Source organism: Phaenicophaeus curvirostris, chromosome 36, assembly GCF_032191515.1.
Source record: "Phaenicophaeus curvirostris isolate KB17595 chromosome 36, BPBGC_Pcur_1.0, whole genome shotgun sequence".
NCBI classification, from domain to species: domain Eukaryota; kingdom Metazoa; phylum Chordata; class Aves; order Cuculiformes; family Cuculidae; genus Phaenicophaeus; species Phaenicophaeus curvirostris.
This window is the reverse complement of record NC_091427.1, coordinates 2029529-2097046: the sequence shown is the minus strand read 5'-3', so window position 1 is coordinate 2097046 and position 67518 is coordinate 2029529. Positions and strand designations below refer to the sequence as shown.

At 54.1% G+C, this 67518-nt stretch overlaps 6 protein-coding genes and 1 long non-coding RNA gene across 11 annotated transcripts in view; 3 read left to right on the top strand and 4 right to left on the bottom strand.

Moving 5' to 3' along the window:
- Positions 1–2370, top strand: part of LOC138732698 (ubiquitin carboxyl-terminal hydrolase 36-like) — a 10523-nt gene extending 8153 nt beyond the window's left edge. For all 3 annotated transcript variants that reach the window (XM_069879353.1, XM_069879355.1, XM_069879354.1), the window contains 2 exons: positions 97–224; positions 765–2370. In XM_069879353.1, the coding sequence (XP_069735454.1) occupies positions 97–224; positions 765–1170 (534 nt within the window). In that variant the 3' untranslated portion in view covers positions 1171–2370. The remainder of the gene's footprint in view (positions 1–96; positions 225–764) is intronic.
- Positions 2371–7951: 5581 nt separating this feature from the next.
- Positions 7952–10001, bottom strand: LOC138732697 (acrosin-like). Its single transcript, XM_069879352.1, has 5 exons — positions 9931–10001; positions 9514–9711; positions 8919–9184; positions 8505–8650; positions 7952–8293 (listed from the first exon to the last, which is right to left on the bottom strand). The coding sequence occupies exons 1-5, from the start codon at positions 9999–10001 to the stop codon at positions 7952–7954; spliced, it is 1023 nt and encodes a 340-aa protein (XP_069735453.1).
- A 1252-nt stretch (positions 10002–11253) lies between these two features.
- Positions 11254–13510, bottom strand: LOC138732716 (acrosin-like). Its single transcript, XM_069879374.1, has 6 exons — positions 13440–13510; positions 13023–13220; positions 12428–12693; positions 12014–12159; positions 11566–11802; positions 11254–11484 (listed from the first exon to the last, which is right to left on the bottom strand). Exons 1-6 carry the CDS (start codon positions 13508–13510, stop codon positions 11383–11385), a joined length of 1020 nt encoding a protein of 339 aa, XP_069735475.1. The 3' UTR covers positions 11254–11382.
- A 2014-nt stretch (positions 13511–15524) lies between these two features.
- LOC138732732 (uncharacterized) lies at positions 15525–17151 on the bottom strand. Its single transcript, XR_011339315.1, has 3 exons — positions 17076–17151; positions 15926–16078; positions 15525–15688 (listed from the first exon to the last, which is right to left on the bottom strand). It is a non-coding gene; the product is annotated as an uncharacterized lncRNA (long non-coding RNA).
- Positions 17152–25706: 8555 nt separating this feature from the next.
- On the top strand, positions 25707–29655 carry LOC138732723 (acrosin-like). Of its 3 annotated transcripts, XM_069879379.1 has the most exons (7): positions 25707–25933; positions 26184–26343; positions 26987–27519; positions 27754–27951; positions 28129–28394; positions 28643–28785; positions 29168–29655. In XM_069879379.1, the coding sequence occupies exons 3-7, from the start codon at positions 27449–27451 to the stop codon at positions 29468–29470; spliced, it is 981 nt and encodes a 326-aa protein (XP_069735480.1). In that variant the 5' UTR covers positions 25707–25933; positions 26184–26343; positions 26987–27448; the 3' UTR covers positions 29471–29655. The 3 variants fall into 3 exon arrangements, with proteins under 3 accessions (XP_069735480.1, XP_069735482.1, XP_069735479.1); XM_069879381.1 differs by lacking the exon at positions 26987–27519; XM_069879378.1 differs by lacking the exons at positions 25707–25933; positions 26184–26343; positions 26987–27519 and having other exon boundaries at positions 27551–27951.
- Positions 29656–35786: 6131 nt separating this feature from the next.
- Positions 35787–38170, bottom strand: LOC138732715 (alpha-2,8-sialyltransferase 8E-like). Its single transcript, XM_069879373.1, is given in 6 exon segments — positions 35787–35821; positions 35824–35874; positions 35877–36244; positions 36695–36781; positions 37029–37141; positions 38036–38170. Coding segments are annotated over 6 exon segments (789 nt in total).
- Positions 38006–40483, top strand: LOC138732694 (acrosin-like). The gene is made up of 5 exons (XM_069879349.1): positions 38006–38349; positions 38584–38781; positions 38959–39224; positions 39473–39615; positions 39998–40483. The coding sequence occupies exons 1-5, from the start codon at positions 38279–38281 to the stop codon at positions 40298–40300; spliced, it is 981 nt and encodes a 326-aa protein (XP_069735450.1). The 5' UTR covers positions 38006–38278; the 3' UTR covers positions 40301–40483.
- Positions 40484–67518: the final 27035 nt, after the last annotated feature.

Sequence of the window (67518 nt, the reverse complement as noted above, 5' to 3'; positions counted from 1 at the left end):
CTTTCTCTGGGGTCCCCTTTTCGATTTTCTTCCCTTGGGTCATGGAATCCTCTTTTTTTTAGACCACCAGATGTTTATTCCTGTCCATAACTACAGGGCAGAACTCCGCAAGCGGCGAGCAGAGGTGACCACTACACAGAACCTCACCCACAGCTTCCTGAGCAGATCCAGCCCATGGACACCACCCACGCTGACTCCACTGCCCAGCCTTCTGGCAAGTTGAGGTAAGCGATGCCAGTTGCTCCCAGGCAGCAGGGCCAGTAGCAATCTTCAGATACTCCATGAAGCAACTGCCTGGCACGGCAGCTGGCTCGAGGAGTGATCTCGGCAGCCGCCTCTCCTGTTCTCTGGGGCTGGCAGGGCTCGCTCTGGATCCCAGACGCAGGGCGCTGTATTTGTTAGCACAGGGTGGGAGGCAGCTTTGCAGGCCCTCACCATGTACCGGTGTCCCCTGGGATCAGGAGGCACCAGCCTGGTTTAGGTCTCGCTCTGGGTTTTCCTTTGTAACCTTTGCCATCAGCACGTGCTGCAGCAACACTCGCTCCTTCCTAGCCCCCCGTGGGACAGCGTGTGCTCTGGGCGTGGGGCAGGTCATCATGTGTGCTTGCAGCTGCTGCCCTAGAGCAGGTTCTAATTCAGATTTTGTGGCTGAGATGGCAGATGTGCAGTGCTGTGCTCGTGCATCTCGGGATGGTGAGGAAAAGAGGGGTTCCCACTCAGGACCTGGCTTTAACACCATATCTGCACCTTTTCCTGTCTTTCAGCCCATCTTCATCTGCGCTCAGCCTGCCGAATACAGAAAAGCCTCCTCTGAAAATTGTAATCAAATTATCAACCCTTCAGGTGCTCAGCTCCCCCCTGAAAAAGCGCCACCATGAGGCAGATGGCAGCCCTCATTCTCCATCTGTCAATGGCAAAGGTGACACCTCCAGCCCGCCCAGAAAGAAGAGGTGCACACAGGGGGACTCGGTGTCCCTCACTGGGGAGGAGGCAGGCAAGAGCCCCAGTGGTGGCCAGGAGGAGCCAGGCTGCCCAGAGCTGGGTGCAGAGCACAAGGAGAAGAAGAAGAAGGAGGAGGAGGAGGAAAAGAACAATAAGAAGAAGAAGAACAAGAAGAGGAGAAGCAGGTCAAAAGAGCGCTCTCCTGGGACTCTGTCCTCAGGCAGCTGAGGGGCGAGGATCTGTTCTGTCTGAGCAGCAGCAATATGCGATTGGCAACACCGGGCTGCCGATGGAGCCAGGATCTCCACAGCTCTCCAGAGCGCCAAGCCAAACCGTGGGGCCAGCACACCACCTGGGAGCCACAAAGCATCTCATTCTTCATCTGTGAATGGCAAAGGTGACACCTCCAGCCCGCCCAGAAAGAAGAGGTGCACACACAGGGACTTGGTGTCCCTCACGGGGGAGGAGGCAGGCAAGAGTCCCAGTGGTGGCCAGGAGGAGCCAGGCTGCCTGGAGCTGGGTGCAGAGCACAAGAAGAAACATCATGAGAAGAAGAAGAAGAAACCTAACGAGAAGAAGAAGAAAAAAAACAACGAGAAGAATGTGAAGAAAAATAATGAGAAGAAAAAAAAGAAAAATAACGATAAGAAGATGAAGAAAAATAACAAGAAGAAAAATAACGAGAAGAACAAATGAGAAAAAGAACGAGAAGAAAAAAATAGCAAGAAGAAAAATAGCAAAAATAAAAATTAAAAGAAAAATAAAAACGAAAGAGAAAAAAGAAAAATTAAAGAGAAAAAAGGGAAAGAGAAAGAGCTACTTAAGGACAGTGTGGGTCCAGCCTCAGGCTGTGCGGAGAGAGAAAACCCTGTGCTCTGGCCCCAGGACACCTCCTACCTTTGCACAGCTAAAAAGACTAAATTTAAAGGAATGGTGAAATGGACTAGGAAAAGAACATTTGCCTGCCAGCAACTGAAAAACCAGCGGTGGTTCTGAAGCAATACTAGCCTGCCAAGGGAGCCAGCCTAAGACGTCAGATTTGAGCTCCAGCTCCCTGCCTGCTTCTGTCCGTTGCTCATTCTCTCCACCTCCCATGTGGACAGGGCTGGTACCCACCGCCCTCCTCCCTCTTTGAGTTGCAGTGGAGTTTTTTTTTACCCCCCGCCATCACCACCCCTTCCCCTGCCCTCCCTCCCCATTCCCTGGCTCTCCCACCCTCTTTTCACCCCTCACTATGTTCTTTTCGCCCCTCACTGTGTTCTTTTTGCCCCTCACTGTGTACTTTTGCCCCTTGTGGTGTCCTTTCCCCTTCTCTATCTCCCTTCTCCCCTCGCTGTGTCTTTTCACTCCTCAACATCTTCCTTTCCCACTTGCCGTGTCCTTTCCCACTTGCCGTGTCCTTTCCCACTTGCCGTGTCCTTTCTCACTTGCCGTGTCCTTTCCTTTGGCTGTGTCCTTTCCCCCCTCACCATCTCCTTTCCTGCCTCAACATGTCCTTTTGCCACTCGCTGTCTCCTCCCCCCTCTCCGTGTCCTTTCCCCTCATGGTGCAATTTCACCCCTCCCCATCTCCTTTCCGCACTTGCCGTGTCCCTTCCCCTTTACATGTCCTTTCACGCTCGCCATCTCCCTTTCCCTCACCGTGTCTTGTCTCCTCGCCATCTCCTTCCCCCCTCGCCATCTCCTTTCCCCCGTCGCCATCTCCTTTTGCCACTCACCACATCCCTTCCCCTTGAAATCTTCTTTCCACCTTCACCATGTCCTTTTGCCCCTCGACGTCTCCTATCCCCTCACCACCCTCCTCTTCCCTCTCCCCCTGTCCCATGGCCCCGGGGGTGGCAGGGATGGAGGAGGACGGTGCCTGTGGTCAGTGCGGGGACAGCAGAGCCCGGGGGGATAGGGGGACACCCCGGCTGGGCTTGTCCTGCCCCGGGGCTCGGGGCCAGCACTGCTGGGAGCCACAGACCTGCTGCCCGCGGCATCGCTCCTGCTGGGTCATGGCCCTGCAGCGTTGTCCCTGCTGGGCTCTGGGACCTGATGCCTGCAGGGTTGATGCTGCCGGGTCACAGGCTGTGGACCTGCTGCCTGTGGCACCGGTCCTCCTGGGCTCTGGAACCTGCTGCGTCGCTCCTAGCAGGTCATGGAACTGCCGCCTGGGGCATCAGTGGTGCTGGGCTTGGGGACCTGCAGCATCGGACCTGCCGGGCTTTGGGACCGGCTGCCCGCAGCATCAGGGCTGCCAGACTCAGAGACCTGCGGCATCGCTGCTGCCGGGCTCTGGGACCGGCTGCCGCTCCCCCTTTGTGTTCAGCTGCTGCCTCTGAGCGCTGGCAGAGTTCTGCAGGGGAGGCTCATGTCGATGGTGTCGGCTGAACAAACCTCTCTGGGTCGTGGGCGCATCTGCCTGGTGCAGGAGCACCCGGGCTGTGCCCAGGGCCTGCTCGCAGGGTGGGCCGAGCAGGGCGAGGGGGCGAGGGGGCTGCAGGTCCCCTCTCTCATGCGGGTGCAGTTTGCTTCCCCGCTTTCCTGCCTCCTCAAAGCTCACCCATCATGTGGGGTGAGTGCCCAGTGCTGGAACTGGTGATGTGAGAGACCAGTGCCCTGGGGCACCTTCCCAGCCTGTCCCTGCCACCAAGGGCACCCACTGGCCTCCTCTCTCCTGCACCTGCAGGGCTGGGCTCTGCCCCTCACACCCTCTGCAGCGTGTCCTCCCCCTGCATGGTCACACAGCTCAGCCAACACTGGTGGTCTCCTCTCCCCGGCACTTCCCAGCTCAGCCCAGTCCCTCCCAGCTCTCCCCACAGCCCTGATTCCTCTCCAGCCCCACAGAGCAGCCCAGTCTGCGCTGGCCCCATGGCGGTGCCCACCGCAGGGTGCAGCAGAGCTCTGGGCTCTCCCCACAGCCCCAGCCCCTCTGGATGGCACGGCAGCTGCTGGGGGGCAGAGGTGGGTCTCAGTCTCACCCGCAGCCCAGGGCTGGAGGCTTGACCTGGAACAAGGACATGGAGAGCAGTGGAAATCCAGGACTCCCGATTTCAACCCCAGCAGATGCCACCACAGCCTGACTGCTCCCCCTCTGTGCCAGCCCCTCTGCCCAGTCTGGGATAGGAGTCTGAGCTCAGCAGCAGAGCACCCTGGCCCACAAGAGGGCTCGCAGGAAGAGTTTTCTTTTTCTCATGGATTCTTCTCTGCAGGCACAGAAATGCTCCCTTGCTCTTCCGCAGGGACATCCCTTTCCCCAGGGAAGCCCGGCTGCCAGTCCTGGTTCCCTCTCTGTGCAGCCCACAAGGCCATTTCTATGATCAAGCTTCTAAGTTCGGGCCCTTCTATGTACTGACCTTTGTATGTCTCAACTCTTCCGGGAATATTCTATGACCTGACTCTCCTATCACCCTTCTGTTACCCGACCCCACCACTCTATGACCTGACCTTTCTAAGGGGTCTCACAGGCAATGAGCCAACCAGGTGCCTTCTGCTGTCCTGTCAGAGACACTGCCAGGTGGGAGCTTCAAAGCACAAATCCCAGCCATGAGTCAAGGTCTGCCCTGTCAGCTGCTTCAGAAAGTGGAGACCTCACAGTCTCTTTCCCAGCCATGTTCCTGCTGCTGGCCTGTCCCCTCCAGACGCAGAAGTTACCTCCAAGCCCCCTTCACGGCCGTTGCCTTCTTGCAGGATTATGGGTTCTTGAGACACACCTGGCCACATGATACCTTGTCCACCCAAGTTGATGGCAGGAAGGAGCACCAGGGGAGGTTTAGGCTGGATGTCAGGAGAAGGTCCCTTCACACTCAGGACATTCTACCATTCTTTATTTTTCCTACAAACAAACCAACACCTCTCTCCAAACAGCCTCAGCAATCACCTGAGACAATGCACACATCAAATAAAAATAGTTGTGGAAAAGAAACTTGTAGGGCATTTGAAAGGGACCTAACAGCCCCCCTCCCATTTTCCTCTCCTACTCCTTCTCTTTGGCTGTGGCTGACCTGAAGAAGCAGTCTGGCAGCTGGGCTGTTCCTCAGCAGCCTGGTCCATCTGCCTGGTTGTGCCATGGGAACGGAAAGGGCTTTTCTTTTTGAGGGTTGTCAGGAGACTGTTCCTTTTCAGGAAGACAGATAGTTCCATGTGTCCTTTCTGAAGACGGACAGGGCACTTTTCCTTGGAGGACTCAGGGACCTCAGACTGGGAGGGGACTTCTGCCAGTTATTCCTGTAGATTGGAAATCTGTAAAGGAAAAGGAAAGTCATTTCCTTGAGTCATGGAAGAGGCCAGAAGAGACTCTGGGTAGGAAAGGAGTCACAGACTGCTCAGAGGCAGAGGTTGTTATTGGGATGTGATTGAGCCCATGCATTCAATGGAAAGATCAAACCAACACCCAAGAATGCTTTACCCAGTGCACTGTGAACAGCTCCACAATGCCTGGAGGATTCCCGCCTGGAAAAGGGGATTCCTCCTCCTCATTTTCCAGCCTTCACCATTAGTTTACGACTCAGCCTTTCCCACAGCATCCATGCCCTTTGCATGCCAGCATCTGCTCAATGCTCCAAAAGTTTCACTGGGTGCTCAAGAAACCCCTGTCCTGATCAGGAGCCGTGCTGGGAGGGAGCAAGCCCTGCCCTGAGGATTTGCTTCCCAGGGCTCACTGGTGAGCTTCGCAGTTCCTCCACTCAGGCACCTAAAAGCATTTCCATGACACTATCCAACAGCTGTCAATTAATTTTTCTACAGTTCTAAGCCAATTCCACTCAGAATCACTGAGGTATCACAGCATCAGAGAATCACAGAATCAGCAGGTTGGAAATACCTCCAGGATCATCGAGTCCAACCATTCCTATCAAACAAGCCATCAACAACAGGCTTGAGGCTCCCACTCAGCCCATGTTTTGCCAAGCGATCTCTGAAAAAGATCTCTGAGAAGATCTCTGAAAGCTGGCCCAGTTCAAATTTTGCGTGTATGCTGGGGCAAACGGACAATATTAGCAGCAAGCACGGAGCAAACGGCTGTTGTTCTCATGCTTGCTGGCTTGTTGAGACCTTGAAATCTTGATTAAGACCTGTGGGTTAATAGGAGAGGAATGCACTAGGCAGAAAACATGAAGATAAGGGGCACATCTGCGGAAAACAGGGAGGTTGCACTCTGTCGCTGCACTGTGGGATTCTCACAAGTGGAAATTCACTGAGATAGCTGTTACTGGATACAGAGGCAATAGATAAGATTTGCATTCTCTAAATAAAGTTGATCTCAATTCTCACCCCCATCGATGAGGTCCATGCATTAATTGCTACATTGAAGTTTCTCTAATCTAGAGAAAATGGACCTGGTTTGGAGCAGGGCTTTGCTGCTGCACAGCCAGAGGGACAGAGCATGGAATCTGCCTTCCCCCAGGGATATGATCAGAGAGTGGAGCTGGGTGTGCAGCCAGGGGTGCCCTGGGCTGTCCTTGAGAGCAGGATCCCTGCCCCCAGGCTCTGTGTACCGGGGCAAGGACGCTGCTGCCGGCCAGGGTGAGCAATCAGCCTGCCTGGGGAGCTTCCCCTGGTGCTGTGGGGAGAAGTTGTGGGTAGGAGATGTAACTCGTGGTAGCAGAGGGTCCTTCTGCTGTCGAGAGGGTGCTGAATGTGCCAGGGCTGCTCACGCCTACAGATCAGGACATTTCTAAGAGGATATTTCAAGGGGAAGATCAAAGCAGGGATTAAGTTAAAGGCCTTGTGAGGGATGTGGTGGTAGGAGGACGCCTGGGACAAAGCAGTAACAAGATGATAGGGTTTTCAGTTCCAGGTGATGTGAAGAGGGTGGTTAGCAGGACAGTCACATTAAACTTCCAGAGGGCAGACTTCGGACTGTTCAGAAGGCTGGTTGGCGAAGTCCCACGGGAGACAGTCCTTAAGGGCAAGGGAGCCCATGAGGGCTGGGAGCTCTTCAAAAAAGGAAATCCTAGCAGCTAAGGAGAATGCCATCTCCATGTTCTGGAAAAAGAGACAGTGGGGGAAAAGAACCAGCTTGGTTGAGTAGGGAGATCTTGAGAGACATCAAAAAGAAGAAGGTCTATGAGCTTTGGAAGAAGGGACAGGTGTCTTGGGTGGACTACAGGGAGGAAGTGAGATCGTGCAGAGAAAAAATCAGGAGGGCTAAGGCCCAACTAGAAATCAGATTGGCAAAGTCTGTGAAAGATAATAAAAAATCTTTCTATAAATATATTAGGAGGACTAGGGAGAATATACAGTCCCTATTGGATGCAGAAGGAACAACAGTGACAGAGGATGAGGACAAGGCTGAGTCACTTAATGCCTTCTTTGCCTCAGTCTTTAATTGTAAAGAAAGTCGTTCCATCTGTGTACAAACCCAGGAGCTGGAGGAGCAAAATGAGGCTCCCGTGATCCAAGAGGAGGTGGTCAGAGCCTTGCCAGCCCAACTAGACACTCACAAGTATATGGGATCGGACGGGATCCACCCAAGGGTTTTGAAAGAGCTGGCAGATGTGCCTGCCAACTCCCTTCCCATCATCTTCCAACTATTCCTGGAAGACTGGGGAAGTCCCACTGGACTGGAGGCTGATGTTGTGCCCATCTACAAGAAGGGTCACAGGGAAGATCCAGGGAACTCCAGGCCTGTCAGTGTGACCTCAGTGCCAGGGAAAGTCATGGAACAGGTGATCTTGAGTGCGATCATGAAGCACATGCAAGAGAGGAACTGAATCTTCTGCCCCACTGCATGGAGAAGCACTCCAGGTTCCAGTGTGATGTCTGGGAAGGATTCCATTTCCCACTATTACACGGGCTGAAGGAATCTTCCTGGATGGAGTTTTTTCAGACTTTGATATGGCAGCACTTTACAGCTTGTTGAGGTGGATCGCAAATTCAAAATAGCTGCTATCTAGTCATCAGTTGATTAACCATTTATTCATCCATTGATTAACAAAGCAATTCAGAGCTATTCAACAAGACTTGCTCTACCTAAATCTATAACCTAACTACAGATACCAAATGGGCAACGTTGTCTGCTCTGCCCCTCAAGCCTTTCCAGCCCACGGGTACTGAAGGAGCTCCCGCATCAATTTAAAGAATGCCACCAGCTTCTGGTACGGGAATGGAGACGGCGTAGTGCTGTCGGTCTGCGTTGGCTTCTGAAGGGTCACTGAGGTGAGCGCTGGCACCTCCGCTGGGGTTGGCGCAGGCGTTCCTGCTGGCTGCAGCTCCGTCTGTAACAGGATCCAGTTGAAGAAATGCCGAGTGGAGACGTAGACCCCCGGCCGACGGACTCTGGCACAGCCTCTGCCCCAGCTGGTCACTCCCACCAGCCAGAAGAGCTCAGCCCGTGGATCCCGGCAGACGAGAGGACCGCCGCTGTCTCCCTGCAGCAAAGGAGAGAGGATGAAGGGGACGTTGGGGTCTCTGTGGGCGTGAGACCTGGCTCCTGCTCTCTCCCAGCAGCTCCAGAGCGGTGTTCCCTGCGCAGAAAGGCTCCGCTCTGGTGCCGGAGCCGGTGAGACCTGGTCTGGGAGGGGGGTTGGGGCGGCCGTGCCGGGGCTGCCTGCGCTGCTGGGTGTCGTCTCCCGCTCCTACCTGGCAGGTGTCGATGCCGCCCTGCGGATATCCTGCGCACAGGTTGTGCTGGTGGATGGCCCCGCGGTACCAGCCGCTGCCGTTGCAGATGTGGGTATCGATGAGGAGGACCTGAGCCTCCTGCAGCACGTCGTTTGATGCTAGAGCTGGGAGCACAATCAGGAAGGAAGTGTCAGCAGCGCGTTGCCGGTTCTCCTGCCTTGCTTGGGGGAGCCCCTTCCCTCGGGTTTGCCTTTGCCTCTGCAGAGGCATCTCAGCAGCGCGTCCCTCCCGTCTGGCCCTGGGGAAGGGGTCAGACCCGTCTCTCCCGGGGCACATGTCCTCGCAGGCTGACGCTGCCTTTCACCTCTGCTTTTAGGAAGCCCAACCCATCTCTGCACCCGGGACGCGAGTACTTCTTTTTTTGGAGCTCACCTCCCTCGGCGGTGACACCCCAACCGCCCACGTAGCAGGTGGTCAGCTGGGACACTTTGAGCGAGGGCTGGGGCACGCAGGCGAGCTGCACGTAGACGTTGCACTGGACGGGCTGGTCCAGTTCCAGCAAGGCGATGTCATTGCTCTGCGAGATGTTATTGTACTGATCGTGGACCAGGAGCCGCTTGATGTTGCGCACTTGAGCCTCGGGACCCAGGTGACTCAGCTGGGTGGCACCGGCCACCACACGCCATGCCTCAATGTTCCTGTGAGACAAAGGGAAAGAGGGTTTTGGGGAGCGGAGCCACGTGCTGTGGCAGCTCGGCTGTCGGCTGCCTTCTCCTTCCCAGGGGAGAGAGGGAAGCAGCGGTGTGGAGAGCGCGGCCGCCCGAGCGTGGCTCAGGCCCGAGAACCGTCAAGCTGGAGGCTGACAGGAGGCGGTGGCAGGAACCCAGCCTTCTCCTGAGCCGTCTCTCCGCTGGGCTGGGAGGGAGCGGGAGCACCGCGAGGAAACGGGGTGCCGGTCTGCCGCGGTGCTGCAGGCTGGGCGCCTGCCAGCGTGGCGGGGATGTCCCTGTTCCCTGGTGCTCCTGACCTGGCCTCGATGAAGCAGTGGGCAGCTGTGAGGACCCACTCTGGGCTGATGAGGGTCCCTCCGCAGACGTGCCACATGCCGGCTGCCCAGGGGCTCTGGATGCTGACGATCCAGGGCCAGGACCCCGCCTGGGCATCTCTGCCTCCAACGACACGCGACGTGCTGTAGCCGTGATCCATCAGACGGAGTCCGCAGGTCCTGTGGAGACCAAAAACTCGTGACTGTCCTACTCGGTGCCTCTAGGACTCCTTTAGCCCCGCAGAGGAGTTGTGCCTGCGGCCTGCGTGCTGCCGGGGACCAGCGCCTCCCACCCTGGGTCGGGGGAGCTGAGATGTGGCCACAAGGGACAAGCGGGCACCCTCCAGCAAACCCCAGCAGAGCCGCCCCAGCTCCCTCCCCGAGCCTGGGGCCACTCACTCGCAGGTGTCACCTGTGCCCTGCACGGACTGGCACAGAGACAGAAGGACAAGGACGAGGAGCACACGCATGGTGCCAGCGACACGTGCCACCACAGTGACTGAAAGGTTGTTGCCACCAGGACAACAGCCGACAGACTGCCTGCCGGGCTCCCGCTGCCTGCAGAGCCCTCGGCCCCGGGCTGATGTCACAGAGGCGCTGGTTGTGGGCACCGGGCACGTCGGGTGGGGGGTGGGGGGCAGCGTGGGGCGTTGCAAACAGGAGACGAGACGGGGGGGGCAGAAGCTCAGGTCAGACCCCCCGATGGCCCCGCTGGATTCTCTGCTGTCCAGATCCCACCGTGCCATGGGGAAAAAGACTTCTTATACCAAAAATAAACCCCATAGTGTGAAGGAATCGAGCTGGCATCCTGCTGTGTGGTGAAGGACTCCAGCTCCCAGCATGTCATAGGCTGAAAGTGTCTAGATCCCAGCATACGGTGGCGTGAACGCCCTCATCTCCCAGCTTGCCGTGGGCTGAACACTCCAGCTCCCACGTGCCATAAGATGGGGAACTGCAGCTCCCAGCTCCCCAGAAGATGGATCGATCCCACTCCAAGCATCTAAGGGGCGCGAGGGACAGAAGAAAGGACTCCAGCTCCCAGCACGCTGTGGGTTGGGGGAATCCAGCTCCCAACATGCTGCAGCGTGAAGAACACCGGCTCTCAACGTGTTTTGGGATGCAGGGCTCCATCTCCAAGCATTCTGGTCATCGAACGATTCCAGCTCGCAGCACGTTGTCCAGTGATGGACTTGAGCGCCCAGGTTTGCTGCTGGGGAGAGGACTGCAGTTCGCAGCATGTCGTGGGGAAAAGGACTCCAGTGCGAGCGTGCTGCAGGGGGAACGATGCAAGCCCTCTCCCCGCTGAGGTGTGAGGGACTCCAGCTTCTGGCTCAGCACGAGGGGAAGGACTGTAGCTCCTAGCACCCCGCAGGGTGATGTCCTCCACCTCCCAACATGCTCTGGAGTGAAGGACTCAACTGGCAGCGTGCTAGAGGGCGAGAACTCCCCTTGTGGCATGGCCTGGGGTGAAGGACACCCCCTGCAGCATGGGGTGAAGCACTCCAGCTCCCAGCATATTGTGGGCGGAGGAACTGAATCTTCTGCCCCACTGCCTGGAGAAGCACTCCAGGTCCCAGTGTGATGTGTGGGAAGGACTCCAACTCCCACTATTACACGGGCTGAAGGAATCTTCCTGGATGGAGTTTTTTCAGACTTTGATATGGCAGCACTTTACAGCTTGTTGAGGTGGATCGCAAATTCAAAATAGCTGCTATCTAGTCATCAGTTGATTAACCATTTATTCATCCATTGATTAACAAAGCAATTCAGAGCTATTCAACAAGACTTGCTCTACCTAAATCTATAACCTAACTACAGATACCAAATGAGCAAGGTTGTCTGTTCTGCCCCTCAAGCCTTTCCAGCCCACGGGTACTGAAGGAGCTCCCGCATCAATTTAAAGAATGCCACCAGCTTCTGGTACGGGAATGGAGAAGGCGTAGTGCTGTCGGTCTGCGTTGGCTTCTGAAGGGTCACTGAGGTGAGCGCTGGCACCTCCGCTGGGGTTGGCGCAGGCCTTTCTGCTGGCTGCACCTCAGCTGGGGTTGGCGCAGGCCTTTCTGCTGGCTGCACCTCAGCTGGGGTTGGCGCAGGCGTTCCTGCTGGCTGCAGCTCCGTCTGTAACAGGATCCAGTTGAAGAAATGCCGAGTGGAGACGTAGACCCCCGGCCGACGGACTCTGGCGCAGCCTCTGCCCCAGCTGGTCACTCCCACCAGCCAGAAGAGCTCAGCCCGTGGATCCCGGCAGACGAGAGGACCGCCGCTGTCTCCCTGCAGCAAAGGAGAGAGGATGAAGGGGACGTTGGGGTCTCTGTGGGCGTGAGACCTGGCTCCTGCTCTCTCCCAGCAGCTCCAGAGCGGTGTTCCCTGCGCAGAAAGGCTCCGCTCTGGTGCCGGAGCCGGTGAGACCTGGTCTGGGAGGGGGGTTGGGGCGGCCGTGCCGGGGCTGCCTGCGCTGCTGGGTGTCGTCTCCCGCTCCTACCTGGCAGGTGTCGATGCCGCCCTGCGGATATCCTGCGCACAGGTTGTGCTGGTGGATGGCCCCGCGGTACCAGCCGCTGCCGTTGCAGATGTGGGTATCGATGAGGAGGACCTGAGCCTCCTGCAGCACGTCGTTTGATGCTAGAGCTGGGAGCACAATCAGGAAGGAAGTGTCAGCAGCGCGTTGCCGGTTCTCCTGCCTTGCTTGGGGGAGCCCCTTCCCTCGGGTTTGCCTTTGCCTCTGCAGAGGCATCTCAGCAGCGCGTCCCTCCCGTCTGGCCCTGGGGAAGGGGTCAGACCCGTCTCTCCCGGGGCACATGTCCTCGCAGGCTGACGCTGCCTTTCACCTCTGCTTTTAGGAAGCCCAACCCATCTCTGCACCCGGGACGCGAGTACTTCTTTTTTTGGAGCTCACCTCCCTCGGCGGTGACACCCCAACCGCCCACGTAGCAGGTGGTCAGCTGGGACACTTTGAGCGAGGGCTGGGGCACGCAGGCGAGCTGCACGTAGACGTTGCACTGGACGGGCTGGTCCAGTTCCAGCAAGGCGATGTCATTGCTCTGCGAGATGTTATTGTACTGATCGTGGACCAGGAGCCGCTTGATGTTGCGCACTTGAGCCTCGGGACCCAGGTGACTCAGCTGGGTGGCACCGGCCACCACACGCCATGCCTCAATGTTCCTGTGAGACAAAGGGAAAGAGGGTTTTGGGGAGCGGAGCCACGTGCTGTGGCAGCTCGGCTGTCGGCTGCCTTCTCCTTCCCAGGGGAGAGAGGGAAGCAGCGGTGTGGAGAGCGCGGCCGCCCGAGCGTGGCTCAGGCCCGAGAACCGTCAAGCTGGAGGCTGACAGGAGGCGGTGGCAGGAACCCAGCCTTCTCCTGAGCCGTCTCTCCGCTGGGCTGGGAGGGAGCGGGAGCACCGCGAGGAAACGGGGTGCCGGTCTGCCGCGGTGCTGCAGGCTGGGCGCCTGCCAGCGTGGCGGGGATGTCCCTGTTCCCTGGTGCTCCTGACCTGGCCTCGATGAAGCAGTGGGCAGCTGTGAGGACCCACTCTGGGCTGATGAGGGTCCCTCCGCAGACGTGCCACATGCCGGCTGCCCAGGGGCTCTGGATGCTGACGATCCAGGGCCAGGACCCCGCCTGGGCATCTCTGCCTCCAACGACACGCGACGTGCTGTAGCCGTGATCCATCAGACGGAGTCCGCAGGTCCTGTGGAGACCAAAAACTCGTGACTGTCCTACTCGGTGCCTCTAGGACTCCTTTAGCCCCGCAGAGGAGTTGTGCCTGCGGCCTGCGTGCTGCCGGGGACCAGCGCCTCCCACCCTGGGTCGGGGGAGCTGAGATGTGGCCACAAGGGACAAGCGGGCACCCTCCAGCAAACCCCAGCAGAGCCGCCCCAGCTCCCTCCCCGAGCCTGGGGCCACTCACTCGCAGGTGTCACCTGTGCCCTGCACGGACTGGCACAGAGACAGAAGGACAAGGACGAGGAGCACACGCATGGTGCCAGCGACACGTGCCACCACAGTGACTGAAAGGTTGTTGCCACCAGGACAACAGCCGACAGACTGCCTGCCGGGCTCCCGCTGCCTGCAGAGCCCTCGGCCCCGGGCTGATGTCACAGAGGCGCTGGTTGTGGGCACCGGGCACGTCGGGTGGGGGGTGGGGGGCAGCGTGGGGCGTTGCAAACAGGAGACGAGACGGGGGGGGCAGAAGCTCAGGTCAGACCCCCCGATGGCCCCGCTGGATTCTCTGCTGTCCAGATCCCACCGTGCCATGGGGAAAAAGACTTCTTATACCAAAAATAAACCCCATAGTGTGAAGGAATCGAGCTGGCATCCTGCTGTGTGGTGAAGGACTCCAGCTCCCAGCATGTCATAGGCTGAAAGTGTCTAGATCCCAGCATACGGTGGCGTGAACGCCCTCATCTCCCAGCTTGCCGTGGGCTGAACACTCCAGCTCCCACGTGCCATAAGATGGGGAACTGCAGCTCCCAGCTCCCCAGAAGATGGATCGATCCCACTCCAAGCATCTAAGGGGCGCGAGGGACAGAAGAAAGGACTCCAGCTCCCAGCACGCTGTGGGTTGGGGGAATCCAGCTCCCAACATGCTGCAGCGTGAAGAACACCAGCTCTCAACGTGTTTTGGGATGCAGGGCTCCATCTCCAAGCATTCTGGTCATCGAACGATTCCAGCTCGCAGCACGTTGTCCAGTGATGGACTTGAGCGCCCAGGTTTGCTGCTGGGGAGAGGACTGCAGCTCGCAGCATGTCGTGGGGAAAAGGACTCCAGTGCGAGCGTGCTGCAGGGGGAACGATGCAAGCCCTCTCCCCGCTGAGGTGTGAGGGACTCCAGCTTCTGGCTCAGCACGAGGGGAAGGACTGTAGCTCCTAGCACCCCGCAGGGTGATGTCCTCCACCTCCCAACATGCTCTGGAGTGAAGGACTCAACTGGCAGCGTGCTAGAGGGCGAGAACTCCCCTTGTGGCATGGCCTGGGGTGAAGGACACCCCCTGCAGCATGGGGTGAAGCACTCCAGCTCCCAGCATATTGTGGGCGGAGGAACTGAATCTTCTGCCCCACTGCCTGGAGAAGCACTCCAGGTCCCAGTGTGATGTGTGGGAAGGACTCCAACTCCCACTATTACACGGGCTGAAGGAATCTTCCTGGATGGAGTTTTTTCAGACTTTGATATGGCAGCACTTTACAGCTTGTTGAGGTGGATCGCAAATTCAAAATAGCTGCTATCTAGTCATCAGTTGATTAACCATTTATTCATCCATTGATTAACAAAGCAATTCAGAGCTATTCAACAAGACTTGCTCTACCTAAATCTATAACCTAACTACAGATACCAAATGAGCAAGGTTGTCTGTTCTGCCCCTCAAGCCTTTCCAGCCCACGGGTACTGAAGGAGCTCCCGCATCAATTTAAAGAATGCCACCAGCTTCTGGTACGGGAATGGAGAAGGCGTAGTGCTGTCGGTCTGCGTTGGCTTCTGAAGGGTCACTGAGGTGAGCGCTGGCACCTCCGCTGGGGTTGGCGCAGGCCTTTCTGCTGGCTGCACCTCAGCTGGGGTTGGCGCAGGCCTTTCTGCTGGCTGCACCTCAGCTGGGGTTGGCGCAGGCGTTCCTGCTGGCTGCAGCTCCGTCTGTAACAGGATCCAGTTGAAGAAATGCCGAGTGGAGACGTAGACCCCCGGCCGACGGACTCTGGCGCAGCCTCTGCCCCAGCTGGTCACTCCCACCAGCCAGAAGAGCTCAGCCCGTGGATCCCGGCAGACGAGAGGACCGCCGCTGTCTCCCTGCAGCAAAGGAGAGAGGATGAAGGGGACGTTGGGGTCTCTGTGGGCGTGAGACCTGGCTCCTGCTCTCTCCCAGCAGCTCCAGAGCGGTGTTCCCTGCGCAGAAAGGCTCCGCTCTGGTGCCGGAGCCGGCGAGACCTGGTCTGGGAGGGGGGTTGGGGCGGCCGTGCCGGGGCTGCCTGCGCTGCTGGGTGTCGTCTCCCGCTCCTACCTGGCAGGTGTCGATGCCGCCCTGCGGATATCCTGCGCACAGGTTGTGCTGGTGGATGGCCCCGCGGTACCAGCCGCTGCCGTTGCAGACGTGGGTGTCGACGAGGAGGCATTTGCAGTGACTGATGCTTGAAGTATCTCCTCAGTTTCCTCCATTAGCGTTCCACCTGCATGTCAAAGAGAGAAAAGGTCACAAAAACCCACCAGCAAACAAGGAGCAAGAGGGAAAGCAACAAGCAGAGGCCTCCAAAGTGACTCCAAAGTGCTGGCTGGGGACACGTGTTGTGTTCTGGCACTGTCAGGCTTTGCAGAGGCCTCCAAATTGACTCCAAAGTGCTGGCTGGGGACACGTGTTGTGTTCTGGCACTGTCAGGCTTTGCAGAGGCAGAAAAAGCTTCTTTTACCTGCTTAAGCGTCCTCTTCAGCTCAGCATTGAACTCCTTCAACTCGGTCTTCTCTTCTTCCACCTTTGCAATAGTTCCCTGCAGACATTCCAGCTGCTGCAAGAGGAAGCTCTTCTCTGAGAGCCACGACTGCTGCTCCCCTTCTGCAATAGCCTGCGGGGTATTCCGAGAGGAAACTACGTGAGCTGGTACTACAGAAAGGATGGGGGGCTAGAATCAACACATCGGGGACAGTGAATGGACTCAGGAATGGACAGTACTAAATTCCAAGTTTTCCTTCTCTTCCAAGAGTGTTCTTCTCTCTAGGAGAGACCTCTACTGCCTAGAGTTTTCCCTGTACCATCCTCTAGAAACCCTCTGTTCCCTCCCAAAGGAGTCATGGACAGATCACCGGCTGTCTTTCTGTGTCTGATATCAGGACTAGTTTTCCCATGCCTTTTTAGCTGGATCTGCGCTTTTATTTCTCAAATATCTCTATTTTCTCCTCACTGTCTTCTCTCAGACGGGTGATACAGCTTTCTGCTACTAGTAAACTTTGTCTTCTCAGCCTTTACTCCAGATGCAGATTACACAAATTATTGCCCAAACCATACCACGTAAATAGAGACAAGCTTGAAAATGAATTTGACTTAAGCATCAACGGCAGAAATCTTCAGAATTTAGGAAAATAACCACTCTGAGTCATAACCGAGTTTTACATGGCTATGGCCCCTTTTCCTGCTTATTCAGAAGAATGCAACTGCAGAAGTTAAACCAAAAAGCAACCACTGTTATAAACGTTCTTCTGCTCTTGTAGTTGTCTGTAGTCTCTCCGCACAGTCCGTGACACTGGTCATCTCTCTTTTTGGACTGTCTTCTCCTACTTCAGGTGAGTAAGAGGTGATGCAGCAGGTGATTACCCCGCTAATTCAGCTACATAGCCGAACCCCCTGCCACGGGCAGGAACAGTCCCACTGGATCGTTCTCCTTCTCTCCCCCCAGGGCTTGGCTTGGCCCCGGCAGCGGCATCGCTGTGCTCTTCCCCTTCCACCCTGCTCTGGGGGGCAGCTCATTCCCACCTCCCCGGACGCAGATCACAGAACCATAGAATCCCCAGGTTGGAAAGGACCCACCGGACCATCGAGTCCGACCGTTCCCCTCAGTCACTAACCCGTGTCCCTCAGCGCCTCGTCCACTCAGCCTCCCTGGTGGAGCCTGAGGCCCTTCCCTCTCCTCACGTGTTGACTACAACTCCCGGCATGCCCCGCGGCGGACTCGGACTGCCGGATCCCGTGGCGAACTACAATTCCCGGCTTGCCCCGCGGCGCTTCCGGTCACCGCGCCGGAAGCCTGTGTCTCCGCTTCCGGCCCGGGGCGGAGGGTCCCGCGGCGGGCGGTGCCGGGCGCGCTCGTTGCGGCGGCGCCGTGGGGCCTCGGGGCTGGTTCCTCCCCTCGGTTGTGGGGCTCCGGCCCTGCGGGGAGCGGCCTCCGCCCGGCCCGGCTTCGTGCTGCTGCTGCTGGCGGGCGGCCTGGGCTTCGGGGCCCTGGGGTGTTCCGGGCACCCGGACCGGCTGGGGCCCGCGGGCTGCGCTTCCCCGCCTGGTACAGCAGCTCCGCCGCCTGCAGCCCCTCCCGGTGCGGCCCTGGGGCGGGAGGAGCCGGGCCGCCCTCTCCTCCCTCTTCCCCGTCCTCGTCCCCCCTCTCTCTCTGCCCTCGTCCCCCCCCCCCCCCCCCGGCTTCATCTTCCTCCAGCTTTGCCCTGGTCCCCCGTCTTTGCCCTCGTTTCCTCCCCTCATCCTCATTCCACTCCTTCTGCCGTCGTCCCCCTTCTCCTCTTGCCTCCCACCCTTTGCATCTCGCCCCTCTCTGTCTCCCCCTCTGCCCTCACCTCACTCCCTCTGCTACCCTCTTTCGCCCTCTCTTGCCCCCCCAGCTTCATGTCTCCCCTCTCTTGCTTCACTCCCGGACCCCCCCATCTACCTTCATCCCACCCCACTTTCCCACGTCTCCTGTTCTGCTTTCATCCCCCTTTGTGCCCACGTCTGCCCTCCTGGCTGCCTTCATCCCCACCATCTCCCTTCACCATCCCCTCTCTCCGCCCTCGTCCCCCTGTCTCTCCCCGTCCCCCCGTCTCTCCCCCCTTCCCTCGTCCCCGCTCTCTCCTCCCCGTCCTGCCCTTCTCTGCCCTCCTGGCCCCTCACGCCTGCCCCGTCTCCTCTCTCCCCAGCACAGCCCTGCTGACCGGCCCCTTCCAGACGTGCTCCGGGATCTACCCCGGCATCTTCAACCCGGACTCGCGGGGGCTGCCGCTGGCGGAGGTCGCCGTGGCCGAGCTGCTGAAGGCCGAGGGCTACGCCACAGCCATGGTGGGCAAGTGGCACCTCGGCTTGGGCCAGAACGGCTCCTTCCTTCCCACCCACCAGGCCTTCGACCACTTCCTTGGGGTGCCCGACTCCCACGACCAGGTGAGGAGCTGGTGGGCATTGAGCGGGAATGGGGAGAGAGCTTGAAGGGATGAGGGAAAGGCTGGGGATGGATCTTCCTGGACTTCAGTAAAGCCTTTGATACAGTTTCTCTCAGCCTTCTGCTTCGGAAACTGTTACCTCTGGCCTGGGCAGGAGAACGAGCTCCTGGGTGGAAAACTGGTTGGCTGGAGGGCCCAGAGAGTGGTGGGAGATGGAGTTAACTCCAGCTGGAGGCCAGTGACAAGTGGTGTCCCCAGGGCTCAGTGCTGGGTCCAGCCCTGTTCAATGTCTTTATCACTGACCTGGATGAAGGCTTTGAGCGCACCCTGAGCAAGTTTGGAGATGACACTGAGCTGGGAGGAAGTGTGGATCTGCTGAGGGTTGGGAGGCTCCAAAGGGATTTCAATAGGCTGGACCACTGGACTGAGACCAACAAAGCCAAATCCTATGCTTCCATGAAGGACAAAATGTTCTTTGTTCTCTCCAGGGCCCCTGCCAGAATCTCACCTGCTTCCCACCCGACACCAAGTGCTTTGGGACCTGTGACCAAGGTGTGGTGCCAGTCCCGCTCCTCTGGAGCCAGAGCATCGTGCAGCAGCCCATCTCTTTCCCTGATCTGGTGCCGCTCTACAACAAATTCTCCTGGGACTTCATCGCCAGCTGTGCCCGACGAGGCGTCCCCTTCCTGCTCTACCAGGCATCCCACGTAGGAGATGGGGTCGTTGCTCTGGGCTGAGGGGAAGGGGGAAGCCTTTGTTCTGTGGGGAGGGACCAGGTTGGTCTCAAGACCAGGTTGGATGGGGCCTTGGGAAGCCTGGTCCAATGAGAGGTGTCCCTGCCCATCACAGGGGGGTTGGAACTAGATCATCTTTAAGGTCCCTTCCAACCCAAACCATTCTATGAGAGCAGGGCAGCACCTCAGCTCCCGCAGTCCCCCTCTATTCCTCTCTTGTGAGATCTTGGCTGGAGGCTTGTATCCACTTCTGGAATCCTCAACATGAGAAGGAGATGGAGCTGTTGGAACAGGTCCAGAGGAGGCTAAAAAGGTGATCAGAGGGCTGGAGAACCTCCCACATGAGGAGAGGCTGAGAGAGTTGGGCTTGTTCAGCCTGGAGAAGAGAAGGCTCTGAGGAGACCTTAGAGCGACCTTCCAGTACCTGAAGGGGCTCCAAGAAAGCTGGAGAGGGACTGTTCACAAAGGCTTGTGGTGACAGGATGAAGGGGAATGGGGATAAACTGGATAGGGGCAGATTTAGGCTTGATATAAGGAAGAATTTCTTCACCATGAGGGTGGGGAGGCCCTGGCGCAGGTTTTCCAGGGAAGTTGTGGCTGCCCCATCCCTGGAGGTGTTCAAGGCCGGGTTGGATGGAGCCTTGGGCAGCCTGATCCAGTGGGAGGTGTCCCTGCCCGTGGCAGGGGGGTTGGAACTGGATGACTTTGAGATCCCTTCCAACTCAAACTCTTCTATGGTTCTATCACTCTGCTGAGCAGCCAGGATGAGGTGCTGAGGGACATGGGTTAGTGATTGATGGGAATGGTTGGACTCGATGATCCGGTGGGTCTCTTCCAACATAGTTATTCTATGATTCTATCTCGTACCTCAGTGCTGCCCAGAAGAGCCCAGTGTGGGCCCGCTGACAGGTGGAGGGTTGGTGTCCTGCTCCGTGCTGGGCTCTGGTGGCACAGAGATGCTCCATCTAGCTCTGCAGGATCCCACTGTGACCTTCCCTGACTCTGTGTCTCACCAGCATCCATCAGCTGAGGAGCAAGGTGTCAGAGGAGCACGAGGTCATCAAGAAGAAGGAGCTGGAGACTGGTCCCAAGGCCTCCTATGGCTACGGGGGCAAATTTGGAACAGAGCGAGACCAGATGGATAAGGTAACAATCATAGGAGGCTTCCTTGGGCCCTAGTGGGAAGATCTTTTCCTCACAAAGGATAGGAGCATCCCTGAATTGTGCCCTGGAGACCTTCCATGACTTCACAGATTTGCACATTCTAACCATCCCATAATCTGTATCTGCGATCTATTTGACCCCATGGGTGTAATTTATCTCTCCAGCTTCCACTCAAAGTTCCCCTTAGTGAAGAAGGACTTTCTTCTGGCTTGTTTTGAACCTGCTGCATAACAATTAAATCTGGTGCCTTCCTACTTGTGCTTGGAGAACTAATGACTAATTCCCCCTCGAATTCTCCATTCCAGATCTCTGTCATCTCCCCAGGGTGGAGCCGTACTTCATATTCCCTCTTCTCACATGAAGTCTTTTCTAATAATCCTCATTACGCTTCTTCCCATGCCTTTCAGCATTCAAGACTTCAATTTCTTTAACAGCGAGTAACAAGGAATAAGGGATAAGACATGAGAAAATGGCCTCAGGTTGCTCCAGGAGAGGTTTAGATTAGATATTAGGAAAAATTTCTTTACTGAAAGAGTGGGGAAGCATTGGAAGAGGCTGCCCTGAGAAGCAGTGATGGGTTTCCATCCCTGGAGGTGCTCAGGGCCAGGTTGGATGGGGTCTTAAGCAGCCTGGTGCAGTGGGAGGTGTCCCTGCCCACGGCAGGAGGGTTGGGACTGGATGGTCTTTAAGGTCCCTTCCAACTCAGACCGTTTAATGATGCTATGATTGTATGCGCAGGACCTGCATTTTCAGGATGTGCTTTATCAGCTTCCCTGGGCGCTTCGTTCTTTTGATTAGCACAAAGTTTGCCCCGATGTTTGATTTAATATTATGAAATTTGGGCATTGGCAGAGGCTGCCAGGGAGGTGGTTGAGTCACCATCCCTGGAGGAGTTTAAAAGATGGGTGGATGAGGTGCTGAGGGACATGGGTTAGTGACTGATGGGAATGGTTGGACTCGATGATCCGGTGGGTCTTTTCCAACGTGGTGATTCTGTGAAATGTTAGTTTGCTTAGTGTGATGTTCAGAACATCACCCTGTCTTGCAACACTTTCTTCTCAGTGCGCGGTGGGCCACGAGTACGTTGCTGAGGTCGGGAAGCACTCCTCACAGACGGATGCAGCCAAGGGCTTTGGAGGGACGTACGGAGTCCAGCGGGACCGAGCTGACAAGGTGTGTTGGACAAGGTGGCCGCGATGTGTCCCTTTGCTTAGTCCTGCTCCTAAACTGCTCCTGGAATCCTGGGGTCAGTTCTGGGCCCCTCACCACAAGAAGGATGTTGAGGCTCTGGAGCGAGTCCAGAGAAGAGCAACAAAGCTGGGAAAGGGGCTGGAGAACAAGTCTGAGGGCCCTGGGGGTGTTTAGCCTGGAGAAAAGGAGGCTGAGGGGAGACCTCATTGCTCTCTCCAACTCCCTGAAAGGAGGTTGCGGAGAGGAGGGAGCTGGGCTCTTCTCCCAAGGGACAGGGGACAGGACGAGAGGGAATGGCCTCAAGCTCCACCAGGGGAGGGTCAGGCTGGACATCAGGATGAAATCTTTCCCGGAAAGGGTTACTGGGCCCTGGCAGAGGCTGCCCAGGGAGGGGGTTGAGTCACCTTCCCTGGAGGGGTTTAAGGGACGGGTGGACGAGGTGCTGAGGGACATAGGTTAGTGATTGATGGGAATGGTTGGACTCGATGATCCAGTGGGTCCTTTCCAACCTGGTGATTCTATGATTCTATGACTCTTGCTTTGGCTTTACGTCCTTGCCTGGCTGTGCTCCCACTGTCTCCCCAACCAACCTTGCCATGTTACTTTTCTTCCTTGCCCTCTCGGCCTCCTCTGTCTCCTGCTGCCACAGCCCCCATGACTCACACTTGCTTTGTGCACCCATTCTAATAGACTCTCATCCTGCATGGTCCTGATGGTGCTTCCTACCATCCACTCTGCCCCTTCCAAACCCCATTTCCTGGCTTTTTCCTATGTCCCTGCTGCTCTTCCTCCTCCTTGGAGCTCCTCCCCGGTGCTACTCCCCATCTTCTCCCCCTTCCCTCACCAACCCCATGCTCAGGACACCATTTCACTCCGTGCACCACCTCAGATTACTCCAAGGGCTTCGGTGGCCGCTACGGCATGGAGAAGGACAAGGTGGACAAAGCAGCCGTGGGTTTTGACTGCCAGAGCCAGGCGGAGAAGCACGACTCTCAGAAAGGTGAGCTGGGGGAGCCCAGTGCTGCAGGCAACGTCAGGACTGGAGCTTGGGACTCTTCTTAGTGGGGCCGTGGAGCACTTGGGGTTTCCATGAATGGTGGAAAAGCCACAGGGAGCTGTTGGTTGCTCAACGCTTGGAGCAAGGGGATGGGACAGGTGAGGAAAGCCACTGGATGAAGAGGAGCAGCAGATTTCTATGGGCACAGGGATCTCCTGGGCAGTATAGAGACTGTATGCCCAGAGAGGTGGTTGAGTCCCCTTCCCTGGAGGTGTTTAAGGGATGGGTGGATGAGGTGCTGAGGGACATGGGTTAGTGATTGATGGGAATGGTTGGACTCGATGATCCGGTGGGTCTTTTCCAACCTGGTGATTCTGTGATTCTACGATCTCAGCACTGTCCTTGCCTATCAAGCTGGACCATTCTTTTGCTTCCCCTTGCAGAGTGCTGCTGGCTTTAAGGAGATGGCAGCTCCCACCTCCTCGTATGAGAAAACGAGACCAGTGGAGGCAGGTGAGACAACTGATAACCAACCCTGGGCTTGGTGGGAAGCTGTGAGCCCTGTGGTCCCCCTGTGGCACGTGCTGTGGTGGGATATGGATTAACTTGCTTGGAGGGGCAGAAGAAGGTGGTTGAGCTGCATGTTTCTCCGGGAGAGGCAGAGATCTGGGTTTCTCCTGGATGCTTGGTGGAAGGGAGCCACTGCACAGGCTTGATCAGCTGTCTTCTCCACAGGAGCTTCCAGTGGCCCCGGCAACCTGCGGTCACGCTTTGAGAACATGGCTAAGTTAGCAGAGGAGGAGAGCAGAAGGCAGGCGGAGGAGGAGCAAGTGAGGCGTCAGGCTCAGGAGAGCCAGCCAGCTCGGTGGAAGGTGAGCCATGGCCATCCTGCGGTGTCCTCCAAGGCTTGTGAAGCAGACTTTTCCTTTCAGCTCCATCTCCTTCCACCTGGTCTCTTTACAGTAACCTCCTGCCTGAAGTGCTTCCCTGCAACTGCCAGGGTCTTTGCTCCTCTGCTTCTCTCTTGTGAGTCCTCATCTGGAGGACTGTGTCTAGTTCTGGAATCCTCAAGAGGAGGAGACGGAGCTCTTGGGACTGGTCCAGAGGAGACTACAAGGATGATGTGAGGGCTGGAGCATCTTCCATACGAGGACAGGCTAACAGAGTTGGGGTTGTTCAGCCTGGAGAGGAGAAGGCTCCGAGGAGACCTCGTACTAACCTTCCAGTACTTGAAGGGGCTCTAGGAAAGCTGGGGAGGGACTGTTCCCAAGGGCTTGGAGTGATAGGACGAGGAGCAACGGGGATAAACTGGAGAGGGGCAGAGTTAGACTGGACATCAGGAAGAATTTCTTCACCATGAGGGTGGGGAAGCCCTGGAGCAGGTTGTCCAGGGATGCTGTGGCTGCCCCATCCCTGGAGGTGTTCAAGGCCAGGTTAAATGAGGCTTTGAGCAGCCTGATCCAGTGGGAGGTGTCCCTGCCCATGGCAGGGGGCTTGGAACTGGATGATCTTTAATGTCCCTTCCAACCCAGACTATTCTCTGTTTCTCTGATTCTCTGATTCTATTGAACTTCTCAGTTGTCACCAGATTTTCCCTTCCAGCACACAGTCAAGGATGTGCCCTCACCTAGCCATGGTCTCCTGCGCTTTAGCCTAGGCTCCCTCTTGCCTCTAGTATCACAGAATCATAGAGTCACCACCAGGTTGGAAAAGACCCACTGGATCATCGAGTCCAACCATTCCTATCAAACACTAACCCATGTCCCTCAGCACCTCGTCCACCTGTCCCTTAAACCCCTCCAGGGAAGGGGACTCAACCCCCTCCCTGGGCAGCCTGGGCAGTCTGTCGCAGATGGATTGTGAATGGTCCGTGTTTATACTGCCAACCTCATCTAGGAAGCTGTGTCTCTAGGTGGGCAGATACTGACTTAGGCATAGTGCTTTCTGAAGATGTGAGCCCATCAGTCTGAGTCATACCACACAAAGTTGAAACTCATCTTCTCCTTATTTCTGTGCAGAAGAATGCTTTATAACAAACGTTACTCTGAACTCAAGGGGAACTAAGAGAAGCCTCCCAGCAGCTAGAGCAGCTCAGGCAGGAGATGAAAGAGCAGCGAGAGAACGGGCAGGTAAGTCTGACTAGAGGCTAGGTTGAAAGAACAGGCAGGTGGCAATGGGATGTGAGCTGCGAGAGCCAGCTAACAGAGCAAAGGGAAGTAACAAGAAATTGCAATGCGAGTTGTAGGACTGAGGAGGCAAGGACAAATGCAAGCTGGGCAGGTAATAGATAGAGAACAGCCCTGCTGGGAAGGGTTTTGGGTTGCTTGGGGATGAGAAGCTCAACATGAGCCGGCAGTGCGTGTTTACAGCCTAGAAAGCCAACCATATTGTGTGCTGCATGCATACCCAAAGCATTCTAGGATTCTATGACTGTACTTTACTGCAGGCCCTGAAAGCACAGAGCATGGTAAGCTCCAGTGATCAGCAACAGGAAGGAAAGGTTGCAACAGAAGCAGAGCTGGGTAGAAAAGCAGAAAGAGGTGGCTGAATGAATGTGATGTTGAGACAGAAGGACAAAAATGTTGTAGCTGTTGGCAGGTCCCAGTAACACATTCTCCACTTGTGTTTATAGAACGTCACAGAAAAGCTGCAGACAGAACTGCAGGGAAGTCAGAGCGAGATCAAGGCCATCAAAGAGGAAATGAATATCCTAGTTCAGCAGAGGAATGCTCTGCAAAAACAAGTGACTGAAAGACTGATTGGTACTCCAGTCCTCAAGCAGGCGGTCTCTCCCCTTCCTGCCTCTCCATTGCGGAGCAGGCTCGTGGGGATATCCCTCTGACTGCCATCATAGTGTGGTCTCCATCTCGGCTGGTCTGAAGGAGACTTACTGGTCAGCTGCTGCCCTGGACAAATGGGCTCGTCCTTTGGCTTGATCACCAGCAGTCATCAAAATGGATTTCTGCTGGCCAGTTACTGCTAGCCTTCTTTTCTAAGGTGGTTCCTCAGACAGATGTGGTGACCCACTTGAGTTTTTAAACAAGTTGGCTGTATCTGTTGTCAATCTGGTACTGCCACAATAGGGTGAAATTTAAAGCTGTTCTTTTCCTCACAGGATATGATATGACTGACGGTGACAAGCTGTAGTATTTCACTACTTTGTTATGTTTTACTTCAGGTGGAAGAGTTGTCATCTGAGCTTGCAACCTCCAAAGAGTCCCAGCAACTGATTTGCCACAAAGCTTAGCAAGATCTTAATGAGGCACGGGAAGTGTCAAGAAAGAAGATGCTGGAGGCTGTGCACCTGCAGAAGATCCTGGAGGAGAAGAGGAGTCAATGGGAGGAGGTGGAACGTCAGAACAGGGAGCTGCAAGCATGTCTAAAGTCCCTGGAGATGAAGAAGAGTCAAGGGAAGAAGTGGAGCATCACAACATGAAGTTTCAGACTTCCCTAAAGGTCCTTGAGAGTGAGAATGCCAGGTAAATGGAAGCCTGTGAGACTCTCCGTTCTGTTGAATGGGTTTCCTCTTTCAGATCTTTGCATACGTAAGTGGCTCTGGCAGCATTTCCTAAAAAGCAGAGTTCTGAACTCTCCATGCAGATGGGTTTCATTTTCTTTTCCTTTAATCCTCCAGTTAGAGTTTCCCTGAAGACAGTGGCTTTTGGAGTAGTCCTAAGAGTTTATTAACTGTTATACCATGTAGTAATGAGTGCGTGCTCTCTCTTTCAGGCTGAATCAGTCTCTGAAAGAGAAAGAAGTGAAGGTCAGGACCCTGGAAGAAAACAACCTTGCCCAGCACAAGGAGGTGTCTCGGCTTCTTTCTGCTATTGAGCAGAGCCGGCAGCAATATTCAGATGACAGAAGAGAAATACAAGCACTCCACAACCAGGTAACCTATGCACTAGCATCCTCTTCTCCCGGGACATGGAATAACACCTTCAGGCTGTAGGCCCCTCTCTGTTTCCCCTCCCAACAACACACGCTCCTTCTTATTTTGCCCAGTCTTTGCCCATTGAAGTCAAGGCTGGATCTGCCTCTATTCTCCCCTGTTCCTTGGTGGTTCTTGGTATTAAATCTCTGAGAATCATAGAATCATAGAATAACCAGGTTGGAAGAGACCCACCGGATCATCGAGTCCAACCATTCCTATCAAACACTAAACCATGTCCCTCAGCACCTCGTCCACCCGTGCCTTAAACCCCTCCAGGGAAGGTGACTCAACCCCCTCCCTGGGCAGCCTCTGCCAGGGACCAATCACCCTTTCTGTGAAGAATTTTTTCCTAATGTCCAGCCTGACCCTCCCCTGGCGGAGCTTGAGGCCATTCCCTCTCGTCCTGTCCCCTGTCACTTGGGAGAAGAGGCCAGCTCCCTCCTCTCCACAATCTCCTTTCAGGGAGTTGTAGAGAGCAATGAGGTCTCAATGAACTTCTCAATTAATTCTCACAAGCCCAGTGTCTCACAATCTTTAAAGAAAAGTTAGATCTGAAAAGGAACTGAGTCATCGCATCATTTATTGCTGTGATTTATTGCAGTGTAAGACTGAAAACACACATTGCAAAAACTCCGTTTTGAAACCAGCAATGTGTTAAGCGGAGAAGCTGTAGGAGCCCTGTCCTGGATGCTCCGGGGGAAGGACGTGGTGGGGCCCGGCTGCAGGAGCAGGGTGGCAGCGCCCTTCCCAGAGAGGCCGTGCCGCCGTGTGTGGCATTTCCCTGCTCGCTGCCACCTGTGAGGCGGCTGCCCCCCGTCACCCGCCATTCGGTGGGTCTGTCAGGGGCGTCCGACCCCAGCTCCTGCCTCCCCTTCTGCTTGGAACGTCCCGAGTTGCCCCCCTGCCCCGAGCTCACCGTGCCGGGCGCCCGCAGCCCACGTCTTTGTGACTTCATCCCGAGGCCAAGGGCATCGCCGGCAGCGCCAGCGCCGCGGGCATCTGTTGGCTGCTGCCTGGTGGCAAGAAGCCCTCGCCTGTCGCTGTGCCACGTCTTGCTGGAAGCATGAGCGTCCTCCTCGTCCTCGTGCTGCTGACCCTGTGCCGGCCCGTGCAGGGCACGGGGGACACCTGCGAGTGAGTGTCCCGGGCTGCGGGGATCCCTGCAGGGCGCCCGCTGGTCCCTCGTGGCCACAACACGGCTCCCCAGGGCTGGCACAGCTCCTCTGCGGGGCTGAAGCTGAGGCAGGGGGGGATGCCCGCCCGCCCCACGGCGTTCCCTGGCCGCATCGCGAGGGAAGGCGGCCGAGCTTCAGCCCCAGCGGTGGCCAGGCACCCGGCAGGGCACTCACGAGCCTCTGGTTTCCACAGGACCTGCGGACACCGGCCCATGGATTACGATGCTGGCACGTCGCGTGTCGTCGGGGGCAGAGATGCCCAGCCGGGCGCCTGGCCCTGGATCGTCAGCATCCAGAGCCCCTGGCAAGCCGGCACGGGGCACGTCTGCGGAGGGAGCCTCATCGGCACACAGTGGGTCCTCACGGCCGCCCACTGCTTCACCGGGACCACGTAAGGAGTTGCTGAGAACAGGGACTCCCCTGCGACGCTGGCAGCCTCCAGCCCCGTGTTCGTCGCTCCGTAGCGCTGCTTTCCTCTCCCCCCTGGAAAGGAGAAAGCGGGGAAGTGCTGGGCTGCTGCAGCGCGTGGCTGTGCCCCCTCCCACCCCGCTCTCCATTTGCCTTCCAGGAGCACCGAGATGTGGCGTGTGGTGGCCGGTGCCACCGATCTGACCCAACTGGGCCCCGAGGCTCAAGTACGGAGCATAAAGCGGCTCGTTGTTCATGAACAATACAACGAGACCTCGCAGAGGAACGACATTGCCCTGCTGGAGCTGGACCAGCCCGTCCGGTGCAGCTCCCACGTGCAGCTCGCCTGCCTGCCTGACGCCTCGATCCGAGTGTCGCAGCTCGCGCCCTGCTACGTCAGCGGCTGGGGCGCCACCGACGAGGAATGTGAGTTCCCCAAAAGTGCTCGTGTCCCCAGCGCCCCCTTGGCACCCTGGGGCGGTGGGTTGGGCGTCCCGGCAGCAGGGGCGAGAGGCAGCGTCTGCCCCTGGAGGGGTGGTCCTGCCCCATTCCCCAGGGCGAGACGGGAGGGATACACCGGCACAATCCTCTCCGGAGGCAAAGCCGACCCCAGGCAGGGCAGGAGGAGAGCTGGCAACGCGCCGCTGGATGTTCATTTCTGTCTGTGCCCACAGCCGGAACCTCCCACGTGCTGCAGGAGGCCCAGGTGCCCCTCATCGACACCCGCGTTTGCAACAGCAGCGGGTGGTACCGCGGGGCCATCCACCCCCACAACCTGTGTGCGGGATACCCGCAGGGTGGCATCGACACCTGTCAGGTAGGAGCAGGCGACGAGTCGGGGCCCAGCGGCACCAGCAGCCCCGGCACAGCCACGCAAACCATCCCACTGCTCGTGGGGCTCACCTCCCCTTCCCCATCTTCCAGGCTCTGCCCCGAAAACCCACCCAGCGGTCCTGGCCGCCCTCAGGTCCAGGGGCCAATCCTGGAACATCCCTCTGCCGCACAGCCAGGGTCACGCCGTGCAGAGAGGAGAGAAAACCCAGCGACCCCCTCCCAGAGCGGGTTCTGCCAGCTCCTGCAGCGGAGCAGAGCCCTTCTGTGGAGGGAACACAGCTCTGGCAGCTGCTGGGAGAGGGGGAGCCGGCCCTCATGCTGCCGGAGGCCCCCCAGCACCCACAATCCTCTCTCCTCTGCTGCAGGGGGACAGCGGGGGTCCTCTCATGTGCACAAAGCGCCGTTCGGACCGCTTCTGGCTGGTGGGACTGACCAGCTGGGGAACAGGCTGTGCCAGGGTCCGTCGGCCGGGGATCTACACCTCCACGCAGCACTTCCGAGACTGGATCCTGGGGAAGATGGGGATGAACCCAGCAGGGGCGGCTGCACCGACCTCACAGCCAACACACGCGGGCAAGACACCCTGTCCAGTTCCACGACGGAAGATAAAAAAGTTGGTTAATCTGCTGCAGGCTATCCTGAAGTCCATAAAGGAAATGTACGCTTGAGCAGCACGATGGATAAGATCTGGTGCAATGACCCTTGTCAGTTTTGAATCTGCAGTTAAGTTTTTGATTCATTTATAGCCAATCATTCTGAACAATTTAGAATTACTTTGTTGACCAACTGGTGATTGAGTGTTAATAGATAGTAGCTAATTTACTTTTGTGATCCACCTCAATAAATTGAAAGTTGCTGCTAAATCAAAGTCTCAAAAAATTCCCTCTTTAGCCTGGTGGCATGCTGGGAACCGGAGTCCTTTATCTGGCGGCATGGCTGGGGATGGAGTCCTTCACACCCCTGCAGGGTTGCAGCTCGTGTCCTTCACTCCACAGCAGGCTGGGAGGTGGCCTCGTTCACCCCACGGCAGGCTGGGTGCTGGACTCCATCACCATGGAAAGGGTTTGGGTGGATCGGGTGGATCCATCCAGGAGGATGGTACCAACCACTGAACAAAGGCCACGATTGACACGGGGGTTGTTGCGGAGGGGAATGGCTCGTAAGGGTGGAAGGGAGCCATGGAAAGGGCAAGGTGGAGCCTGGCTGAGGAGGAGTGAGGAGGGACAACGGGAGAATAAATGAGAGGTTCTAGGTCACTTAGTGGGACACAGGAGAGTGTGTTTCGCTTGAGTAGGTGTGTCTAGATATTTTTGGCAGCCCCTGACAGTGCCAAGAACTCTTACAGTGCAGAAATTTTTCCTGATATCTAGCCTTAACCTGCCCTGGCACACCTTGAGGCCCTTTCCTCTTGCCCTATCACCTGTCGCTTGGAAGAAGAGACCAACATCCACCTCGCTCCACCCTCCTTTTTGGGAGCTGCGGAGAGCAATGCGGTCTCCCCTCACCTCTTCTCCAGGCTAAACACAAGCCACAGCCCCTGTTCTCCAGACCCTTCCTAGCTCCGTTCCCTTCTCTGGACGCGCTCCAGCCCCTCAGTGTCCCTCTTGCAGTGAGGGGCCCAGAACTAAACCCAGGAGTCGAGGCGTGTCCTCAAATCTATGTGCTGATGTAAAACACCTGCCTGGATCTGCTGGCAACTGTGCACATTCAGAGGGATTTGGTGTGGGGGAGGGATTCACGTGCTGAGGAAACAGCCGCCACTCTGTGTCTCGTGGGCGCAGATACAGGCGAGAGATCTTCCAGCCTGCAACCCACAGCGGGTCACTGGTCCGCCTTCTCCGCTAGGAGAAGTCTGGCTGGAAAGCTGCCTGGAGGAGAGGGACCGGGGGGTGTTGGTTGACAGCGACTGAACATGAGCCAGCAGTGGCCCAGGTGGCCAAGAAGGCCAGTGGCATCTTGGCTTGGATCAGAAACGGCGTGGCCAGCAGGTCCAGGGAGGTTCTTCTCCCTCTGGACTCAGCACTGGTGAGACCGCTCCTCGAATCCTGTGTTCAGTTCTGGGCCCCTCACCACAAGAAGGATGTTGAGGCTCTGGAGCGAGTCCAGAGAAGAGCAACAAAGCTGGGGAAGGGGCTGGAGAACAGGCCTTATGAGGAGCGGCTGAGAGAGCTGGGGGTGTTTAGCCTGGAGAAGAGGAGGCTGAGGGGAGACCTCATTGCTCTCTACAACTACCTGAAAGGAGGTTGTGGAGAGGAGGGAGCTGGGCTCTTCTCCCAAGGGACAGGGGACAGGACGAGAGGGAATGGCCTCAAGCTCCCCCAGGGGAGGTTTAGGCTGAACATTAGGAAAAAACTCTTCACGGAAAGGGTGATTGGGTACTGGCAGAGGCTGCCCAGGGAGGGTGTTGAGTCACCTTCCCTGGAGGGGTTTAAGGCATGGGTGGACGAGGTGCTGAGGGACATGGGTTAGTGTTTGATAGGAATGGTGATCCTATCGATAATCGATGATCTGGTGGGTCTCTTCCAACCTGGTTATTCTATGATTCTATGATTCTATGATTCTAAGACTCACTCCCTGAGAAGGGCTGCAGCGATTTTGCAGGCCACGAAGCCAAGCGGTGAGTCTGTTCGGCATGAAGCGCTAGAGATCTGTCCCATAGCTCACCCACCTACGTCCCAAGCAAGTCCAGAGAAGCCTTCCTGGCTCTGAGGAAGCCTTCAAAGCCCTGAACCTTGGCTGGTCCTACAGCACCAATTTTGCATAAATGCCTGATGCGATACGGTGTCACATTCTCCATCCTGTTTTTTGGCTCCGGCTGGCGAGGCAGCCAGTGCAGACCATCTGCACCGTTCTTCCTCCTCGCCCTCTGCACTCATCCCCAGCATGCTTTCTCTTGGGAGTGAAACACCTTTTCTTCTGCCCTGGAGCGCCGTTCCGCCCATCCGACCTTCCTGCGAGCCAGGAGCTTCCACAGCTGCTTCCAAGGACACGAAGGCAGAGAGCTCCCAGCTCCTGCTGGCTGTCACTCTGCCAATCCTCCCGCCAGCAGCCGTTCGGGGAAGGAGCGTTGCCATCGCAGGCAGCAGCCAGGGGGCCAAAGCCTTCCAGGAAAATGTAATCGCTTCCAATACGCACAAATGCCATATAGAGGAGAGCTTTGTGGCTAGAGATTACAAAGCCCAGAGGCCACGTGTGCTCAGCAGCTCTCTCAGTCTGGAGCAGAGCAGGGAGGCTGGCAGCTCCGATCCATTCTGCTGCTCGCCTGGAGCTGTTCCATGCCAGAAGAAGAGTGTGGACCGTTCTCTGTCAACACGGCCGAGCCAGGCTGAGCACAGATCCGCAGCCTGTGAGGGCTGCCTGGCTTCTGGCTATCAGCTGGGGCTGGGGACTGAGGGGAGAAGGCTGGATCTCCGCAGCCTTGGCAAGAGCAGCTCAAGTTCTCAGATGAGTTGTTCAGCTAGAGACACCTTCACACCACCTTTACACTTCGGGTTAATCATCTGCCCAAGAAAGAAGATGTAACAAGCGATGCTGTTGTCCTGCTGCGCACCAGTCACCCACAGGCAGGAACCGAAGGGCCAGCAGCATCGAGGAGCATCTCTTATCCGAAAGGTGCCAGTGAGCCCTTGGTACCCGGTCTTCAAACAAGTATTTTACATTCTGAATTGTGGAAGCTGGGAGCTGACTGCAGCTCTGCAGATCCCTGGACCAACCGCTGCAGTCGGCCCCTAGTTAAGAGCAGCCTCACCGTGTGTGACAGAGCATGGAGGTCTCCTTCCCTTCTACAGAACAGGGTCTGCTCAGGATGGGGTCAACAGCAAAAGGATTGTCTGAAAACCCATCTTTTTGGGAACTTGTGTCCCGCATGTTCCCCCAGGGCTGTTTGTCTGTCGCTGCCAGCTGCTGTCACGCTGGTTCTACTGCTCTGGTCCATTTGCTGTGAACCTGGAAAGAGGAAAAGCTTTTGCCTCCTTGGCTGAGAGATGATGCCAGCTAGCAGGACAAGGTGGTTTTCTCCTGTGTCATCCTGAGTCAAGGTGAGGGAAGTGCCAACGTCTGAGATTTCATAAAGGATTCCACCGGAACTTGTCTTGGAAAGTGAGAGTCTAACGATGCTCATGAGATTAGTCTCCTTTCCAAATCTGATTTCAAAGTATTCATCTTTTTGAAAAGTTTCATGATAATTAGCTTCAATTTCCAAACAAGAGGTCAGTTGAACTGGAAAACAAATTATTTTTTTCTCCTTTGAGAACATCAAAACACTTTGTTTTGACAACTTCAGAACTCATCCAAGTTTTTTCTGAGTCAATAAATTAATCAAAAGCGACCTTCTCTAAAAGTAATGTCAGCTTTGAAAAAAATCAGTATTTTCCAGTGGAAAAAACACAATTCATCCAAAAATTTCTACCGTGCTTTCAGCCTGACTCCAGTCAAACCAGTGCCCCAGAGCTCTTGGGGAGCCCATGTCCCTTCCTCCCCCGGCTCAGACCAGGGCCAAGGGGCAGCAGGGCTGCAGGGAGCACACTTCACCTCCTTCTTCCCTTCCGATACATCCCCTCTGGGGATAACTGCAGCATTGAAGCTGTCAAAGTCACAATACCCGATTTCTCCTCCCCTTATAGCACTGCTTGATTTTGGGAAGGGTTTTTTGGGATTTTGACTCCTCTGGTTCATGTGGATGATGCGGGTTGTGGCTCTGGCTTTCCTGGTGGAGCCGCTGGGAAAGGAGTGGTAAAGGCTGGAATCAGCCTCACAGCACCTCATCTCCTTGAAGACTCCATCCCCAAACCCAGTTGGAGTGGAGGGACCCAATTGGCCACCGATTTGGGTGGCAATTAATAACCTGGGATTTCTGCCTCTGCCAAAGGACCAACAAAGGTTTGGTAGCACCGCCCCCCACTTGCCGCCCCATCCGTGCCATGTCTGGCCACTCTCCCCAGGGCTTTCCTGGCCGTGGAGATCAGGGATGTCACCAGCAGCTCTCCCCATCCCACTGGGTATCATAATTAAGACCAAATGCCAGTTTTGAATCTGCAGTTAAGTTTTTGATTCATTTCTAGCCAATCATTCTGAACAATTTAGAATTACTTTGTTGACCAACTGATGATTGAGTGTTAATAGATAATAGCTAATTTACTTTTGTGATCCACCTCAATAAATTGAAAGTTGCTGCTAAATCAAAGTCTCAAGAATTTCCCTCTTTAGCCTGGTGGCATGATGGGAACCGGAGTCCTTTATCTGGCGGCATGGCTGGGGATGGAGTCCTTCACACCCCTGCAGGGTTGCAGCTGGTGTCCTTCACTCCACAGCAGGCTGGGAGGTGGCCTCGTTCACCCCACGGCAGGCTGGGTGCTGGACTCCATCACCATGGAAAGGGTTTGGGTGGATCGGGGGGATCCCATCCGTCACTGCAGTTTGGGTGCTGAGCGGGGAAAGGAGAAAGAAGGTGGCATTGGCCGAGAGAAGGGGCTGAGGGACAGGGAGGCCACGGGCGCTCAGAGAGCAGGAGCAGAGCAGGGCAGGGAAGGCTTGCTGAAGGATGGAGGGGAGGGGCAGTGGCTGAGATGCATCAGGGAGGGAAAAAAGCATTAGCAGAGGATGGTTTCCATCCATCGACCTCTGGGTTATGGGCCCGGCACGCTCCCGCTGCGCCACTCTGCTCCCCCAGCCCTGCCGCTCGCCCCCTGGCTCTGCCGGCACCAGCGCTCCCCACGCTCCCCCTGCCCTCGCAGCACCCACACCAACAACCACCTCTCAGCGCAGAACCGCACCGCCTGGGCAGGGCCAGGGCCTCGCTCCCTCCTTCTCCCACCTCTCCTGCCCAGCGCCCGCACGGGGACCATCTCTGCCAGCGCCCCAGCCGGCTCTGCGGGCACTGAAGGAGCCCTGGAGAGAGGGGCAGCCGCGGCGCTTTGCAGGCGCAGAGGAGCTGCTCTCCGGCGAGCTCAGGAGGGCCCAACCCTGCCCACAAATGCAGCTCCCTGGGGGCTGCGGCTCTAGAATTGGTGCCGACACCTTGCCCTGTCCCTGCTGTGCTCCCCCGGCTCCCAGCGTGTCCTCGCTCCCGGTGCAGCCCGGCCTGGCAGTCAGGCAGAGCCTTCCTCGGGGTGCCCGAGCTGCTGCCGGGGCTGGAGGAGGCTCCCGGGCTCCCCCGGACAGGGTTGGGCGCTCAGCAGCCTCAGACCCTGCCAGGAGTCTCAGACCCGCTCCGGGCAGGCTGGGCTGGTGGATCCTGTTGGCGAAGGCAATGGGCGAGGCAGCAGCGCTGACGCCTCCGCGTTTGTGCTCGAGTCCTCGGGTTCCCCGTCCCATCCACGCCCCAGAGCCTGCAGAACCCGGCAGAGGAGACGCAGGGAGAGCAGCACAGGTGGGAGCGTGCAGAACCAACCAAGGCCGGGTGCAAGGTCCTACACCGGGGTTGGGGCAATCCCAAGCACAAACAGTTCAAGGCCAGGTCGGATGGGGCTTTGAGCAACTTGATCCCATGGAAGGTGTCCCTGCCTGTGGCAGGGGGCAGAACTGGACAGCTTTAAGGTCCCTTCCAACCCAAACTGTTCCATGATTCTATGATCAGGGGAATCTGAATATGCACTGAGGCTGTGCTTACACACCCAGCTTCCTAAGGCTAATCTCCTCATCTTTCCCTCATCCATACTGCATGTTCCCAGCAGGCGACAGCCAGTTTAGATTGGGTCTCCAGGTCACATCAAGTCTGAGGTGAAAAATACATCATCTTGCGTAGCATTTGTGCCTTCAGGCAAGTTGTATAGCAGCGAGCACCTTTGCAGCTCCCACTCACCTCTAGTGGTGACCCTCTAGTGGGACAGTGTCGAAAAGGGAAGGAGGCATATTTTTTCATCTCCAGAGACTCTAGGTTGGCATCTGGGTCTGCGCTTTCTTCCCAGAAGATCCCGGAATGGATGAGAACATCAGCAGACACCATCTGCTTCAGATGCCACATTGCTTTCTCTTTGACGTGGCCCCTCAGCACGTCCCCACGTGCAGCCGAAGGACCCCGCGAAGTGCATATCCACGTAGTAAGCGAACTCTCTGGGCATGATGTGTATCCTGCGGTTGGAAGCACGTTGTCATAGTAATGATGGGGCAGGACGCGGCCATCAGGGTGCAAAGAGAAGGGCCAGACGCCGCAGAGAGAAATGTGTTCACACATCTCCAGAGCGGCGTTCACTAGCATGAAACCTGAGGACAGGCGATAGGTGTGAAACCCACGATCGTGCCAGTACTTGCTTAGAGCACTCAGGTACTGAGGATGGAAGAAGAAGACGTGTGACTGGGACAGAGAGTCCTGTAAGGCATAGAGTGCTCGGTAAGAAACCTCACTGTTGCCAGGGTAGGAGAAAGCTGGGATGAAGAACCAAGTCTTTCCGTAGGAAGCTGCTGCCTCCACAAATGGCAGGCGCCGACCATTCAGACCGTGAAACCTGTAAGGCAAGAGATGCGGGATGGTCACCCTCTGCCAAACCCCACCTCATACACTCCTGCCTTTCCTGTGCCACTTTACCCCAGAGAAGTGAAATATCATAGAATCATGGAGTCATTGAGGTTGGAAAAGACCTCTAAGATCGTCCAAAGGGACTGGAGATACTATCAACCACTAGCAGTGAGCTAAAATAGTCAGCCACAACAAAGGCTTGAACAAACTTTGCCCCAGACTACCCCAAGAGTTGCAGTGTTCCCCTGTCCACCTCCACACCGAGGGGAGCATCTCATGGCACTAGATATCCACAGCCTTTTTTTGGATAGACTTTGCATCATAGCTAAGTTCCATCTGTTTTCTGGGACCCAGAGAGATTGCCTCTTCAAGGACACAGTATGTGGGGGAGAAGGAAGTTATGAGTCCTCTCCTCACTTTTTGTTTCCACACCTATTACCGTGTATGAAGGATACTGGGATTCACAGTGACAACGCTTGACTTTCTGCCCACATCCTCAGGGAAGTCTGCAGATGGCAGGTTAAACCTGATTGAGGGGATAAACAAAGGAAGTCTATGAGAAATAATGCTCCGTCATCTCCTGAGAGCTAACCCATTCCCCTGTGACACTACTCAGTTCAGGTACACCCCACCATTTCCCCAGCCCGGCACCTTCAACCCCACTCAGAACATTTCCCCTGTCTCCACATTCTCTACCTTCACCCTGTTCCCATGAAAGCTCCCTCCTCCTGCCAGTCTCCTACAGCTCTCCTGGGTGGGCTTGCAGCAATTACCTGATTACAAACTGGTACCCGTCAATTTGAGAGCCACAGCTACTGTTCCTGAGGATTCCTGCATTTCCCACCACAGCACAGGTTTTGTAGAGATGGTCCTGAAATGGGGATTTCTATAAAGAACAAAATGTAGACATTGATAAAATCACGGAATCACAAAATGGTTTGGATCAGAAGAGACCTCAAAGCCCATCCAGTCCCACCCCCTGCCATGGGCAGGGACACCTCCCACTGGATCAGCAGCTCCCAGCCCCATCCAACCTGGCCTTGAACCCCTCCAGGGATGGGGCAGCCACCCCTGCTCAGGGCAACCTGGGCCAGGGCCTCCCCACCCTCACAGCAAAACATTTCTCCCCAAGATCTCACCTCAATTTACCCTCTCTCAGCTGAAAATCGTTCCCCCTCATCCTATCCCTGCCCTCCCTGACAAGGAGCCCCTCTCCAGCTTTCCTGGAGACCTTCCCCCTATTGGAAGCTGCTCTGAGGTCTCCCTTCTCTTCCCCAGGCTGAACAGCCCCATCTCTCCCAGCCTGTCCTCGTACAGGAGGTTCTCCAGCCCTCATATCATCTCCGTGGCCTCCTCTGGCCTCGCTCCCACAGCTCCATCTCCTCCTTTCGCTGAGGATTCCAGCACTGGACACAGCGCTCCGGACGAGGTCTCCCAGAGAGGCACCGAGGGGACGGATCGCTCCCTCCCTGCTGCCCACGCTGCAGCCCAGGACTTCAGACAAAGAACCGTGTAAATCAAACAACGTTGTTTGGTTTGGGGTTTTTTTCCCAATTACCCACCCACATCCAGGCACTCCCTTCAGGTTATCTCCTCACCTAAGCCAGCTACATCTTACAAGACAGCTTTGTACGATGAGATAATTCAACATACAAAGCAGCTGCAGCAAAACTTCTCAATTAATTCTCACAAGCCCAGTGTCTCACAATCTTTAAAGAAAAGTGCAGTGTGTGGCATTTCCTTGCTCGCTGCCACCTGTGAGGCGGCTGCCCCCCGTCACCCGCCATTCGGTGGGTCTGTCAGGGGCGTCCGACCCCAGCTCCTGCCTCCCCTTCTGCTTGGAACGTCCCGAGTTGCCCCCCTGCCCCGAGCTCACCGTGCCGGGCGCCCGCAGCCCACGTCTTTGTGACTTCATCCCGAGGCCAAGGGCATCGCCGGCAGCGCCAGCGCCGCGGGCATCTGTTGGCTGCTGCCTGGTGGCAAGAAGCCCTCGCCTGTCGCTGTGCCACGTCTTGCTGGAAGCATGAGCGTCCTCCTCGTCCTCGTGCTGCTGGCCCTGTGCCGGCCCGTGCAGGGCACGGGGGACACCTGCGAGTGAGTGTCCCGGGCTGCGGGGATCCCTGCAGGGCGCCCGCTGGTCCCTCGTGGCCACAACACGGCTCCCCAGGGCTGGCACAGCTCCTCTGCGGGGCTGAAGCTGAGGCAGGGGGGGATGCCCGCCCGCCCCACGGCGTTCCCTGGCCGCATCGCGAGGGAAGGCGGCCGAGCTTCAGCCCCAGCGGTGGCCAGGCACCCGGCAGGGCACTCACGAGCCTCTGGTTTCCACAGGACCTGCGGACACCGGCCCATGGATTACGATGCTGGCACGTCGCGTGTCGTCGGGGGCAGAGATGCCCAGCCGGGCGCCTGGCCCTGGATCGTCAGCATCCAGAGCCCCTGGCAAGCCGGCACGGGGCACGTCTGCGGAGGGAGCCTCATCGGCACACAGTGGGTCCTCACGGCCACCCACTGCTTCACCAGGACCACGTAAGGAGTTGCTGAGAACAGGGACTCCCCTGCGACGCTGGCAGCCTCCAGCCCCGTGTTCGTCGCTCCGTAGCGCTGCTTTCCTCTCCCCCCTGGAAAGGAGAAAGCGGGGAAGTGCTGGGCTGCTGCAGCGCGTGGCTGTGCCCCCTCCCACCCCGCTCTCCATTTGCCTTCCAGGAGCACCGAGATGTGGCGTGTGGTGGCCGGTGCCACCGATCTGACCCAACTGGGCCCCGAGGCTCAAGTACGGAGCATAAAGCGGCTCCTTATTCATGAACAATACAACGACACCTCGCAGAGGAACGACATTGCCCTGCTGGAGCTGGACCAGCCCGTCCGGTGCAGCTCCCACGTGCAGCTCGCCTGCCTGCCTGACGCCTCGATCCGAGTGTCGCAGCTCGCGCCCTGCTACGTCAGCGGCTGGGGCGCCACCGACGAGGAATGTGAGTTCCCCAAAAGTACTCGTGTCCCCAGCGCCCCCTTGGCACCCTGGGGCGGTGGGTTGGGCGTCCCGGCAGCAGGGGCGAGAGGCAGCATCTGCCCCTGGAGGGGTGGTCCTGCCCCATTCCCCAGGGCGAGACGGGAGGGATACACCGGCACAATCCTCTCCGGAGGCAAAGCCGACCCCAGGCAGGGCAGGAGGAGAGCTGGCAACGCGCCGCTGGATGTTCATTTCTGTCTGTGCCCACAGCCGGAACCTCCCACGTGCTGCAGGAGGCCCAGGTGCCCCTCATCGACACCCGCGTTTGCAACAGCAGCGGGTGGTACCGCGGGGCCATCCACCCCCACAACCTGTGTGCGGGATACCCGCAGGGCGGCATCGACACCTGTCAGGTAGGAGCAGGCGACGAGTCGGGGCCCAGCGGCACCAGCAGCCCCGGCACAGCCACGCAAACCATCCCACTGCTCGTGGGGCTCACCTCCCCTTCCCCATCTTCCAGGCTCTGCCCCGAAAACCCACCCAGCGGTCCTGGCCGCCCTCAGGTCCAGGGGCCAATCCTGGAACATCCCTCTGCCGCACAGCCAGGGTCACGCCGTGCAGAGAGGAGAGAAAACCCAGCGACCCCCTCCCAGAGCGGGTTCTGCCAGCTCCTGCAGCGGAGCAGAGCCCTTCTGTGGAGGGAACACAGCTCTGGCAGCTGCTGGGAGAGGGGGAGCCGGCCCTCATGCTGCCGGAGGCCCCCCAGCACCCACAATCCTCTCTCCTCTGCTGCAGGGGGACAGCGGGGGTCCTCTCATGTGCACAAAGCGCCGTTCGGACCGCTTCTGGCTGGTGGGACTGACCAGCTGGGGAACAGGCTGTGCCAGGGTCCGTCGGCCAGGGATCTACACCTCCACGCAGCACTTCCGAGACTGGATCCTGGGGAAGATGGGGATGAACCCAGCAGGGGCGGCTGCACCGACCTCACAGCCAACACACGCGGGCAAGACACCCTGTCCAGTTCCACGACAGAAGATAAAAAAGTTGGTTAATCTGCTGCAGGCTATCCTGAAGTCCATAAAGGAAATGTACGCTTGAGCAGCACGATGGATAAGATCTGGTGCAATGACCCTTGTCAGTTTTGAATCTGCAGTTAAGTTTTTGATTCATTTCTAGCCAATCATTCTGAACAATTTAGAATTACTTTGTTGACCAACTGATGATTGAGTGTTAATAGATAATAGCTAATTTACTTTTGTGATCCACCTCAATAAATTGAAAGTTGCAGCTAAATCAAAGTCTCAAGAATTTCCCTCTTTAGCCTGGTGGCATGCTGGGAACCGGAGTCCTTTATCTGGCGGCATGGCTGGGGATGGAGTCCTCCACACCCCTGCAGGGTTGCAGCTGGTGTCCTTCACTCCACAGCAGGCTGGGAGGTGGCCTCGTTCACCCCACGGCAGGCTGGGTGCTGGACTCCATCACCATGGAAAGGGTTTGGGTGGATCGGGTGGATCCATCCAGGAGGATGGTACCAACCACTGAACAAAGGCCACGATTGACACGGGGGTTGTTGCGGAGGGGAATGGCTCGTAAGGGTGGAAGGGAGCCATGGAAAGGGCAAGGTGGAGCCTGGCTGAGGAGGAGTGAGGAGGGACAACGGGAGAATAAATGAGAGGTTCTAGGTCACTTCGTGGGACACAGGAGAGTTCGTTTCGGTTGACTAGGTGTGTCTAGATATTTTTGGCAGCCCCTGACAGTGCCAAGAACTCTTACAGTGCAGAAATTTTTCCTGATATCTAGCCTTAACCTGCCCTGGCACACCTTGAGGCCCTTTCCTCTTGCCCTATCACCTGTCGCTTGGAAGAAGAGACCAACATCCACCTCGCTCCACCCTCCTTTTCGGGAGCTGCGGAGAGCAATGCGGTCTCCCCTCACCTCCTCTTCTCCAGGCTAAACACAAGCCACAGCCCCTGTTCTCCAGACCCTTCCTAGCTCCGTTCCCTTCTCTGGACGCGCTCCAGCCCCTCAGTGTCCCTCTTGCAGTGAGGGGCCCAGAACTAAACCCAGGAGTCGAGGCGTGTCCTCAAATCTATGTGCTAATGTAAAACACCTGCCTGGATCTGCTGGCAACTGTGCATGTTCAGAGGGATTTGGTGTGGGGGAGGGATTCATGTGCTGAGGAAACAGCCGCCACTCTGTGTCTCGTGGGCGCAGATACAGGCGAGAGATCTTCCAGCCTGCAACCCACAGTGGGTCACTGGCCCGCCTGAACACCCATCTGACTGGGAGAACTGGAGGAGTAAGAAGGAAGAGCTGGAAGCTGTCGTAGGGCAAGGAGCCTATGATGTCGTTGCCATCACGGAAACGTGGTGGGACGACTCATATAACTGGAGTGCAGCTATGGGTACGAACTCTTCAGGCGGGACAGGAAGGGCAGGAGAGGAAGCGGGGTAGCCCTCTTTGTAAGGGAGGACTTGGACACCATTGAGATGGATTGTGGCGATGAGGAGATTGAGTGCCTGTGGGTCAAAATCAGAGGAGCCCACCAGAAGGTAGATTTTGTGATGGGAGTCTGTTACAGACCACCCAGCCAAGGAGAAGCAGCTGAAGAAGCTCTTGTATAAACAGCTGGGGTTAATCTCTAGATCAATGCCTCTTGTTCTTGTGGGAGACTTCAATCTGCCTGATATCTGCTGGAAGTACAGTAGAGCAGGAAGGAAGCAGTCTAGGAGGTTCCTGGAGTGCATGGAAGACAACTTCCTTGCACAGCTGGGGAATGAACCAACAAGGGAGGGTGCCCTCCTGGACCTGCTGTTTGTGAACAGAGAAGGCCTTGTGGGGGATGTGGCAGTAGGTGGACGCCTAGGACAAAGTGACCATGAGATGATGGGGTTTTCTGTTCTAGGTGAAGTGAAGAGGGTGGTTAGTAGGACAGTAGCATTAAATTTCCAGAGGGCAGACTTTGAACTCTTCAGAAGGCTGGTTGGCAAAGTCCCATGGGAGACAGTCCTTAAGGGCAAGGGAGCCCATGAGGGCTGGGAGCTCTTCAAAAAGGAAATCCTAGCAGCTCAGGAGAAAGCCATCCCCATGTTCCAGAAAAAAAGCCGTCAGGGGAGAAAGCCAGCTTGGTTGAACAGAGAGATCTTGAGTGATATCAAGAAGAAGAGAAATGTTTATGGGCTCTGGAAGAGGGGACAGGCCTCTTGGGGGGACTACAGGAGGGAAGTGAGACTGTGTAGAGAAAAAATCAGAAGGGCTAAGGCTCAGCTAGAAATCAGATTGGCCAAGTCTGTAAAAGATAACAAAAAATCTTTCTATAAATATATAAATAATAAAAGGAGGACTAGGGAGACCATACAGTCCCTATTGGACACAGAAGGAACAACAGTGACAGGGGATGAGGAAAAGGCTGAGGTACTTAATGCCTTCTTTGCCTCAGTCTTTAGTTGTAAGGAGGGTCCTTCCGTCTGTGTACAAACCCAGGAGCTAGAGGAGCAAAATGAGGCTCCCGTGATCCAAGAGGAGGTGGCCAGAGCCTTGCCAGCCCGACTAGACACCCACAAGTCTATGGGGCTGGATGGGATTCACCCAAGGGTATTGAAGGAGCTGGTGGAAGTGCTGGCCAAACCCCTTTCCATCATCTTCCAACAGTCCTGGAAGACTGGGCAAGTCCCACTGGACTGGAGGCTGATGTTGTGCCCGTCTACAAGAAGGGTCGCAGGGAGGATCCAGGGAACTCCAGGCCTGTCAGTCTGACCTCAGGGCCAGGGAAAGTCATGGAGCAGGTGATCTTGAGTGCGATCATGAAGCACATGCAAGAGAACCGGGGGATCAGGCCCAGTCCACACGGGTTCACAAAAGGCAGGTCTTGCCAAACTAACCTGATCGCCTTCTATGACAAAGTGACTCGGCTGCTGGATGAGGGAAAGGCTGTGGATGGATCTTCCTGGACTTCAGTAAAGCCTTTGACACAGTCTCTCCCAGCATTCTGCTTCAGAAACTGTCACCTCTGGCCTGGACAGGCGCACACTCTCCTGGGTGGAAAACTGGTTGGCTGGAGGGCCCAGAGAGTGGTGGGAGATGGAGTTAACTCCAGCTGGAGGCCAGTGACAAGTGGTGTCCCCAGGGCTCAGTGCTGGGTCCAGCCCTGTTCAGTGTCTGTATCAATGACCTGGATGAAGGCATCGAGTGCACCCTTAGCAAGTTTGCGGATGACACTAAGCTGGGTGGAAGTGTCGATCTGCTGGAGGGTAGAGAAGCTCTGCAAAGGGATCTGAACAGGCTGGACCGCTGGGCTGAGTCCAATGGAATGAGGTTTAACAAGGCCAAATGCCAGGTCCTGCACTTGGGGCACAACAACCCTGAGGAGTGCTACAGACTAGGAGAAGTCTGGCTGGAAAGCTGCCTGGAGGAGAGGGACCTGGGGGTGTTGGTTGACAGTGACTGAATGTGAGCCAGCAGTGGCCCAGGTGGCCAAGAAGGCCAGTGGCATCTTGGCTTGGATCAGAAATGGCGTGGCCAGCAGGTCCAGGGAGGTTATCCCCCCTCTGTACTCAGCACTGGTGAGACCGCTCCTCGAATCCTGGGGTCAGTTCTGGGCCCCTCACCACAAGAAGGATGTTGAGGCTCTGGAGCGAGTCCAGAGAAGAGCAACAAAGCTGGTGAAGGGGCTGGAGAACAGGCCTTATGAGGAGCGGCTGAGAGAGCTGGGGGTGTTTAGCCTGGAGAAGAGGAGGCTGAGGGGAGACCTCATTGCTCTCTACAACTACCTGAAAGGACGTTGTAGAGAAGAGGGTGCTGGCCTCTTCTTCCAAGTGACAGGGGACAGGACAAGAGGGAATGGCCTCAAGCTCCGCCAGGGGAGGTTTAGGCTAGATGTTAGGAAAAAATTCTTTACAGAAAGGGTCATTGGGCACTGGAACAGGCTGCCCAGGGAGGGGGTTGAGTCACCTTCCCTGGAGGGGTTTAAGGCACGGGTGGACGAGGTGCTGAGGGATATGGTTTAGTGTTTGATGGGAACGGTTGGACTCGATGATCCGGTGGGTCTCTTCCAACCTGGTTATTCTGTGATTCTGTGACTTGCCAGCTGCACCAGCAAGCCCCCAGGCAGAGAGCTCAAACCTCCTGCTTCAGAGGAGAATCCCCACTGTATCCAAGAGTGCGGTGAGAGAGGATAAAGCAGCCTCAGAGCTGGGATGGAACTGTACCTGTCATGGGCCCAGGAAGCAGACTGGAAAGGTCCAATTCTTAGGTCTAATCCCCATTGAGCAAGTTACTTCTTTCTTTAGTAGGAAATACACTGATTGCACTAAACTTTTTCAGACTATGGAAAGAAACTGAGTTTGCTGAGCTGGGACTTTGCTAAAGGCAGGTATGTAAGAATATAACAAATATATCAGAAATAATTCCCATATATAGTTGTTAAAAACAAACAAACAAACAAAAAAAAGAAGCCTCACGTAGATTAAAGATACAGTGACAAAGCAGAACCACACATTACAGCTCACCTTCAGAGGGGGGGGTGTGCCAACAGAGAGAAGTGACAAATCCCTACAGAACACATTCCTCTGGCAAACTGCTCCTAAAGAATGGAGGCAACTCCAAGCAGATGAAAGGAGATGAATTGATGGTCAAAGTCCAGAGAAGACTGTCAAAGGAACTTGATAAATAGAACCCATCCTAGCATCAGGGGCATACAAATGAACGATGTAAAAACACATTAAGGCTCACCTATCTTGAATGTAGCCAGAGAACTTGTTGCAGTTCCGTCATCACGTTTTCCCCCTGCTCTGTTTCCTAGTTTGTCCAGTGGAGAAAGCAAGGCAGATGTTCCTTTTCAGATGTTTCCCTTATGCTAACAAGGCTCTTTCCAAGCATCATCTGCTTTCCTGCTCTGTCTAAGGAGCCAAAGGGTCAAACTTTTTCACTCTCTGCTTGTTAGCCCACCAGAGGGCTCACTGGAAATGTGCCCAAAATGGCCCTGGGCAGCTGCACCACCTGTCCCAGGGTAAACATTGTCATTGATCTCAGCTGACCCAACTAATTAACAGTGCCCTGTATGGGAATGCTTTCCACCTGTCTCCTCCACGTAATCTGAGAAGGTCCCAGTAAGAAGAGGGTCTGTGTGTATCTGCAGGGGACAAATGATGAAACTGTTTCTTCACAGTCCCTGGACAAAGACATCTTGCCAAAGTGGTGCAGTAGCCAGGCAGGAAGGAAAAGGTTTGATTCTGTTGTCCTCCCTGCCAGCACCTGGAGTAGTGACTGCCCATTCTCTGATATGATATTGAATTGGAGACAGTGCTGGGAACAAGAGGGCAGGTGAAGAAGATGAAGACTCACCAGCAGAGCTGGGAGATGCCTGGGGAGGTGCCTGGCCTGATAGCCCAGAAGCAGAGATGACAGACAGAAAAAGACCCACAAGGAACTCGTTTAAGCTCAGAAAGTCAGGGTGAATCTGAAAGTAACAAGTAGTGTGCCCAGGAGGCCAAGACAACTAACAGCATCCTGGCTGGGATCAAACATGGTGTGGCCAGCAGGAGAAAGGAAGTGATTGTGCCCCTGTATTTGGTGCCAAGGAGGCCACACCTCAGATCCTGTGTTCAGTCTGGGGCCTCTCACTACAAGGTATTGAGCTGCTGGGCTGTGTCCAGAGAACACCAACAAAACCAGTGAAGTGTATAAAGCACAAGTCTTATGAGGAGCAGCTGAAAGAACTGGGACTGTTGTAGGAACTGGACAGCATCCAGGAGCCCATGGGGACCGTCCCTACCCTTGGTGGCCTCAATCTGGCTGGGCACAAACCATTTTCTGGGGCTGTAAAGGTGCTAATTTAAGCAGCCACAGCCTGGAAGAAAGTCAAAGCATAAACACAGCAATAGGTTGCGATGGATGGTGCCAACAGAGCACCACAGGCTCACAAGCCACGTGAGCAAGGATTACACTGCTGTGGTGGCCACGTTGGTCATTTTCAGACCTGGAACGCTTGGTTCTCTGCTCAAACCACAACTAGGCAAACGATATCTCATCCTAACTGTAAAAACAGCCCAGCACTGTTATCAGCATCGCATCCCCTTTTCCCACTGAGACCAAGCTACACAGTTGGCCGTGTTTATGTAGGATGTGAATTATGCTTCAGCCACAGGTGAAGCTTTCACAGAATCAGAGAATAACCAGGTTGGAAGAGACGTACTGGATCATCGAATCCAACCGTTCCTACCAAACACTAAACCATGCCCCTTAGCACCTCATCCACCCGTGCTTGAAACACCTCCAGGAAGGTGACTCAACCACCTCCCTGTGACTTTAAGCTTTCTGAAACTTCTTTGCTTACCTCGATTTGTGGGAAGATGTACAGATCTTATCTAAAACCCTGGAAAATCTCTTCTTCCTTTAGGATTTAGTATTTTGAGTACTGAAAGCATAAGCAAGGCAATATTCTTGTCATTTTGTACATCAGTACCACAACTGGTACGTACTTTCAGCCTACAGAAATAAGGCCCTTTGTACCCTTACAATCATTTGGTTGTGGTGATGGCAGCGGTGAAAGAAAAGGGATTTGTTTCTCTCGGCATGAACCCTGCAGAGGTGTAGAGAGGATGCACAATTTCCTCACCATTCCTTATCAGTGTGTCAAGTGCCATTTGTTTTGTACTGCTGTGTAACGTTATGAATGGCAACATTGGCATGTGACACATTAAATCAGAGTAATGAAAGTTCAATTGGCAGACTCTGTGTAACAGGTAAGTTTTCTTTCCTTGTGAATTTAAAAGAAGAGAAGAAAAACTTTAGGAAATGCAACCTGTCATTTCGTGAAAACTGTTCAGTCGTGTGGTGCTTGACTTACATGTCTTCCTCATCTGCTTTTGGCTCACGTCTGCCCTCATCAACAGCATCGGCACAGAATGATCCTGAATCCTTCTCCTTCTTTTCTTTTGGAAGCAACAGAGTTACTCTCCCTTCTGGAGAGGAAGGAAAACATTCTTGCAGTTGTATGTTAGCTAACTATCAAAGTGTATGTAAAGTGATAGCAACAGTAACAAACATCCTCCCACGTTCAATCAATAAAACCCAAATCTTTCTTACCAACTTCCTCTCCAGCCAGAGTAGGACCTACTGAAGCGACATCACTGTCAGCTGAGACATTCAGCAGTCCCAGAGGGACTTCGGCTTGCCAATCCTTTCTCTTTTCCTCGGTGTCGTCAGTACCATCGGACCCTAAGTGGAAGTAAAAGGCAAAGCAATGTTCTCATAGGATGAGATGCTACAACATGAGGGAGCTGGGGGTGTTTAGCCTGGAGAAGAGGAGGCTGAGGGGAGACCTCACTGCTCTCTACAACTACCTGAAAGGAGGTTGTGGAGAGGAGGGAGCTGGCCTCTTCTCCCAAGGGACAGGGGACAGGACGAGAGGGAATGGCCTCAAGCTCCGCCAGGGGAGCTTTAGACTGGACATTAGGAAAAAAATTTTCACAGAAAGGGTGATTGGTGCCTGGCAGAGGCTGCCCAGGGAGGGGGTTGAGTCCCCTTCCCTGGGGGGGTTTAAGGGACGGGTGGACGAGGTGCTGAGGGACATGGGTTAGTGTGTGATAGGAATGGTTGGACTTGATCCTGTGGGTCTCTTCCAACCTGCCTGTTCTATGACTCGATGATTCTATGAGAGCTCAGCAGATAAACCTGCTACGGCCTAGACTTAGCTGAATTTACTGAACGCCAATTGGCGCTGGCCCCGGCTCAAGTGCCTTCAGAGACGGTGCCGTGGCTGCACCGTCTGGCACTGGCAAGAGTCAAGCTGTCGACCAGCAGCACTGCTCAGCTGAAACATCTTTGTTGAGTGCCTTGCTTTGGCTGTTTGCTGCTCTCCTGAGCATCAGTCAGTCCCGCACGGAGCTTCGGTGGCCTTGACGGGATGGGCCGGCTAAACTGCTGCCACTGCCCCAGGTGAGCTCCCCCCAGGGCTGGGGACACGCCGGCCCAGCCGAGCCCTGAAGCAGCCTCCTTCCTCACACCCAACAACACCCGCTCTGCAGGGTCGAGCCTGACTCTGGGCAGCAGTGCACACTCGTCCCGGCTTCAGCTGAGCCCCCGCTCCGCCAGCGTGTGGAGGTGACCCAGGGACGTAAGACGAGGACGAGGGACCTCCTCCTCCTCAGAGACGCCTCGGCCGTCGCCGAGCCCCGGTAAGACTGCGAAGCCCGTCTGCCTTTCCTCCCAAGGCCTGGCCCCGGCCCCAAGGCAGGGACGCCCGCGGAGCCCTGTCCATGGCGGGGGGATGCTGGAGCAGAGCCGCTGGGCTCGGCCACCTCCAGCTCGCTCCGTGCCGCTCCTCTCTGCCTGGCCCTGGGCCTCTCGCAGGTGCCGATCGGCGGGAGCGGGCAGCCGGGGACCCTGCTGAAGAGGAGGAAGGTGAGGCCGCCGACCGCCTCGGCCTCGTCTGGCCCCGCGGCTCCTGCGCGGTCGCTTTCCCGTGAGCGCCGGTGCCACGTCCCACGGCAAGGACCGGGCAGCGGCTCTGTCCTGCCCCACGGGGCTCCACGCTGCCTCTGGGGCCCTTGGCACGGGCAGGGCTGCGCTCGGCCCCGGCTCTGCCCGCAGGCTGCGCAGAGCGGGGGCGCTCAGGTCGTTTCCCCTCTCTTCCTGCAGCTCGCGCCAGGCGAAGGAGCCGTGGGTCAGCGCACTCCTCGGGTGAGCCCTGATGGCAACGCAGCCGTGGGGACGATGCTCCCAGCATGGGGGGATGCTCCATGGGCAGCTGTCTGAGGCGGGAACAGCGCTCCAGAGCTGTTATTGCCAGCAGAAAGTTATTACGGATGGGATCCCTGCTAGATGGAAAGGGCCCCTGGAAGTCCTCTCCGCCACTACTCTCTCCCAGGGCCAAGATCCACTCCCTGTGACACCTCCCAGGCCTGCGCTGCCCTCCTAGGGAACAAATTCTCCCCAATACCCAGTCAGAGCCCACCGACCTGCAAGTTCTGGCCTGTGCCTTTCTCTTTGACACCCTCTGCCACAACTGAGAGGAGTTTGGCTCCACAGTCCTTGCAAGGGCCCTTTAAGTAGGTGCAAGCTAATATCAGATCACTTCTCAGGCTCCACAAGCCCAAGTACCTCAACTTATCCTCAATAAAAGGCACTGATCTGAAAAATATTCAGGGTATCAGAGCCCAGAAATTAACAGCAACCCTAGCATTTCTACTTATTTAAAATAAATGTAAATTAAGGGCTTTGTTGAGAAAATACAGAAAAACCTCCAGCAGTTTATTATTCTAAAACACACAACACAACTGAAATGACAAACGAAACTACACACCTCCCTTCCCCTTTGGTAAATTACTTTAAAACAGAGATACTTGAGCATACCTGTGAAGTAAGTATTTTGGCAATTGCTCCACTACAGCGACAAGAAACTCTGAAACTGAAGCCGAATTCCTCGTTTGCAACAGGTTCCTCTTTGCTGCTTTTGGAAGGGTCTTCTAAGGAAGCCTGGCTTTCAGTCCCACAGTTCTGGTCGCTCTTTCTCTTGGGTACCATATAACTCTCCATCTTCTGCCTGACATTCCTCAGACTCTCTCACTTGTTCTGCTTTCTGCCTTTTAGTTACAATATTTGTCTCTTCTTCTGATTTTCTCTTGAGAGGCAATCTGTTTTCTTGAAACACATCTTTTTTCCCCTCGCACCCACGAAGGTTTCTCCAAGTAGAGATTACATCCAGCCAAGACTTTGGTTCCTCAGTGACAAGGCTTTTCACCTCATGCAGCGTTTTCCCTGGAAGAAAAAGTAGTTTCAGCATAAGTACTACAGTCTCAGAATCTGATTTTCCTACAGATTGAGAACAGCTGTTAACAGACGGCGTTCAAATTTTGTTTGTGTGTGAATCCAGGAACCACAGCAGCAGGCATCACTGCCATCACAGGCACAACTGAGCTCTCAGTACCCACACATGCCACCAGCAGAGACCAAGGCATCCCTCTGATTATAAGCTCTGCAGAACCAAGACGAAATTGTGCAAGGACTGTATTCTGCAGAAGAACTCGGCAGCTCTAAAAAAACTGGACCATTCCCAGGGACAGAGGGCCAGCCAACCATGCCATCCTCCCCAGAACGCACTTGGTCCAGGATTAGAGATGTGAGACACTTGCCAAGAAGCAAAGACACACATTGATTCAGCTCAGAATAAAGTCCACAAGTTTATTCTTTCTGAATGGAAATATCTCTTCGCTACTATCGGCCTGACTTTAGCCCGGCAAAGTCTCCGACACACGCCTGTTCTTACACCTGGAGATAACCCTCCTGACCTAGCTAGGACAGGGGACACACACAGAATATAGAGGCCAATTCACTGCAAAACCTCAAAACTGGTCAAGGCACAGGGGACTGGGAGAAAGGGACTTCTTTTCTCTGTTAGAATCGTGCTTAAATTTGATCCTCAAAGCCCAGGGCCACCTGTGATCTCCCAGATAAAACCCAACCTGCATGCAGATTTCCATCCATCTTGTTCTTATACAACACGGGCAGAGAATGTGACTTGAGTAGCTGAGATTTACCAGAAATCTGTGTACTTAACAGCTAAGCGACACAGGAGATACGCCCGGATCCACTTTGCCTAAAAGAAAACAACTCAGCCTTAAAAATGCACACAAACTGTCCACAACTGGACTCGTTTCGTTAATCTTATTGTGGTGTGGCCGTGGTGTTACTCACACACATCTAGGTAAAGTGCCAGCACTGCAGAGCCTGGTAAGGTATCTACTGAAACTATTTTTAAAACCATTTTGAGCACAAAATAGTCCCGCATTGAGAACACTCCAGGGCAAAAGATACTTCAGAATTTATTACTGTGAATTAGAACTACAGCTGTTGGAATCAACATAAATCCCGTTAATCGATAAAATATTAATTTCCATGCCAGCAGAACACAAGCTGGTATCTACTGAAAACATTTTCAAAGGCATTTTCACAATACAAAAATAAAAAAAGCATCGGGAACACACCTGGGCCAAAGATCCCTCAGAGCTGATCACTGTGCATCAGAACCACGGCTGTCAGCACAGAAATAACAGACTAACTTCACAGACAGGACTTCTAGGAACCTCCCACCACCTGAAAGAAGCCGACAAGGAAGCTGGGGAGGGACTGTTCACAAAGGCCTGTACTGACAGGACGAGGGGAGATGGGGATGAACTGGAGAGGTGCAGATTTGGGCTAGACACGAGGAAGAATTTCTTCCCCATGGGAGCGGTGGAACACTGGCCCAGGCTGCCCAGGGAAGGTGTGGAAGCCCCATCCCTGGAGGGGCTCAAGGCCAGGCTGCACGGGGCCTTGGGCAGCCTGACCTGCTGAGAGGAATCCCTGACCACGGCACGGGGGTGGAACTAGAGGATCTTTAAGGGCCCTTCCAACCCATATCGGTTTATGATTCTGTGACTTCCCCCGGGGTTCACGGTTCCAAGTACACCCGAGAGAAGGTGCTGGTGCCGGCCTGACCTTTCTCCCTACAAACGGAGAGCGGGGGCTGTTTGTGAGGCCGCAGGAACAGCCGCTCTCCAGACCGGAGCCCCCTCAGCTCACCCAGCTCTGCCTCTGTGCTGAAGACCTTTCCAGGGACGCCGACCACCTCCAGGGAAACACAAGCTGCGACCCTGGCAGGAAGATGTGCAGCTGCCCCCCCCGAACAAACGCCCATTTGGGGCGAGCAGCAGCCCCTCCAGCGCGGGCCCCCCCTGCGCCCCCGCCGCTCCCCTCCCGCCTCCCCCCGGCCCCTTCCTCTCCTCCCTTCCCTCCCCTTCCCTTCTCCTCCCCGCCCGGCCCGGATTTCCCTCCCGCTCCAAGAAGGGATCTGGCCCTGACCGCCGGGCAAGAGACCCGCCCGCCATCCCACCCCATCCCATCCCATCCCATCCCATCCCATCCCACCCCACCCCATCCCATCCCATCCCATCCCACCCCATCCCACCCCATCCCACCCCATCCCATCCCACCCCATCCCATCCCGTCCCACCCCGTCCCATCCCATCCCACCCCATCCCATCCCATCTCAACCCACCCCATCCCATCCCACCCCATCCCACCCCATCCCACGCCACCCCATCCCATCCCACCCCACCCCATCCCATCCCATCTCAACCCACCCCATCCCACCCCATCCCACCCCATCCCACGCCATCCCACGCCACCCCATCCCATCCCACCCCATCCCACTCCATCCCATCCAATCCCACCCCACACCATAAGCACAACCTGCCACCCAAAGCAAAATGCATCCCCACACGTGCAGCACAATCCCGTGCCGTACCCCGTGCCGTACCATGCTCACAGCACAAAAGGCGATACCATTGCAGACCAAGCAGGGGACAGAAATGCCTTAGCAGACCATTCCTACCAACCCTAGGAAACCAGCCACGCCACACGGTAGAAACCACAGCACCAAAAGGTACCGTACACACAATACAAAACACACCGTAGTGGCTTCAAAATCCACACCGTACCATTGTCATTACCGTACCACGCAAAATACTCTATCAAACCATTCCGTACAACAGACAACAGACCATAGTGAACATTTCCATACACACCATATAAAACACCACACTACACCATACCAAGCCCCAAACCATAAATACCGTACCCTACAATACAACACAAATTAAAATAAAATGCAAAATACACTACGGCACAAAACACATTCCAACCCAAATACATCACAAATACATTACAATACAACATACGCCTGGGGAGGGCAATCCCCAATTTCCACACGGGATGCAGGATGATGTGACTGAGAACAGCCCTGCAGAGAAGGACTTCGTGGTGCTCGTTTGATGAGAAGCGTGACAGGAGCCAGCAATGTGCACTCACAGCCCAGGAGGCCAACCGTGTCCTGGGCTGCAGCAAAAGAAGCGTGGCCAGCAGGCACCTTCCAGTACCTGAAAGGGGCTACAAGAAAGCTGGGGAGAGACTGGTTACAAGGGCTTGTGGTGATAGGACTAGGGGCAATGCCTATAAACTGGAAAGGGCAGATTTAGAGCAGACATAAGGGAGAATTTCTTCACCAGGAGAGTGGTGAGACACGGGAAGAGGCTGCCCAGGGAAGCTGTGGCTGCTCCATCCCTGGAGGTGTCCAAGGCCGGGTTGGATGAGGCCTTGGGCAGCCTGGTCTGGTGAGAAGTGTCCCTGCCCATGGCAGGGGGGTTGGAACTAGGTGATCTGTAAGGTCCCTTCCAACACAAACTAGTCTATGAGTCTATGATTCTATGATTCTATGATTCTATGATTCTATGACATGTGAAATAAACCGTAGCAAAAAAGCCCTTTTTAAACTTTGGAAAACAGCTTTATGATTTGTTGGTTTTACTCTAGCATGTTTCTGGCATTAAGTCCAGGTAAGATTAAGCCATACCACTTTACTCCAGTTCAGGCTATCAATTCAGCTCTGTGATCCTGAATAGAAAAGAAAAGGTTATTAATTAGCTGGAAACTAGGTTCTTTCTCTAGAACCACAACCTGGTGGCCGAAGGAAACAGTAACTTGAACATCTGTGTGTGACAAATGCAAGTAAACGGTCTGGAGTTTGCTGCTGAGCGCCTTCTGAGAAGTGTACCAGTGCCCTATGGACACCAGGTGGAGAGGTCTGAGAAATGAGCAACAAGCGGGAAATGGAGAAACACAGAAGTGCAAGATTTTTTTATTTTAGAACATAATGTTTCTGAGATTAGAGAAATGCTGTAACATATTAACAATCTGCTTATTTATTCATTTTGAAGACTTATAAACCGAAAACATCATCCCCAGCTGTTTGAAAACATGAGTCTGTCTGTCTTTTAATCCTACGAATTCTGAAAGACATAAACAAATTCAGATAATAGTAAAGTTATAGTTTACATATTCTTTGTTTGTATATTATAACAATACTGAATTTTAAAATTAAGTCTTTTCTACATGAGGTGAGGATTCCATTTAAACGGGAGTAGACTACAAAATTGCATTAAGGCAACAGAGTTCTATGAAGAAGCCTGCAGTGAAACTGCTGCTGGGATTTCACTCCCAGTAAGCTGCTACTGACATGTTATCTGACACGCTGTTGACTGCCTCTTCACATCTTGTGTTACTAAACTAACAACTAAGGAAAATCAGAAAAGCCAGTGATTCATAAATTGGTAGGTGTGGTCTAATACATGAGGTATTTTTCTGGAAATGTAGAAAATCATATATATATCTCTCTAATGTATCCATTTAAAATGAGAAAGGAATAAGTAGAAAAGTCACTCATTAAACACTTTTTATTAAAGAAATGGCTCATTATCCTTTTGTGTGACTCATGAAGTCACTATTAATCAGCTATGTAATCTGTAATTCTATATAGCATTTCTATGCGAACATGGGTGCAAAAATCCATAGCTAGAATTTTATTATCTCTGGCTCAAGGGACTGACAGAAGAGAAAACTATTAAACAACAAAATTATGTGTTTCTTAGCACCACGAGGTGACAGTTCCCTTGTAATAAATACGTAGTGTAACTTCGTATTTTCATGATGTACATGTTAACCCTGTTTAAAAGCACGATACATTGAGTGAAAAATTAAAATTCTTTTTTCTGTCCTTAATTGTTTGCTCTTTCAGATGCATTTTCATCTGTTTACTTGGTTCACTGACTACAAATGAGCACACTCATCTTTTCTTTTACCACCTATTTTTTTATATTCTTTTACTACTCCTCACTGATTTTTTCTATTATACAGAATTAAAGGGCATTTGATTTTAAGTTCTCTGCTCTCTCCAAAATGTGACTTCTACTGTTCTCTCACATCCCGTTCCCTTAAACATCTCCTCTAAATGACTCCCTCTCCCCCCCCAACCCATGCCCCCAAGGGAACCTTTCACATTTCTATTTCAATATCTGATGACAACATGAAAAGCAGAATGCAAGGTAAGCATAGAACACTAATTGATATAAATGTGAGATGACAGTAATGGTCTCTGTTTGGGCCATGTCTGGAGACTTCAGTATAATGAAAAATCCTCCACAGTCAGTATTTTTTGTCCCTCTAGTAATAGTAGCTATGGTAATGTTGTAAAAGATGTTTTAACAGAAAACTTGGTTCTGCTGCACAAAGTTTGGTTCTACCAATACCCTGAAGATTTTTTTTTTCACCTTTGAAGCATTTCTAGAGTGGGATTTCTTTTTTTCCAAAAATGGGGAAGAAACAGATATTGGTAACTTTCATTGTAATTAGTACATTTCAATAATCGCTTCAGTATTATTCACTACCCAGTGAAGCTGTGAAACTGTTTCTCTTTAGTTTGAAAGCAACAGTCATTCATAAAACTCACAGCCACGTTTACAGAATCACAGAGCGGTTGAGGTGGCAAGGGACCTGTGAGATCAGCTGCTTCAATCCACCTGCTCAAGCAGGACCACCCAGGGCTGATTGTCCGGGGCCACGTCCAGACAGCTTTTGAGTATTTCCCAGGGTAGACACTCCACAGCCTCTCTGAGCAATGTGGTGCCAGTAAAGAAGTGATCCTTGGTGATAAGAGGGAACCTCATGTGTTTCAGTTCATCCTCATTGCTTCTGATCCTGTGACTGCGCATGCTGCCAAGAGCCTGGCTCCGTTTTCTTTGTACCCTCTCTTCAGGTGTTTATATCCATTGATAAGATCCTCCGCGAGTCTTCTCTTCACTTGACTAAACAGCGCTGTCTCTCTGACTTTCCTTATGAGAGAGGTGCTCCACTCCACACTTAATCACCTCTGTGGCCCTTTGCTGGAGCCTCCAGTAGCTCCATACCTCTCTCGTATTGAAGAGCACAAAACTGGGCACAGCCCTCCAGGTGTGGCCCTGTAGTGCTCAGCAGAGGGGCTTCCCTGACCTGCTGACAACACTCCTCCTAATGCAGCCCATGATACCATTAGTCATCTTTGTGCCAGGCGCATTTTTTTGGCTCGTGTCTCCAGTTGGGTGGCCCCTAGCATACGCTGCTGTCTGGGGCTGTCTGCCCCATGTGCAGGACATCGCAGTTCTCACGCTGAACTTGGCGGCGTTCTCATCAGCCCATTTCTCCAGTCTACTGAAGGTCCGTCTGGATGTTTCTAAACATCAGTGAATAAAAATTGACACAGCAGAGTTTTGGACTCTACAGCAGTGAAGTAAGGTAAGTTCACAGCACAGCTCCAGCCTGATGAACAGTCCTTGACCAATGAACAAAAGATATAAATGAGTTACTGTTTTAGGTAAATTTCTGTGTTACAACCTGTGCCTTAATTCTGTCGTACCTGACAGTATGTGCAGCTATTAACTGGACCTTCAGCCTGCTGTACAGCGGTGCCAGACTGCATAGCGGTCTGACATAAACGAAGCTTTGCTAAGTCACTACAATCTAACCCTGTTTGCCTAGGACAGATTGCAGTCTTAGGGAAGAGATTTGATTAGTGGCTACAGCCAGTGCATAAACAGAATATGACTTAATACAGAAACGTGGACAGCTTTAGCTGAATAACTTAAATGCTGAACACAAATGAACATTGCACACAAACTCAAGGGATTTTCAAATCACACTGAAGCCTGCAACAGGGGCATTTTTCCACTGTCCTGAATTGCAAAAAAGCCTAGGCCTTCAGAACAGATGTGTATCATGAAACAGCCCCGCGTCGTGGACACAGCATGTACCAGCAAAACAACACATGCATTTACCATCCTTGAGCTGTCTCTTGTCTCGCCCAGCTCTGCCAGGATATACCCAAAATTATTAGGTTGCGATTCATTTAACACTTGTTTTCATATTAAATTTGTCTAGAGTATTGGGAAGAGCAAGAACTTTTCAAAAAGACAGTAGGTTGGGAATTTTTTTAATTTTTTTTTTTTTTTCAGTTTAACAGGGAAAAAAAAAGCAACTGCAGGAAAATCTGCTCCCCCTACTAGAAGAGCTCTGCCAGGTGCCAGGAGTGGGGACAGGACACACGGTCATGGACACTGCAGGGGACCAAGCTGGAGCAGCACCGGAATGTCGGGGATGGAAACAATGAGCGATGTTTTCGTGGTTCTCCTGTTGCCATGCACCTGCAGGGTCGGAAGGGTCGTCATGGCATCACCGAGTGGTGGAGGTGGACGTCAGTGCAGTGGACTGTGATGTCAGAGGGCCGTGGATTGTGACCTCGCGTCCCTTGCTGCTGGTCTCCGGGTGCCAGCAGAGCCTGGCCCAGTCTGGCGTGTGCCTGGACTCCCGCTGCGTGTGCCTGCGAGGTCTGGAGCACCGAGCCAGGCTTCTCCTGGTGCTGGGTGGTGCTTTGGGGCTGCTGCTGGCAGCTCCTTGTGCCCATCCCTAAGCCATTCGGAGTTTCCCCGGCCCTGCCTGGCTCAGGCAGCCGGGCACCGCGAGGTGCTTGCAGCAGCAGGGTGAGCTGTGTGGGCAGATGTCTCTGGGGTGGCTGTGGGGCAGTGGGGCTTGGGGAGCCAGGAGGGTGTCCTTCTCCAGGGGCCTGGGTATTTCTTCCTTCTCCCTCCACAACAGTGAGTGACCTGGACTCTCTCCATTTGCAGCACGTGACGCTCTTTGGCAGCACCGGTGCCAGCGATGGAGAACAGATCCTCATCTTCAGCTCATCCCAATCCACCACAGCGTGCCAACACGTCCGTGGAGACAGAGTGGAGCTGCCCCATCTGCCGCAGCTCTCGGAAGAGCGTGGCTTTTGCTCAGCCGTGCCAGCACCAGTTCTGCCTGGGCTGCATCCTGTGCTGGACCAACAGGACATCCCTCTGCCCGCTCTGCCGAGGACGGATCAAGAGGGTCAGGATTCCTGCGCAGGGAGGAGATGACTCCTTAAAGGTGCGCGTCAGGAGCCCGGCACAGATCCCAGTCACCAGCAGTCGGGCAAGCCGACCTCCTGGACACCAGCGCAACATCAGCCCCCGTCATCCCACGACATCCCTGGAAGAGCAGGGGGCTGCCGGGACAGAGGCTGGGGCTGCTGTGGGTGGCATCCTGCCGGAGGAGTGGGCGGCGCTTTTCCAACAACACCGGCATCTCCTCGACCCCATGCTGCCCTGGCTGCGCCGAGAGCTCGAGGCCATCAATGAACAGCAGTGGCTCCTGACCATGGTAGCAGAGAAGCTGATCTTGTACGTCCTGTGCCGCGTCGGGCTGGACGAGGAAGTCCTGCTCCAGAATCTGCAGCCCACCTTCATGGAACACACAGCGTCGCTGGTCCATGGCCTCGTCCGTGCCATCGTGGAGTCGTGCGGCGAGGAGGCGCAGAGGCTGCTGCGCTTCTACACTGCTGGGGACGAGGCGGACGGCCCTGCAGGCAGCCCCGGCCCCACCACCTCCCAGGGGGACACTGACACCCACTCCCCAGCCTCCTCCAGCAGCCCTGCCAGCTCCGACACAGAGGAACGGCCCAGCACATCCCAGGAGCATTCCAGCACACCAGAGGCCCAATGGGACGAGGCCAACAGCCCTGCAGGCAGCCCCAGCCCCACCACCTCCCAGGGGGACACTGTCACCCGCTCCCCAGCCTCCTCCAGCAGCCCTGCAGGCTCCGACCCGGAGCTGCCCAGCACGTTACAGGCCACCCGCCACCAGGGTCCCAGCCTGCCCCCATCTGCCCCCATCCCTGCGGAGCACGAGCAGCCCCACGAGGAGGCGGCAGTGCCAGGGCCCTCGGCTCCCGGCCGGGACAGGAGCCGCTCGGCCAGGGGTCCCCGGCGCCCCACAAAGAGGAGCAGCCCTGGCTCCCCGGACTCCCCGCAGCCCTGCAAGAGGCCAGACCGCCGACGGCGCTAGCAGGGCTCTCGAGACTCTTTAGTCAGGAGAATGGAAATAAATGGCTATTTCCCTGGCACAGTCTCTGGCTGCTGCTCTCTCCCCCGTCCCCTGCTGTCTTTCCTGGCCCCTGAGCCCCACTCCGCGTGGCACCAGCACGCTCAGGGGCACAGCCGTGCGTCCCTGGAGCCCCAGCCCGTATCGTTGGAGCCTCCTCCTACAGGAAACCCGGCTGCAGCCACGCAACGGCCATGGAGTAGGTGCTGAGGGCAGAGCAGGCAAGAGGGGAAGCCGGTTTTCTCTCGGTCCGATGCCCTCAGCCTGCATCCAGTCCTTCTCTCTGCCCAGCTACCAACAGTTCTGCTCCGGTTTCTCTCCTCTCTCTGGCATCCGCCAGGGCAACCTGGCTGGAGGGTCTCTCAGGCGGGTACGGGCAGCGGGCAGGGGTTTCCGAGCCAGAGATGAGCCTTGTGGTCACCATAATTGGCAGGCACAGAGCGATTCCTGCCAGCTCCTTCACTGAGATAAACTAACCCTTCAGCCTCCCCCTGAGACAGCCCCGCATTTCACTCCTTGTTTTGCCAACAGAGAAAGTGGTGAGGGATGAAGGGGTCATTCCAGATCCCAAATCGGCTCCTTGCTAGAGCTGGCACTCAGTTTCTGCCCCTGGGCCCAGCTGCCTGTGAGACCATTCTCAGCCGCAACACTGCGACTCAAATCCCTGCAGCCAGCCCAGAACACACCATGAAAGCCCCCGTGTGCCAGCACCAAGTGCTGAGAGCAGCAGCCCCAGCCAGGCAGCGCTGGGGCCGTCCCACAGCTCACAGGGACCAGCAGCCCCACCGCTGGTAGCCAAGCGGCATCAGGCCTGTTCCACAGCTCCCCAGCACCACAGACCAGCAGCCCCAGCAATGGGGGGTCAGGGCCGCCCCATGGCTCCCCAGGGCTGGAAGGCAGCAGCTCCAGGCCCCCTGGGCCCAACGCCTGTGAAACACAGCTCGGCAGCCCCAGTCCCAGCAGCCGAGCGGTGCTGCTGCCACAGAATCATGGACTCATTGATGTTGGAAAAGGCCTCCCAGCTCATCCCGCCCAATTGTCTGCCCAGCCCCACCGTGCTGACCAAACCCTGTTCCCAAGCGCCACAGACACACACGTTTTTAATCCCTCCAGGGATGGGGGCTCCATCGCTGCCATGGGCAGCCTCTGCCAGGGCCTCACCACTCTCTCAGTAAAGAAATGTTTCCCGATATCCCATCTGAACCTCCCCTGGCACAACTTGAGGCCGTTTTCTCTCTTCCCAGTGCTTTTTTCTCGGGAGAAGAGGCCAATACCCACCTCACGACAACCTCCTTTCTGGGAGCTGCAGAGAGCAATGAGGTCTCCCCTCAGCCTCCTCTTCTCCAGACTAAACAGCCCCAGGGCCCTCAGCTGCTCCCAGAACCCCTGGGCTCCAGCACCATCCCCAGCTCTGTCCCCTTCTCTGTACACGCCCCAGACCCTCAATGTCCTTCTTGGAGTGAGGGGCTCAAAACTGCACCCAGGATTCCAGGTGCAGCCTTCACTGGTGCTGAGCACAGGGGGACGATGTCCTGTACCCTGCTCCCGTGGCCTGTCCCGCTGGCCCCCCCATGGCTGATCCGAGCCAGGACGCTGTTGGCCTCTAGGCCTCCTGGGCCACTGCTGCCTCGGGCTCTGCCGCTGTCGACCAGCACCTCGGGTCCTTTTCCACCAGGCAGCTTTCCCAACACTGTTCTGGTTGGCAAAGTCCCATGGGAGACAGTCCTTAAGGGCAAGGGAGCCCACGAGGGCTGGGCGCTCTTCAAAAGGGAAATCCTAGCAGCTCAGGAGAAAGCCATCCCCATGGTCCGGAAAAGGAGCCGGCGGGGGAAAAAAACAGCTTGGTTGTGTAGGGAGATCTTGAGAGACATCAAAAAGAAGATAAATGTCTATGAGCTTTGGAAGAAGGGACAGGCCTCTTGGGTGGACTACAGGGAGGAAGCGAGATCGTGCAGGGAAAAAAAACAGGAGGCTTAAGGCACAACTAGAAATAAGATTGGCCAAGTCTGTGGAAGATAACAAAAAATCTCTCTATAAACACATTAACAATTATAGGAGGACCCAGGAGTCAGAGGAGCAGAATGAGGCTCCCATGATCCAAGAGGAGGTGGTCAGAGCCTTGCTTGCCCAACTAGACACTCACAAGTCTATGGGGCCGGATGGGATCCACCCAAGGGTATTGAAGGAGCTGTGGGTGTGCTGGCCAAACCCCTGTCCATCATCTTCCAGCAGCCCTGGAAGACTGGGGAAGTCCCACTGGAACCTTCCCTGGAGGTGTTTAAAAGACAGGTGGATGAGGTGCTGAGGGACATGGCTTAGTGATTGATAGGAATGGTGGGACTCGATGACCCTGGGGGTCTCTTCCAACCTACTGATTCTGTGTGTGTAAAGAAGCATTTTGGTTTCTCGGTTTCTTCAATCATCACTGAAGTGTTTTAATTCCTGTGTCTGTTTATAGAACAAAAGTAACCAATTTAAGGCTTTTCTGCCTTAAGTTAGATATGATTTGCCCTATTGTTCCCAACAGGAACATCTTGAGCATTGATGGAAATCCCACTGCAGCTTTCCTCAGTGAGGAGATTCCACCCTCTCTAACACACCAAAGCCAACAGACCACTCGAGTTACCTCCCACCAGTGACAGCGCAGCACTCCTTTCACCGAGGGAGCACTGAAATCAGCTGGGTCAAAGCAGGCTCCCTTCAGACGGTAAAAGCTGTGAGCCAAGCCTATTCACCTTATTGTTACTCTTTGCAATACATCATGGTGCCGACAACATTACTTATTTACGCGACCAAGTACAAAACCCACTGGAAGTCAGATGGAGTTTCTGGAAACCAAGATTAAAAACAAGTATGTATTCCAGATCAAAAATTTTCTTCCCCAACATCTCCTAAACTGGGACTTCAGTGTGTGCTTTCAAACTTCTCTATAGCTCCTGAAGCACATTTAAACATAGAACCCACACCCAAGACTCATGAGACCCTCAGAAAACCTCTCTGCTACAGACCACTCTGTGTGCATCAGCCTCTGATTTAAGAGGAAACAAAGGCACCACAGGTCTCTCCACAGCAATTCTGCTCTGCAGCATGTTATTTTTTTAGCAGAGATAAACTTCAGTGCTCTTTACTTTCCTCTTTAGATTCTAAGGAGGTTTTTTTCATTAATGAACAAGAGACCATATTTATGCAAATCAAAGGCCTGAAGGAGTCTTTTATCACCAATCCTTCCACATGTAGAACAGGTATAAAGAGAGCAAAACATGCCCCTAAATGTATTATTGAGGCATCATGCTGTGCTATTGTCAATGAATCTTTCTCCACTTCTGCCTCTCAAATCACATGGGGAAGTGAGCATTCCCAGCAAGTTCAACTTTATCATCCAGTGAAGTTGTCCTATTCCTTCCAATAATGAACTCTGGATCCCTGATGAGTAACTCACATTTAACTGGCAACATTCTGGGCTACTCATATTAACTGCAACAGCCTGAACAGCTTGAACCTCAATAAAATGTGCAGTAAACGACTGAGCTAATTGAACCTCATTAATCCTCAAACCAATAGAATAGTTTGATGTCTACACAGCAGCTTGCGCCCAGTCTCCAACATAAACATGCCCCTGTAGGAAATCAGCACCGAGGAGGTGCTGCAGTCCTGCTGCCAGAGCCCTCTCTGCTGGGAGAACAGCTACGCAGTTACCGAGACCCATCACCGGCTGCATCGTGTGGGTCACACACTTCATTTGGGCTTGTAGGCAGTCAAACCTCTGCCTCCAAACTGGAGCTACCCTGGAATCTCCCCCCACTGCAGCAGTTCTATAACAGAGACCATTTTATCTGTAAGCCATTTGCCTCTAGTTTCAACAACAGGAGCATTAGTAGGAAAGGAAAACACAGAAAACCAAGAAGTGTTAGCACTTCTACCCAGGGAATTTGCTGGATGTGCCTCCATAATAAACATTCACTACAACAGCATTTGAAACAATGAGTTTTTAAAATAGCTTGGAAAATGACTACTTGGAATGTAAGGTCCCCCAAAATATTTTCAACACCTACTTTCAGAGAGGCGTTTCAAAGATATTCTTTGTACAGACTATTTGTTCTGGAAATTACTGCTGACAGCTGAATGCTCTCTTTCGCCAGGTACAACAGAATTAACAGGAGAGTAACAGCAGAAGTACAGAGTGCACAAAATACCATGTGGTGTGGGCTAAAGGGGCAAACGAGAACAGTTTCCAAAACATTGAAAAATAAAGCAAAAGAGGAGCATTCTTAAGTGTACAACTGCTAATTTCAGCACCACACAAGAACTTAACTTTCAAACGAACTTGGTCTTGCTGCAGTTCTAGGTCCTGTGACTTTTGATTTGACTTGGCCTTCTAGGGGCTTAAGTTACTTTTAAAGTGAGATTGGGCACTTAAAGGAAAAATAACTCCCCTTGGATCATAAAAAGCTGTGACCTAAGTGTTTGCTCTCGGTGACATGCCTGACACCACGGCCAGGCTTCACTGCAGCGTTCCATCAGCAGCCCCACACGACAGCAAGCACCCCCACACGACAGCAAGCACCCCATCATACAAGGCTCCCCTGAATCGGTGTTACCGCATCATGACAATCAGTCAGGGCAATTGAGACCAGCCAGCAAAACAGATTTGTTAGCTGAACAAACATCCCAACCCTGGTTAAGCACCAGCCTCACAAACAGAAAAAGTCTTAGAAACAGTTCTTAAAGGAAGCCGCGCTTTAGAAATACCATACGTAAGGCTTAGCAAATCAACATTGCTGAATCAAAAATACTGAACCTGATAAGGCTTAAAAAAGTCACCAGAAAAGCTATTTTAAAATTGCGAAGGATTTGGATTCCATCCTCAAACTTCAGTGTAAGAATTTCCCCATAAAAGCTAAATAACAGAGTGAATTGTATCATTAAATCATTTTAAAGTGTTTTAGCACTTTAATTTCCTCCTGTCACTGTATTGGTGCATGTCAGGACACAAACAGCACGTTTACCTGCTCACGTTCTTGTGGACACGCATTTCCCAGGACACTCAGTGTGAACTGCCCCGTCCCCTTTCTGTCAGGGGAGGGCAAAACCACCACAACAAGAGAATACAAAAGCAGAACCCCAGTATGATGTACCCACTGCTTTTCCTTCATCAGCCACACAACACTTCATGGAACACAAGAACTTGATCTTTCCTGCTAACACTCTAACAAGGCAGGGTCAGAGTTTTTAAAAAAAAACAAAAAAAAAAACAACCAAAAACCTGATGAATTTGTCTCTTGCAAGCACCCAGGAAAGCATTCTCCAGAAAACAGGTCAAAAACTGGAATAATAAAATAGAGATGTAAATGGGAGTGAACAGAGTCTTGCTCCACCAGGCTAATCTCTAGCTAAGTCATCTCGTGGCAAGCAATTAGAAGCAATTACCTCACTCACAAATTCTCCTCTAACAAGTTTTCCTTGCAAATTAAGTGATTTCTAGTACAAACATCCCTGACTGCAAGCAGACAAAAGTATGTTTGTTGAACTGCTATAGAAAAGCACCAACTATACTAAAAAGACTATTTAATAAATTTAAAACTATTTGGAAAGTAGCTGTACTCAGGAGCAACAGAATGAGCCATAAAGACTGATCGGGGTTTCCCTGGGAGAAGCAGAACAATTTACATTTCCCAACCACAACGCATGCTTTCTCTTGAAGTTCACCTAAGAAATGAGCAGTATAAAAGTCACAGGCACAGATTTGTTTCTCATCTCTACCTGACTGCTTCAGAGATTTCCTTCTCCTCCTTGTGGTGCATTCCCTGGCTTTCCCCAAATACTCATTTCCTTCCCATCCATCTTCTACATCTCCTCATAACTTAATGTGGAGATTCTGGGTCAGGTTTTATATGTTTGTTTGTTTTTAAGCAATGCTATAGGACTTTACCATGGCATTCAGGGAAGACGTTACATCAGAACCCAGATCTTCTCATGCCCTTGACCGGCACGCCCATTAGCTGTCAACAGATGAGAAAGACCCTAACAGCCACAGATCAGTTATTTTAGTTGCCTTATGGTAATTCAAGAAGTCCCTGCAAAAATAAAACCTCATCTTACAAAAAAGATAAAATGTGTCTTGACTGAAGCAGTAACACAGCAGGACAGATTCAACACAAACTAAGCACCTGCTGCGAGGGTTCATTATTCAGCATGAAATGTCTGAGCTTTTACAAGGGCTCTCTGTATAGAAGAGGCTTCATAGGGTCAGTTCCAACTCCCTTTTTCAACAAACAATAACGTTTCTCATTACAGTAATGAGTACAAGGAAGACACATCCATCAACTCCAAATACCTCACTATGGTTTAGGTCTGCTTTCATTATAGCGAAGAGTTTGGCCCTTCCAAAATGACTTAATCACTCAATTGAAGCATTAATTTTAACATGAGTCTACCAAGACTGCAATGCCATTTCCTATTTACGATTCTGAACACCCCAGCAAACTGTCCCAAACTTTTCTGCCTTCCTGACAACTGTTCCGTGCCTCTCCAACTTCTACTCCTTGTGCCCCATTTCTGAGTTCCTGCTAAATTGCTTCCTCATTTCATTCCTCATTTGATAGGAATGGTTGGACTTCGATAGGAATGGTTGGACTCGATGATCCAGTGGGTCTAATCCAACCTGGTTATTCTATGATTCTCAGCTTAGAGAAAAACAGTATGACCAACCTTTAGTTTGAGTTTCCCACCCTGCTCTCCCTCTCTGCGCGCCATGAAGAGCAGCATAGTCCATCTGGATTATACACACAATAGTCCCAGCCACCAAGTACCCAAGCAGGTTAATCATTAAAGCCGATATTCATTTCCAATAGCCATGGGTATGGCTGGAAAGACACATACGGCAATTGCATTATTTTACATACCATAAAAAAGCAAGATAGTGCAGCAGGATATGTTCTATCTATATTCATGCATCTGAATGCATATGACATTTGACACAACAATAGCAACTGGGCCTCTAGATGCCATCTCTGCATGCTCAGGGTCCCCTGTACAGCTTCCTTATCTAGATGTTCATTTGATCTCTGATAAATGCACGACAGCAGTAAAGTTGAAAAGATAACAGTGCTACAGCTTTAAGCAATAAGTTAATTTTGTAACCCAGCAGCACCAGAGCACAGAAGCCATGGGTGGCAGCGACCCTGCCCACGAAGCAGCCGAGGCAGTGATTTGGCTCTCCAGGATGCAATTTGATTTATCCAGTAAGTATTTTACATGCCTGTACTGCTCACTATCTGCATCCCTTTTAAGAGGGGGAAGCATCAGCAGCAAAGTCCCTCATGGATTTCATGCAGAATTGCAAATGCCTCTGTTTAGGTGTAGAATATTCTGTCTCTGGTAAGGTGATTACCTTTGAAATCAAACAACAATTACCTGTTCCTCCTACACTCAGTATATTGTCAGAAAGAAAACAAAGACAGTTCTTCTGAAAGTGCCACTGCTATGTCAGAAAACGATTTTACATACAAGTTCTGTGGAGCATCCTAGTGACTGCCACAACTTCAGGACTGGCCTTGCTCTCCCTCAAAATGTTTCCCCCTTTAAGCTTTTTATTTATTTATTAGTAATGAAGAGCATTTTGCCTCCGGCTTGTCCTGTTGGTGGCCATCAGCAATTTGAGACTGTCCCTGCTACGCACTTGCTCTGTGTTCCAGCCTTCTCCTTTGCGTTAACTGAGGAACTCTGATTTAGCTTTAGGTTGCAGAAGTTAACAGTCTAAAAGCAGGGATTTAAATAAACACCTGAAACTCACAAGGAACAGGGAAGGAACATGAAAGGACATGAAGGCAGCTCCAAGGCTTTAAGGGACAAGAGAGACAATTCCCTCAGTACTTTCTCAAGTGTTTCCCTTTCCAACCAGTGACATTTGATCTTGCTTGCTCAATGCCTGCTGTTTCTTGTGGGTATTTCTGTAGTGCCAGTCGCTGCACAGTGAGAATAAATATACGCTGAAGTGCCACTAATATACTGATTTCTAAACAACTAAACAATGCATCAATCCAGGGTCTGGCTCAAGAATAACAGCCTCTAGATTACAAAAAGCACTTAATTACTACAATTGGTTTGGGTAAAAGGTGTGCATGCAGACAAAAATCGAAAGAATTGAGTAAATTCCTTTTACTGTAATTCTTCAAAGGTGAAGAAAAAGCCTCTCTGGTTGAAAACATAGGAATAAGGGTGCTAGCATTTAGAATAAAGTGCTTCCCTAGGATCACAACAGTTGCCAGAGGCAGTAAGAGAACAATAACTCAACATACCAAGGATAAACTATACAAATGCGAAGCCCGAGCCACTAGCAGGAATGGTTTCACCAGTTCTGCTACTCAAGACCCTTTTTCAAAAAGTTTGAGCACAAAACAACACGAAAATTGCGTTTGAACCTTATTACTGCTGCTTGCCAGGAAACATGGTATTAATGCTCCTTTCTAAACTCATGCTTCTCCTCAAGGTGCATAAGCCGTTGTAAAATC

Bases quoted from the DNA above. Each gene is read 5' to 3' on its own strand.
- LOC138732697 (XM_069879352.1), bottom strand. From the start codon at position 10,001: ATGCGTGTGCTCCTCGTCCTTGTCCTTCTGTCTCTGTGCCAGTCCGTG. The intron at 8,651-8,918 runs GTGAGCTCCAAA...TTGTGCTCCCAG, and splicing joins GGGTGTCACCGCCGAGGGAG to CTCTAGCATCAAACGACGTG. The intron at 8,294-8,504 runs GTAGGAGCGGGA...CCTTTGCTGCAG, and splicing joins GCGGCATCGACACCTGCCAG to GGAGACAGCGGCGGTCCTCT.
- LOC138732716 (XM_069879374.1), bottom strand. From the start codon at position 13,510: ATGCGTGTGCTCCTCGTCCTTGTCCTTCTGTCTCTGTGCCAGTCCGTG. The intron at 13,221-13,439 runs GTGAGTGGCCCC...TGGTCTCCACAG, and splicing joins GGCACAGGTGACACCTGCGA to GACCTGCGGACTCCGTCTGA. The intron at 11,803-12,013 runs GTAGGAGCGGGA...CCTTTGCTGCAG, and splicing joins GCGGCATCGACACCTGCCAG to GGAGACAGCGGCGGTCCTCT.
- LOC138732723 (XM_069879378.1), top strand. From the start codon at position 27,638: ATGCCCGCCCGCCCCACGGCGTTCCCTGGCCGCATCGCGAGGGAAGGC. The intron at 27,952-28,128 runs GTAAGGAGTTGC...TTTGCCTTCCAG, and splicing joins CACTGCTTCACCGGGACCAC to GAGCACCGAGATGTGGCGTG. The intron at 28,786-29,167 runs GTAGGAGCAGGC...CCTCTGCTGCAG, and splicing joins GTGGCATCGACACCTGTCAG to GGGGACAGCGGGGGTCCTCT.
- LOC138732694 (XM_069879349.1), top strand. From the start codon at position 38,279: ATGAGCGTCCTCCTCGTCCTCGTGCTGCTGGCCCTGTGCCGGCCCGTG. The intron at 38,350-38,583 runs GTGAGTGTCCCG...TGGTTTCCACAG, and splicing joins GGCACGGGGGACACCTGCGA to GACCTGCGGACACCGGCCCA. The intron at 39,616-39,997 runs GTAGGAGCAGGC...CCTCTGCTGCAG, and splicing joins GCGGCATCGACACCTGTCAG to GGGGACAGCGGGGGTCCTCT.